The 72,089-nt window shown below is 44.7% G+C and overlaps 1 protein-coding gene across 2 annotated transcripts; it reads left to right on the plus strand.

Moving 5' to 3' along the window:
- The first annotated feature begins 8,336 nt into the window (after positions 1-8,336).
- Positions 8,337-52,488, plus strand: LOC147464084 (Nucleotide excision repair, TFIIH, subunit TTDA). 2 transcript variants are annotated; one of them, XM_086492695.1, is made up of 3 exons: positions 8,337-8,639; positions 8,710-8,896; positions 45,907-45,929. In XM_086492695.1, exons 1-2 carry the CDS (start codon positions 8,605-8,607, stop codon positions 8,888-8,890), a joined length of 216 nt encoding a protein of 71 aa, XP_086348821.1. In that variant the 5' UTR covers positions 8,337-8,604; the 3' UTR covers positions 8,891-8,896; positions 45,907-45,929. The 2 variants fall into 2 exon arrangements, with proteins under 2 accessions (XP_086348821.1, XP_086348813.1); XM_086492687.1 differs by lacking the exon at positions 45,907-45,929 and adding an exon at positions 52,017-52,488 and having other exon boundaries at positions 8,345-8,639.
- Positions 52,489-72,089: the final 19,601 nt, after the last annotated feature.

The raw sequence follows: 72,089 nt of genomic DNA on the forward strand, positions 1-72,089 counted from the left end.
TCTCAACAAACCCTTCTGGTTGCTGCATGTAAATTTCCACATCTAAATCACCATGCAAGAACGCTGTCTTGACATCCATTTGGTGCAACACCAAATCCAATATAGCAACCAATGCAAGAAAGCATCTCAATGTAGTCATCTTGACCACTGGAGAGAAGACTTCATCAAAGTCAATGCCTTGTTCTTGCTTAAAGCCCTTGGCAACAAGCCTTGCTTTGTACTTTGGCTGACTATCATGAGCGGTGATCTTATACCTGTAAACCCATTTACAAGGTAGAGCCTTTTTGCCCTGTGGTAATTTAACCAACTTCCATGTCTGGTTTTTATGCAGAGCTGTCATCTCTGAGTGCATGGCCAACTGCCATTTTTTCGAGTCAACCACTTGTAATGCTTCCTTGTAACAAGATGGTTCTCCGCAATCTGTGAGCATGACATAATTTAGAGATGGCACATAACGATCAGGTGGTTTGGAGACACGCTCAGAACGTCTCACCACAACTGATTCTGCCTCTCTAGCCACTATACGCTGTTCCTGAGCCTAACCATGTTGTCTTGATGTGCTAGCACTAGGTCCATCTTCCCTGAAGACAACTCTTTTGATCTCCTCTATCTTCTCTGGCTTAGCGTGAAACTTGGCTTCATTGAAATGCACATCATTGCTACGAATAAGCTTTCTGGACTCAGGATCCCAAAGCCGGTAACCCATCTCGCCCGATTCTCTGTAGCCAAGAAATATACACTTCTTGCTCTTTGGTTCTAACTTATTTCTGAACTCCTTAGGAATATGGCTATAAGCTTCACAACCAAAGACTCTGAGATGCTTATACGAAGGTGCCTTGCCTGTCCATAGCATCTCGGCCACTGCACTCTTATCCAGAACCCTACTAGGAGACCTGTTGATCAAATGGACTGCTGTAGCCACTGCTTCCGCCCAAAATCCATCAGGCAACTCAGCATTTGACAACATGCTTCTGACCTTCTCTTGTATGGTCCTATTCATACGTTCTGCAACCCCATTCTGTGAAGGATTATATGGTGCAGTAAGTTCCCACTTAATCCCTTTTGCTTCACAAAAGTCTTGAAAAACTTTGGAAACGTACTCTCCACCATTGTCAGTTCTCAAGCACTTCAGCTTCTGACCACTCTGATTCTCCACCAGCTGCAAGAATGTCTTAAAGACCTTGAGCACCTCATCCTTGTGCTTCAAGAAGTAAACCCATACTTTGCGAGAATAGTCATCTATGAATGTACAAAAGTACGCTGCTCCCCCTAGTGACAAACTAGGCATTGGTCCGCATAGGTCACTGTTTACAAGAGCTAACCGTTCGTCCCTACGATTCCTCTTTGATCTGTGAGGTTCATGTGTTTGCTTACCATAAACACAATGCTCACAAAACTCAAAATCTTGAAATGAAAAGCCAGGCAAATAACCATAATGAGAAAGTATTTCCATTCCTCTTTTTGACATATGTCCCAACCTACGATGCCACAGTGACACACTTGGCTGCTCAATCACATTAATTACATGGTTTTTAACCTCTGAAACATGTAAAGTGTACAGAGTTCCTGACTTGCTGCCATGTGCTACAGTCATCGAACCTTTGGAGATCTTCCAAGCACTGTTCCCAAAAACTGTCACATAACCCGCATCATCCAACTTCCCTGTACTAATCAAGCTCTTTCGGATTGCTGGAACATGTCTGACATTCTTGAGCCATAAAGAAGAGCCATTCTGAAACTTCAACTGCACATCTCCCACTCCAAGTATGTCACAAACCTGCTCATTGCCAAGTCTGACATAATCTTTAGTAGCCACATATGATGTAAACCACTCTTTGTGCGGAGAAACATGTAAAGATGCCCCTGAGTCGATAATCCAATCACTCATAGCATGTCCATCCTCTGCAGTCAAGAAAACAGAATCAAGATTGCTTGTAAGGAAGATGTCACCAACTGCTATACCAGAATCACTGTCTGAACCAGATCCTGTGACATTCACCTCTTCAATCTTCACTGAACTCTTCTTTTCATCTTGCTCAGAACTCTTTGTTTTTCCTTTTTCTTGTTTCCACTTCGTACAGTCTCGCTTCATGTGACCCTTCTTGCCACAATGGTAGCATTCTATGTCATCCTTTGACTTCGAATCACGAGACTTACTTCGGTTTTGTGCCTTCTTACCCTTCTTCTCTTTAAACTGTTGTCTCCCTCGAACGACCAAAGCACTATTGCCTTTGCCTTTGTCAATGTTCATCCTGTTCACTTCCTCTGTGAGCAAGCTGCCTTCTACATTGGCACTTGTAAGACCTTCTGGCGCGACAGAATTACTTAACGTTGTACGAAAAGTATCCCAACTGTCTGGCAAAGTGATTAAGAGAAACATAGCCTTCACTGAATCTGGAAAGACTATCTCCTGTGCTGTTAACTGGCTGAAAATTGTGTGAAATTCATTCAAATGATTTGACATGGCTGTCCCTTCCTTCATCTTCAAATCCACCAATTTTTTGAGCCAGTAAATCTGAGAAGCAGCACTTTGTTTCTCGTACATACCACATAGCTTTTGCCATACGCCATACGCTGTAGTCTCTTCTGCTACGTTGAAGTAAACATTTTCTGCCAGTGTCAGCATGATTGTGGAACAAGCTAACTCGTCAAGCTCTTCCCACTCATCTTCAGCCATACCTTCTGGTCTCTCCCCTTTGAGCTTCAGTGGCTTCACTTGTTTTTTCTGCACCAAAACCTGCCAAATCTGCTTCTTCCAGAATGGAAAGTTTGTGCCATCCAGCTTCTTTATGCTGTAAAGAGTCTCACTTTGAGAAGATGCCATATCTGCCAAACTGCTTACTCCTGAGAAAAATCCGACAGAGTTTCCCCTGTAAACTGGCCTCTGTACACAATAAACAAGCTGTAATCAACAAGCTGAACACCTCTCCTCAGGAACTGTCAGTATTTTGAAAATTTTTGACAGAGTCTCCCCTGTAAACTGAGCTCTGGGAACCAAAAGATAGCTCAAAAAACAATCATAAATAGCTGACCAGTGACAAATCTAAAAAATCTCTGTAATATGTTGTCCTGTAAGCATACACTGTCTCCTCTCTGAGCGATGACAGAACCTGTATCTGTCTCAAGACTGAACCCTGAACAATGCCTCAACGGCCTGACGCATAAGATGCAATCCAGTGTCTACACAAAGTCATACATCCTAAGGGATAAAAGTCGTCAAAGAGGATGCGTGTAGAGGGGAACTCCAGCAACCTAATCCACCTCACACTGGGTAACCCAGCCCTTAGTGCTTGGCTTTAAAAAACCTCACACACGACCCTCTCAGATGGCTCAGCAAACTGCCCAGAACTAGCATACATCCTATAATAGACCTATCACTGTCCTATGACCGCTGCGGCGGTCTGTCTGCTAGCGTGACTCACAACTAGCAGACCCACAATCAGAGTACATCAATCTGCAATACATGCCAGTGGTGTCAAGCCGTCGTATGGCCACACCTCCCCTGGAACCTGGCAAGCACAAGAAGTAGCAATGCAGACTGCAATATATATATCTGATGATATATATGTGTACCTGGTCTATAGATGATGCTCTGAAGACGAATAAGTGATGTATGTCGATGTCGATATTGATGTCGACCACCTCCTGCTTGCCAATCTACACAAGACGGATTTCTTTGCGGCTGAAATCTATCTTCTGCTGTAGTGCTCAGAACGAAATTCTGAGGGCATAAACGGCTTCGAAAGGGGGGTAAAACTGCAGGTCACCTGCTGAAAACGCTCCCGGAACGCCGAGTGTGAATTTTCGAACTCCGGATCCAGAATCTGCCGGAAAAGTGCGCGCGCGTGCGATTGCACAAATCCGCACTGAACCAAGGCTCTGATACCAATTGAAGTCGCGGAGCGGAGCGTGGGTCGACTCTCTCACACACACACACAGTGAGCTTACACAGTACAGTACGCAGAGAACTGTTAGAAGGGTTATCTCCCAATACCTTAGTATTCACAAAGTATAAGTTAGTATATACAAAGAGTTAGAGGGAAGTGAGTTAGGCGGGCGGCCAGCCATATCCGCATAAGAGGCCACTTGGGCTTTAATCCCAACAGAGGTTACTGTGGTAACCGCCATGGTAATTACTGGTTGGTCCACTATTCGGCTTCCAAGAGATGATTCCCACCTGTTGAGGTTGTCTCCACCGTCTACAATGCACTTAAGCATGGTGATGGTAGGAGAGAGAGAGAGAGAGAGAGAGAGAGAGAGAGAGAGAGAGAGAGAGAGAGAGAGAGAGAGAGATTTTATTATCGTCCTCGGAGGTCAAGTATGACCTATGGGATCAAAGTTACATGTGATGTAGTATGTGTATGGCTCATGAGTGACTCTCGATGCTCCAAAATTGTGGTGATGAGAGTCGCAATGGAGAGCCCACACTGTGGCTGGGAGACAAAAGTGTGTAGGTCTGAGTCATGGCTGAAAATGTGAGAGAAGCAAGTTCGAATGTGACCAAAAGCTGAGCACTCTAGTAGTCTGTGGTACTCAAACTCTCGAACTTGCAGTGATCATAATGTGCATAGGCGATTTGACTCTTCTCCATTGCCCCAAGGCCCTGTCTCGCATCGAAGGAAATGGGAGCTAAGCCAAATGGCTGCAATAGTGCGTATCGTTGACAAGGGGATAGGCTCAAGCAAGTAAGTGTGAGTATGATTTCCTCTTTCAGCGAAGAACATGGTTTTGTAGTTGGGAGCAATATGGGTGGTGTAATGTATGAAGCATGACCCACCGGATTTCTCCCAAGCCGTAATACATTGGCCTTGTAGAAAAGCTTCATTCACTTGGGAGTCAATTGAAGCATCATGTAGCAAGTGTAATGCATCCCATCTCCCAAACCACTTCTTTATGTCTTGCATCCATCCCGTGCTCAAGTTCTTGCTTTTATGCGTCTTTTGAACTTTTTTGCTTGCTTCCCATGCAATTGTAGGAAGTCGATATGAGGGGTTTTGACGCATCTTTATCATGTGCTCCGCAACCCTTTCCATGCCCGTAACCTCAATTGGAAGAGATCTCGACTCAAGAAGTAGGAGCATATATGGTGTTTGTGTCTTCACTTGGAGAAAGTTTGTAAGAAAACGCTTTTGGACATTCTCAAACTCTTTCCAAGTAGACTTTGAGATGCTCCTGCCCCACATTTCAACTCCATAAAGACGAATCGATGTCAGCAATGCATCAAAAAGATACTTCTTGAGAACACAACACTTGATTCTTCCCGCATTACACATGTTTTCAAATGCATAATGTGCTCTCTTTCCCGCTTCCAAACGATGCATAGCACATTCATGCCACTTGTGATTGGACGGAACCTCAAGGCCAAGGTACTTAAAGCTCTCAACAACTTCAAGTGTCTCATTGTTGTACACAATGCATGGCTTCTCCTTATGGTTGGTTTTCACAAGCATAAGCTTTGTTTTGGATTCATTCACAATCAGCCCACTATGCAAGCAAAAGTTCTCAAGGACAACCATAAGCTTTTGTGCATCTTCTAGAGTGTGTGCTAGAAGCACTACATCATTCGCATACAACAAAAGCATGATTATCGCATTGCAAATAGTGACCTCTTCAATGCCTTCTTCTTGCATAAAGTCAAGTACCATTTGTTCCAATTGATCGACGCATAGACCAAAGAGAGTTGGTACAACAGACATCCTTGTTCAATGAATGTACATTGTAATCCTCCAAGCCGTTAATCCTTTGTGTATTTGCTCCCAAGTTTCAACTAGAAGTACAACATCGGCTTTTCTTGTTAGTTCATCAATGCCAACCCCCGCATTCCATGGGTACCCACTACAATTCCAAAAGAATATTTTCAATTGTAACTCGGTCTCATAGGTCACGCATCCCTATTTGCTCGAGGGACTTGCCTCCTCCTTGGGCATATTTTTTGCGTCAGAGATCTCCTTGTTTTTCTTATTCTTTTTCTCATATGCCTTGCGACGCATATTTTGTTGCTTAATAGTGCGATCTTCACATTTTGTATCTCTCAAATAGATTCAACTAGTATCAACGATAATCTTTTGTTTGGTCTCATCCGCCATGGTGTATACAATTGGCCGTTCTCTTGAGCGAGGAGCTCCTTGCTTCCCCACAATATGTGCTCCATAGACCATAACTCTGGACATGCCAAAGTGGGTTTTGAAGAAATCTTCGATAACAATGGCAAGAGAAGGAGGTGTCTCTAACTTCTCTTCGGGAATTCCACAAATAATAATGTTCTTGGAACGTCGCTCCCATTCCTTCAACTCCTCCACATCCACATTCTCAACATTCTTTGTTTGAACCATAGCTTGCATAAGTGAGGTATTAGGAACCACATTGTTACCACATACATCAGCACCAGACTTGTTTGTGCATACATTTTTCATGTCGCATACATCCCGTTTCATGGTGTCAAATTTCTCCTCTTTCAATACATGGTCATGATCTACTTTGCTCATGCACTCCTTCAAAGCATTCAAGTCCACAAGACTGCGTTACATTCGTTGACTTCCTCTTCAAGTTGCATCAAACGTGTTGTTTGCATCTCAAGTGTCCTCTTGAGATTCTCATTCTCAACCACAAGTACCCTTAGTGTGCCATTCTCCATTGCAAGTGCTCGTAAGTCTTCGCCTTGTTTGTTTACAGTCTCTTGCAACGATACCAAGCATGCCATGATCATGGTTTTCGATGTCGTTGGTTGAGTGGTTGTGTTGCTATCTCCATACTCAGGAGATTTTAGATCATTTTCCACAATGGCTATGGACCTTGTTGAAGAAGAAGAACCCTTGCGAGTGTTGGGAGACATTGTATGTAAAATAAGAGATGAGAGTCAACTTTCTTGAACCTGTTTACTTCAAAAATGCTATTACAAAAACGACTTTCATAACTTTTAAATCTATCTTTACATCGATGCGTAGAGGACGTCGTGCTCTTTGATTGAGGTTATAGATCACCCAAATCGAAATTCGGATGAAGAAATTATGATCAAAAGAGTGAACTGCTGTCTACCAGATCAAAAAACGATTGCGTTTTTTGTTTTTTTTGTGTGTGTGTGTGTGTGTGTGTGAGAGAGAGAGAGAGAGAGAGAGAGAGAGAGAGAGAGAGAGAGAGAGAGAGAGGGAGGGATGCTTAGAGTGTGGGAGAGGTATATAAAACAGAGACATAGAGAGAATTTTTTTTGAGAGATATAGAGAGAGAAGGGGGGAGGGAAATCATAGAGAGAGAGAGAGAGAGAGAGAGAGAGAGAGAGAGAGAGAGAGAGAGAGAGAGAGAGAGAGGATTACACGAGGGAGGGAGGGAGGGGAAAAAGAGAGTGAATGGGTGAGAGAGAGGAAATAAATAGTTTAAAATGACATATGGAGGCCAAGAAAAGGAGAGAGAAAATAATTAAGTTAGAACAAGGGACAAAGTAGCAAACTTATGGGCAGAGGGTATGGTAGTGAGATAGAGGAAGTGAGTGAAATCAAGGTTGGGTATGGAGAGAGAGAGAGAGAGAGAGAGAGAGAGAGAGAGAGAGAGAGAGAGACAGGTTAGTGAGAAAGAGGTATGGAGGCAGAGTAAGAGAGTGGAGAATAGAGGATAAGGAGGATGAGAGGGGATAGGTGGAGGTGGTGGAGAAGGAGAGGGTGGAAGAGAAGAGTGGGTGGTTTTGGTAGCCAAGGAGGGCAGCAATAGTGGTGGCCAAGGAGGTGGTGGAGGAGAGAAATTAATGGCTTTGGTGGCCAATAAGAACGAGAATGGTGGTGCAACGGTGGTCCTTCCTTCCCCCCCCCAAAAAAAGGTCGCTTCGGCAAGCTCGCTCCTTTATGAAAAGCTCTTCCGAGAGAACTATCTCGACCATCTTGGGGAAAGCCTACCAAAAAGTTATGAGTCCCATGCAAGTGGGGGAGATGGCCCCCGCCCCCCTCCACACTATCTCGCACGGGCATGCTCAAATGGGATCGACGACTGAGGTGATCTGGGCCGTCGGATGCGCATTTGGTAAATTCGGGGCGTTTGGTAAATTTGGGAAGAAAAGTAAATTCGGGCAGGCTTGTAAATTCGGGTCGATCCGCACCCCATGTCTCGAACCCCCGACCTCCCCACTGCGAGCCATGTGCACTAACAACTACACCCTCATGCGTACGTTGAAATATAGGCGATTCGAGTATGTCATATTGTAAATGTGGACCGACTAGCAAATTCGGGACAAATTGATAAATTCGAGGCAACCTCAGATCTGATGGTCCATAATTGACACGCGTCGCCTTTTCCTCCTCCACCATTGATCCCATTTGACCATGCCCGTGATGAGGCTCGCCCCCCTCTCTCGCTTTCTCCGTTGCGGTAACAATCCATTCTGAAAAATGTGCTACGCATGTCCTCGCTTCTGTTCAAGCTCGATCTTTGAGGATCGTTCCTACGACTTCTCTTCTACGCGCTAACTCTAGTTTGCCGGCCCCTTCAAAGTTCACTTTGCAAGTTGAGCTACGAAGTGCAGGCTGCGGCTTCCTTCACGTCCGAATATATATACTCTCTCTCTCTCTCTCTCTCTCTCTCTCTCTCTCTCTTCCTCTTCCGAGGAGAGTTCTCCCAACGATGGTGAACGCTATCAAAGGCTGCTACATAGAATGGTGAGTATAACCGGCAAGCCTGCCTTCTGTGAGCAAGTGGCTTTTGTACTGATGAGCTGTCTTTTTGCAGCGACATTCCAATGGCGCAACTCATAGTGCACATGAATGAGTCCATGCCCAATGCCCACAAGTTCATCATCCATGTGCTGGATGAGACCCGCCTATTTGTGCAAGAGAATGCGGTCGACATGATTCGCAAGAAGATTCACGAATTCTGTGATAGCAACACGTTTGAGAAACCCAGTGCTTAACGTGAGGTATTTGTGTTTCTTCAGAAGTAAACCTAATTTGTTTGTATGCTTTTCGCTAGATTTTCTTGGGAGTTAGGCAGTACTTTGTAGCTGATGTTATATATTGTCTTGTGGGTGAATATCACGAGTCTATAACTTGCACTTATCCTGGATTCTTGGTATATCGGTATGTTACCTTGGTCCAAAAGCATGCATGCAATATGTAGGTTCCTCTTTTGTTAGGTGCTCAACAAAAGTTACATTGTTCTTTTGTACCATTTAGACCATGAATGGCTACAAATTAATAAATTCGATACACCCATAGTGCATAGTACAAGCAAAAACTAAGCAAAAGAAGAAAACGCTGAGGAAAAGCTACAGAGAAGAGAAATAGAATGTAGAAGGCATACACACATGGAATATATGCTATACGATCTCTTTATACAAGGAACAATGACTTTTGACTTTCCAATGTCATCCGGCTTTTCATCTTCTATATCTACACTATCACCCTTCACTCTTACTTTGCACTGGTCACAAGACGGACTACAACAGCATCCACAGTGACTTTTGACTTTCCAATGTCGTACGGCTTTTCGTCTTCTATATCTACACTATCACCCTTCACTCTTACTTTGCACTGGTCACAAGACGGGGTACATGCTTTGGAGAAGAAGAGACTGAGAGAGTCTCCTTCTCCTGAATCCATTCAATCTTCGCCTTCACATTAGCAATGAGAGAGGGAGAATGAACAACTTGCTCTCCACGAATGACAATGGGAGAGTCACTTTTTGCATTGAAAGTGAACGTGTTTTCCGCCCAATCAATGAGAGGGTTATGCTCACGAAACCATCGAATGCCCAAAATCATATCACATCCTGAGAGAGGAGAGACAAAAAATTTCTACGGAAAGCAGCTTGTTGAACTGTAAACAACACGTCAAGGCACTCTTTTGTGACGAGAGAGTCCATAGTGGGAGCGAAGCCAAAGACCTCGAGAGGAGATTTCTGACTAACCTCTAGGCGTGCTCTCTCAACAAGAGAGGGACTTATCACATCATGCATACTGCCTGGGTCAAACAATATGACAAAACGCTGCCCCGTCATATGACCATAACATTTATGAGAGACTCATCAATGGGAGGGTCAGGAGAAACTTGGGACACACTCGTGTTGTCCTTGATTGCATTGACAGAGGAAGTGGGTTCTGTGGATTCTTTAGATTCATTAGAGTCAAGCGTAGGACATGTTCTTTTTATGTGACCCTTAATGTGACAATGAAAACAACGACCTTCCTTAGAATAAGTGCTTTGCTCTTCCGACGTGATGTATCCTCCTAAGATTCCTTGTGCTACCTTTTCATCTGAAGTGATCTTAGGCTTAGCAATTGTGTTAGCCTTATCCTTAGATTCATTTTGAGAGTTCTTTTCTAAGAAATTTGGAAGATTGGTTAGAAGAGTTACCGTTCTTACCATTCTTACCGTTCTGAGGGTTCTGAGAAGTCTGCGAGGTACTTGTGGAAGTCTTGTTCTCCGTAGACTTTCCCTTGTTGTGCTTCATCTCCTGTGCGAGAGCGATCGCTACCGCTTTGTTGAGATTGATTGGATCGAGCATCTCGACATCGTACTTGATATACTCGTCCAATCCGTAAAGGAATGACTCTTTGCGCTCATCATCCGACTTGCGTAATTGGGTACCTAGCTGCAAAACACGATTAGAAAAAGACATAACCGGCATACCATTTTGCTTGAGAGCGCGCCAATCGTCCTTCAATCATGCTAGGTACTGAGGTGGCATAAACCGCGCCTTGAGCTTGTCTTGGAAATCCGCCCAATTGAAGGAAAGGGGCGTGAATTCGTCGGCTTCCTCTAGGTGCGCGGCTAACTGTGCCTCTTGCCATGCGTGGTACCAATTGATGGTATCACCGGCAAGGTACATAGCTGCCATCAAAACCTTGCTATTTCGTGTCTTCTTAGTTGTCGCAAAATAAGCATTAAGTTGATGCAACCAAGAATGAATAATCGTAGCATCCATCTTACCACCATACTTATTGAAAGTCAACTTCTCTGTGACTGGGTTGTTGGATTCCGCATCCTGGCTTGCGTCACTTGAGGAACTACCAACATCTTTGGCTGGTTCAGACTTCGAGGCAAGATCTTGTCGAACCAATTCTTGAGTGCGTAGGTCTCTTTGAACCTCACGATCGGCCTCCAAGGCCACTCATTTGGCTTCGGCTTCCTCCTTTCTTTGTGCTTTTCTTTCTTTTCGTTCATCGCGCTCGCATTCCAAGGTAATGCGAGTCGCTTCTTGTTGTATTGCTTTTCTTTCTTTCGTTCATCGTGCTCGCGTTCCCTATCCATGCGAGTCGCTTCTTGTCGTGCCATCATATCCAACATCGACTTGAACATCGCCTCCATAGGATTTGGTACACCTCGTGGCATAGATGGGGAAGGGGGAGGGTCGGAAAAACCTCATGGTGGGAAAAATTCTTCGTCGCCACTCTCATGCTCATCACCTGTATGCAAAGTATCCATTCCGCTTCGGGTGATGACCATGCACTATGATCTTTGGTTCTTTCCTCAAGGTCGGAGCCGTAAGGAGCATCTTCTTTAATTTCCTAATAGCTTGTGTGTGAACTTCTTCCCAAACAAACCTCTTACCTTTTCGTAGCAATTGATATAACACCTCTGCAACATGAGCAAAGTGTGGTAGCCAAATACGATAGAATACACATGCGCCTAAGAATTGACGAACCTCAGTAATTGAAGAACATGATTCCTTCATCTTTTGGATTGCTTCGACTTTTGCTGGACTTGGCGTTCTTCCTTTAGAACTGCACATATGTCCCACAAGTAAGACCTCCTTAGCACCAAAAGTTGATTTTTGACCTGAAAGTGTTAACTTCTTTAAGCCTCGATAATATAGCATCACAGTCAGCAATATGTTGAGCAACAAACTCTCGGCACTTCCTTTGGTCTTTTACTTCATCTTTTGAGCTTTCTTCACAACCCTTAATTGGTAGATCATCAATGAAAGGCATAGTAACATGTGGGATAAAGTCCCTTAATACCTTATTTATGCCGTTCATCATATGAGCTACTGAATTAGTAGCACCCTGTGGCAGAGTGCACATCCTTACCAAACCAAGAGGAGTACGCATTGTAGTAAGATCCCTGCTCTCCAAAGCTAATTGGAATTGATCATATCCTGAATACAGATCACCCATGGAGTAAATAGATCTACCTACAAAGGCATCAACAAATTCATCCACAATTGGGTCAGTACCCACATTGCGGATTATTACCTTGTTAACTGGTTGCATATCCTGAATGAACCTTAATGTACCATTTTTCTTCGGAACAGTAAACCATCGATTAGAATACGGAGCACATGAAGGCTCCAAAATTCCCATTTGAATCTTTTCATTAAGCAAATTGATAAGCTTTGGCAAGTGAGCTTTAGGAATTGGAATAGGACGCAAGCTCCATGGCATGTGTTGAACAGTGAAAATAACCATTGGTGAAACAACACTCGGATCCACACACCCAATCTCACTTGGCTCAAAAGCGAAAGCTTTACCATGTTTTTCGAGCATACCTTGAAAACATTTGATCTCCTCTTCATTGAGGAACCGTCTTCGCCAACCTTCAGCTGCTGCAGTGTCTCCTTAGTAAACTTATGTCCTATGTTCTTTGGATCTCTGAGTATAGGTTGTCGAGAAGCCTCTTTGATCATCCCATCACTTCCTTCTGGCAGCGGTGTAGCCACTGGCCTCACTTTCTTTGCAACATTCTTGTATTTTGTCTCTACCTGTGCTTCAACAATTTTACCTGAATCGTCTTCAATATGCATAAGTGCTTCATATAAACTCAACTCATCATACATGTCCATTAAATGGACCTTGACTACTTCAATTCCGCTTTGTAACCTGTTTTGCTTGATCTCTTCAAGCACTGAAATAGTATCTTCATAAGATACCTCTTCAAAGACTCCTGAAATCAGATCATCAGATTCAAGCACATCACAACCCTGCAATTCACTTTGAATACCTGAAACATACTGTTTTTCCCACTTCGGCAAATCATTAAATTTTCTGAAAGAGACTGAACCTTCAGATGTTAACCCCAAAAACCCCGAAGAGAAAGCTTCTCTTTGGGAGAACTTCTCCTCACTTGTACCACCATAGTCCCGCTTTATAATGGCACTTCAAGAAAATCCTATGTTCTCTAAACTCCTTGTGTATCTTCGGCATTGGATGATCACGTAGACTGTCCTTATTCTTGGCATGATCAACACATACAGTCAAGAATTGTACTGCTTTCTTACCATCACGGCTCCGAACCCTGGCATAGGCCGAGCTAGCATCCAACACTTTGGTTTCCATTTGCACAGCCGTAATGTATGGTTGCTCCAGAATTAAAGGATAAGAGGAATGCTCCTGTATAAAGAAATTTTGCTCATCACAGACATCCCCTACAGTTACCTTAACATTGGCACAACCACCATAGAGGTCACCCGGAAGCATATTGGCAGCTCGAATCCGCCAACCATGGTCCACATCAATAGGCCATTTCCCCCTTTTTGTGCAAGCTTTTAGCCATCAAATTGATCTCCGATCCATGATCTATGAGTGCTAAGACCGGTTCTTCGATGTCGCCAAGCTTCACAACAGTTTCGGCTGTTGTTCTTGCCCAATGAGTCCTTGAAAAGTGACCCTTGGTATACTTTCATTATCTTCATCTTCATTGAAATGAACATGCTTTACCTCAGGTATGGTTGGATTTGACACCACCACAAACCTCGACTCTTTTTCTTCTTCAAGATTCGCCAAATACTCTTCATAGTCGTCCAAAATTGCTTCAATGTGGCGTACCGCCTGGCTCTTCACTGACTCCGGCTCCTGTTTACTTGGTATCTGCCGCTTTCTTTTGATGATGTCAATGTTCTCCTCATGAAACTCACGTTTGGCAATGCCCAAAATATCACCCAATGTGAGCTCCACTTTGCTATTCAGAATGCGCTCTTCAAAAGCTTTCTTTAAATCTGTAGCTAATTCAATGTTAGACTTAAGCTTATATGAGGGTCCCCCTGGGTTTACCTTGCTTTTTGTCCTTGGGTGCCTCCTCCATCACCACTTCAGGAGCGGGCTTAGGAGCAAGACCTTCTTCTTGCTTGCTCTTGAACCTCGTTGTCCTTTTCGATGTCCCAGGAGCTTCTTCATCTCTTTTCCGCTTTTCCTCCACCATAGCCTCATTAGCTTGAGACTTCGCAATGAATGCATACACCGAGAGGGAATCCACTGTATCAGTCCACCCTGTGGTTTCTCGAATCGAATTCCCTACTTGCCGCAGCTTTCCATAAGTTACCTGTCCTGTTTCTGCTGTCTTCAAAGCATAAGGCCATAATTGACCCTTTGTACCTGCACCATCATCATCACCCTTCCCGCAGACTTGCAGCCCATATGTAGCTGCTTCCACAAGAGCAACATTATGCTAAATCTCTTCAACTATCTTCTTCATGCCACCCCTACCGAAGTTCAGGCGGAGCATCTCACCTGTTGCCCTAAGGTGTATCTTCTTGTCCTTCCAGAACACCACATTCCTTTTATAAGCTTCGTCAAAATCATCACATTCTTTAACGTACTTGTGGTCTTCACTATCGCACCACATGCATCGGTCCCAGCCTTTGCGTGGTGGTTGCTGTCTAGGCTCAGATGTAGACCCCTTTGCAGCTAGTCCATCAAATTTAAGAGCTTTAAAATTCAAATTTAATTCTTGAATACCTTTCACCAATTTGTCAAGAACTGGCTCCTCTACTCTGGGTATTGCCGAGGTTGTTTTCTCTTTAGGTTCCTCTTCCGCAACATCCATGATGTCAGCCACGATCAGCTTGTCGACTCTCATCTGTCGTTTCACGATCATGTTGACTGCTTCAGTGACTACCTTCCAATCGGATGTTAAGCCCAATTCTCCTGTTGAATCCTCCAGCAACCGCACTAGACTCTTCTGAAGTCGAGGGTCAGCAGCCTGAATGAATAGCTCAACCTTCTGATCCCTCATCGAACGTTGCTCCGTCGAGGACAGTTGCTCGAACTTCTTCTCAAATTCCCGTAATAATTCTCGTGTAGACATATTTTTGTTCTTCTTTTGCACCCACTTCATAAAGCTTTGCCTTGTTACTCTTTGCGAATCCTCAAGGAAGTATTCCTCCTGAAGCGCCTTCTTGAAATCCTGCCAATTTAGACCTTGAACCGCCTGAATTTCTTTAAGTCGACTCCTAAGTTTCAGCTCCGCATTCAAATGGAACCCTTCCACTGCATTCTGATCATCAATTCCATTCTCTTCCATTGCCTGCTCGTAGATATTGCAAAATTTGCTAATATCCCGGCCTTCAACTCGATGCAAATCTCGGTAACTGTGTGCCGAGCTTTACGGATCCTTTCTTGCAAATTGTATTGTTGTTGGGCAGCCTGTTGTTGTTGTTGCATGTAAGCAGCAAACTGCTGCATCATTTGCTGCATGGCAGCCTCTTATGGTGTCGACATCCTTCTTCACCACACTGCTCACCCCGGCTCGTTTCGCGCCGGGTTCACCAAGAATGTCGGGGGATTTGTGTTCGAAAGGTGAGCCGGGAAGGCGCGGGGCCTCTGGTTGTGAAAGGTGTGAGGAAGACAGTTGCAGCAGACACAATGAATGTAGACAAAGCTTGAAATTAACAGCTTGAACAAGATCCTGAAGCTTGATTATCATTAACAGTATCGCTACTTACATTATTTAAACTCCTTCCATGATTAGAGTGGCTTGGAAGCTTGGATTAGAGTGGCTTATGGTGTCTTTGATTAGATTGGCTATGGAAGATTGGATGAGAGTGGGCTATGGAAGCTTGGCTTATGATTAGAGTGGTCAAAGCTTTTGGCTTCCTCCCCGCTAATACAGCAGAGCACGAAAACTTGAATATCTCCTAATCGGTGCAGAATTAGCCTCTGTGCGTGAGATGCAAAAATGCTCAAAACGCACTTTTCCTTCTGCTATAGCGGCCCGTTTTGTCCAAAAATCTGTTTTATAATTTTTTTTCAGAATAGGACTTTTTCGGCCTCCCTCATGCAGAGATGTGAAGTCTCTCAGACACTTTCCTTTTTACCACTGACCACATGTCTTCCTCTACCCAAGTTGCCTTATATGTCCTAAGAGCCCTTTCACATGTAAAATGTCACAAGGCGGGCACCACGTGCCAATAGAAAAGAACCGACTGAACAGACTTTTAACACTTCAATAACAACTAAACTGAAAGAGAGACGACACGCGACACGGAGTGGCGGAATTCCACCCTAGAGAGTATTGGCCCCAAACCTTGGCGCCCCTTTCGGTATTTCTTTATATTGCATCATCAAAGTACAAACCGGTACTCCAGACTCTGCACCTTCTCCAGGAAGCATGCCAGAGAATGAGCCCTAGCCTCATATTTAAAGGCCCTTGGCCTAAAAAGCAGTTTGCATGAAAAGCTTTCAAAATCAAAAGCGTCTAGTCCAAAAAGCAGTTTACATGAAAAGTTTTCAAACTCAAAAGTTTCTCGCCGAAAAGCAATGCCAAAAGCTACCAGCGCAATTTACGGAAATTCGTACAGCCTGCCACGTCATCATGTCAGCGCAATTTTCGGAATTTGTCTGCTGCCTTAGGGTTAGGGTTAGGGTTTTTGGCAGAAATTAGGGTTTGCAAGTTTTTAGGGTTAGGGTTTTCAGAATTAGGGTTTGCAGGTTTTAGGGTTAGGGTTTCCAGCATTAGGGTTTCAGCAGTTAGGGTTTCAGCAATTAGGGTTTCTGGCAGAAATTAGGGTTAGGGTTTTCTGCACTCGGCCAACCACGTCATCACTTTGTGACACTTCTTCTGTTGCTTGTTCTTCTTAGGGTTTAGGCCCCTCGGCCGGCATCTGTAAGTTGGCTCCATTCTTTAGGCTTTGACACGTCAGCAGTTTGTTACATAAAACCTTTTCTTCAAGCATAAAATCTCTAGGCTTAAGCCTTCATAACCCATAAAGCATACACTTTCTGGATCTTCTTGCTTGTTTCGAGCCCTCGTCACTGCTCAATAAATGTGTGAGCTTCAAATAGACTTTTTCTGCTTCTCTTTACTCTTTTTTCCATCGTGGAAGCGGAGCGGCACGAGAATGCGGTTGCAGTTCTCGTCATCTTTCCACTTGCAGACTGACGGGCAATCCGAGATTGCCAATTCAGTGGTTTTAGATTTATTGAAGTCTTATATCTCGGATTAGAAGACTCAATGGGAAAAGTATCTACCTTTGGTGGAATTTGCCTACAATAACAGGATACACTCTTTGACAGGATAGGCGCCATTTGAGATTATTGAAGGTGCTGCAAAGGTTCCACCCTTCCTAAGCACGAAAGATAAGATTTTTGAAGCCGATGAGTACACGCGTGACTTGGACACGGCTTTTGCCAAGGTCCGCGAGGCTTTGCATAAATCTCAGGAAAGACAGAAAAAGGTAGCGGATCGCCATCGTCGCAATTTGAAATTGAAGGAGGATAATTGGGTGCTCTTATGTTTTGAGAAGGCACGCCTGAGAAAGAAGAAGGGAAAGGAGAGGCTGTTTCCAAAGCTTAGTACGTGATACTACGGACCTTTCTAGATCTTTGAAAAGATCAATGATGTCTCCTTCCGACGAAACTGCCTGACACTTGGAGGATTCACAATGCATTTCATGTGAGTCGAGGAGATCCATGCGCTTTGCAGCTCGAGGTGGAATTCGTATGCCTCTCCTTTACACGGGGCAACGTACATGGTGGATCCAGAGTTCCAAGGTGCAGGGCAAGAGACAGATAGAGAACAGAGATCTTAAACAAGATGGTTCTAGACAGAGATGGGCGACGCATTGTCAGAGATCAGTTGAGACAGTACAGAGAGATGCGGGGGTCATTTGGCAGTTTAGATGCTCAGATTGATCGCATGAAGATAGGTTCAGTGCTATGGTGGGAGGACTATGGCTATGATGGCCCTGAGCTTCAGAGATTGGCGATCCGTATTCTCAGCCAGTCAGTTAGTACCTCATGCTTGGAGCAATTGTGGAGTACCTTTAGCCACATTGCTTCCAAGAAGAGGAATCGGCTTGGAGTGGAGAAGGCTAATGATCTTGTCTTTGTCAGCGCAAATTTTAAAATGCTTTGCTAGAGTACAAACAAACAGACAGATTCTTTTACACAGTGGGAGATGGAGCAAGAGGCTCCTCAGGCAGGTGGAGATGCACATCCACCAACACCAGGTACTTCATCCGTGGCTGAGATCGAGCCGGGCCTAGAGCTCGATGATGAGGAATGGGAGGATGTGCATGCTTTACAGCCGGCTACTACGGATTGGGAGGCCTCTCAGGCTAGTGGCTCTTGAGTCTTGAGTCTTGAGGCTCGAGAGTTCCAAGTCGCGACTTTAGGACTTCCATTATGATTTATCCTTACCTTTTTGTATGGTTGCTTGAGCCTTGCCCTCTTTGCCATTTGTAGCTACTAGCATCTTTATGGTATTTGTCACCTTCAGTCTTTTGGTATTGTGGTCATCGGTTTGCCCCCCTTGTAGTCTCGACTCTCGACTCTCATTATGGTATGTCACCTTTGGTTTTTTTGTAGCACCTTGGCGGCCCTTGTTAGCCATAATTAATTCCAAAGTGTTATGTCTGACTACTACTCTTGTAATTATTTGAGAGCATTGTGTATGGGCATTGTGTTTGCTCAATGTTGTGTATGTGCTATGTACTCTGGGCGCCGCACATCCCAATCAAGTCATAATAAGGTTGAATGGTCTTCGAATCGTGTGTTTTGTGGTATTACAGTCAAAGGACTCTAGTACTACTTAAATTCAAACACATAACCCTAAAAAAAACAATATTTTGGTGTCTTTTTAGCCTCCCGTTCCGCGCCGTTCCCGTTCCGGGCCCATTCCCGTTCCCTTGTTCGAGGCCCGTCGCCGTTCCCGTTCCGCGTTCTAGGTAACTCTGTAGCATCCATCTCTGTCTGCATGGCACGCTTCCAGCAATCATGCTGGAGTGCTTCCTCCACCGAGGAAGGCTCAAATGGTGAAGCTTGAATCTGAGACATGAGTGCAAAGTTCACGAACTCTGCACCATCATAAACTTGTCTTTCCTTGAGGCATGCAGAACGTCGAGGCTGTCCAGGGTCTGGCTGGTCTGGTAACTTCGTGACTCCAGAGGAAGAAACCGTAGAGTAGAGCCAACGAGGAACTAACTTCTCCTTGCGAGGTGGGACCGCCTCCACCGAAGGAGAACCATCATCTATATCAGAATTGGAATCTGACATGGCATGATCGGGTGAAGTAACTGGCTGTGGTGTAGAGGGTACAGGAATAGGAATAGGGATAGGATCAGGTGTAGAAGGTACACGAGGAGGAGGTAGGGAAGGTATAGGCTTGGATGCTGCCCCCTCTGCAAGTGTGCTGAAGTGCTCCATGAAAGTCACATCACGACTAATTGTGGTGGTCTTGGCGTCAAGATCATAAAGCCGGTATCCGTCAGACTTGTGAATAGCCCATGAAGTCTAACTTCTGTCGCTTCTCCTTTGGCACGTGGACAAAGGCCGGACACCCAAAAACTCGAAAGTGTGAGACCGAGGGCTTGCGCCCGTAGTAAGCTTGATAAGGAGCCATGTCCTGCAAAGCATGGGTAGGAGAACAGTTCTGAATGTAAACCGCCGTGTTGCTCGCCTTTGCCCAGTAAACCTGGGGCAAAGAAGCATGCGCAAGCATCGCACGAGCCATCTCCATGATAGTCCAATTCTTCCGCTCAACAACTCCATTCTGGGAAGGAGTGTAAGGAGTAGTCAGCTGGCGCTGGATGCCCTCTGACTTGCACCACTGTGCAAAGTCCTTCGAGGTGAACTCACTCCCTCTGTCTGAGCGAATACATTTGACGTGCAAGTCCTCCTTTTCAACCATCGTCTTCTAATTTCGGACGACATTGAAAGCCTCCGACTTGAGCTTTAGGAACCAATTCCAAGTGTACCTGCTAAAATCATCCACAAGCACAAGCAAAAACTGTGAGCCAGAAAATGAAGGAGTGCTCATCGGGCCACATAGATCAATGTGAACCAGTGCACGTGGTGCCGAAGCTCTGTTGGATGCCTGTTTTGGAAAGGCAACCCTATGTTGCTTGTCCAAGTGGCAAGCCTCTCATACGCCTGATGAGGAGCGCATTGCTGGTAAACTCTCCACCATAGAGGTCCTAGCAGCCTGCTGAAGCTGCTCATAACATAGATGTCCAAATCATGCATGCCATAGAGAAGAAGACTCCGTGGTCCTAGACAGAAGAGCAGTGAGGTGGTATAGGGAACCATCGCGCTCACCGCGTGCAATGATAGTACGTGTCGTAGAATCAGAAATGGTGACTGTGCCACTCCCAAAGTGTATGTCAGCTCCCTGAGAGTCCAAACTCGACACAGAGAGGAGGTCGAAGGCCATGTCCGGAACGTAAAGCGCCTCCACTGAACTGAACTTCGGGTCTGAGGTAGAACGAAAGAGGGTAATCTGGCCTGTGCCAGATACTGGAATCTCATGGTTGTCACCCTTAGTGACGATGTGCCCATGAGTTTTCCTAAGAGAGCTAAACCATGACTGTTGGGGAGTCATGTGAGTGGTGGCTCCACTGTCAACAACCCAAGTACCAGACTGCGATGTAGCAAGAGCGTGGTCCATCATCGCGACAAGAGCAGTCCCCACCGTCTCGTGAGAGGCTACTACGGCAATCAAGTCTGTCTCTTTCTCCCTGTTGGCCTCGTCTCGCTTCTTCTTTCTGCATTTTGATTCTCTCTGCCCTTTCTTGTGGTAATGGTAACATTCGATGTCCTTGTTCTTCTTCTTCTTCTTACCTTTACCTTTCTTGTTACCTCCTTGAGCTATCAAAGCTCCTTCTTCATCAACAACACCTCCAGCTCGGAATGCCGAGTGCCCCTCATTTTGTCTAAGGGAAGGGAGAATCTTGTCCCAAGTGGGAAAAGAGGTACGTCCAGATGTGAGCAAACTCTGAAAATAAGGATCAAAGCGTGGGGGAAGCTTGAATAGTAAGAGGCCTGCCATGCGTGCCGAGGTGATGTCTCCTCCGGTAGAGACAAGGTCGTCCGAGAGTTCCCTCATGCGGCGGGTCAACCCATCGAGTGAGTTGAAATCCTTGAACTGGAGGTTGTACAACTCCCGTTCAAGTGTGATCTGTCTGGCAAACGAGGTCTCCTCAAATTGGTCAAGAATCCGTCTCCACAATGGATGTGCATGCTCCTCTTTGGAAACTTCCTTCCTGATGCGGTCCGAGAGGTCCATTATAAGAAAGGTGTAGACTCGTATGTCCCGATCCACCCACTCGTCGATCTGGGCTTGAGTGGCGGTGCGAAGGGAAGGCTGAGTAGCCAACTGGGTGAAATCATTCAACCATTCCCAGAGTCGATAATAGGCAATAATTGTGCGGACTCGTGTCCTCCACACAGAATAGTTGTGTAAATCTAACTTCTTCTCCTCAGCAAACTGTGTGAGGGCATAATTGTTGGATGTAGCGTTGGCAGATGCCTACATAGTCGCAAAAGTGGAAGTGGCCGTAGTCGTAGAAGACGTAGTGGCCCCCTTTAGGGACTGTTGTTGTTGTCCCTTCTGCTTCGGAGTCGACATGTCGCGTGCTCAGAGAGAAGTCCCAAAGGTAGATCGATAAGATCGCAAGTCGTCGATGAAGGTACCGTTCCCAAGGCTGTAGCAGTCCAAGATAACCGCACGGACAACCACCGGATGGTGTCCTGACGAGCAAGGGATGGTTCAACCGCACAAGAGGTAAAAATTCAGCGTGCTGTCCGCCCAAAAAACGCTTCCAAGGGTGCTGAAAACGCTGCTGTAATAGAGATTTCAGCATGCCTGTACGCCAACGGTTTGTGCGGGAGCGTCGCAGAGCGTCAGAGGAGAGGTTTATCGCACTTTTCAACCGTCGAGGGGCTGAGAACAGAGAAAAAACAGCAAGTAATAAGTACTGAAAAATGGTGCCGATTGGGTGTAGATACCTGTTCAAGGTGTAGATCTGCAAGTTCCAGGCAGTGTAGAAGACTCTTGGTGTTCCTTGGCAGCTCCTGTAGGTGCACAAGATCAGTGTTTTGTGAAAAACGCCGCAAATCACCAAAAACGCCAGCAAAACACGGAGAAACGCAGCAAGGTCTGCAAAACGCAGATCTATCCAAAAACGCTAGGGTTTGCAAAACGCCATCAGATGTTGGTGCCAGTTTTGGTGCGATCCTGCTGCGGGAGGGAAGCGCTAGGGAAAGCGATGCAGATCAAGCTACAGATGCAAAAACGCTGGCTGAATTTGCAAAAACGCTAGGTTGTCAAAAACACTAGGCTGAAATTTTGCAGTTTTCCGCGACGGAAGGAGCCAGAATTGCAAGCGCTAGCCTATGGAGGGGAGATCGATGCAGATGCTGCATTCTTGGCGACTGATACCATGCGAGAGTGAGCAACGGAAAGAGTGTGCCATGCGCGTTGAAAACGTTGGAGGGAGAGAGAGAGAGAAAACACAAGTGCTCTGCAAACGATGCTCTCAATACACAATCTGTGAATGACTACAAGACCCTAAGCATTCTATTTATAGAATCTTAGGTTGAGGTAGGGCAATAATGTGTAACTGGTGCAAAAAACATAAAAGCCGAAAAATGGCTAAAAATGTGTGCACCCAACTGGCCTCAGAAAATGACCGTCCGAACACGTGCTAAAAGTGTCCGCCCATGCAATCTACATGATGTGCGATGGGTGGCCAACCTAGGACAATCACTAGCCGTACAAAATGGCGAAGCAACGGTGGTGTAACTCTAATAGTATGGACGTAGAGGAAGCACGCCGATTAGAGAGCGTGAGGAGCGTCGACTGGTGGCTGAAGCCAAGGCTCGTAGGCTAAAATGGGAAACCATGCATGATCTCATCACCACCTTGGCGGTGCGATCGGATACCCCTCCTTCGGGGCCCAATTATGAGACAAGCTTGCTGTCACAAAGTGATGACGTGTCTGCCCGAGAGCATGCAGGAAACCCTAGGCCTGACTGCTACTGAAAACCCTAATTCTGCAAACCCTAACCCTAAAACTTGCAAACCCTAAAATCTGCTAGAAACCATAACCCTAACCCTAACCCTAAAACCTGTCCTAAACCCTAACCCTAATCCTAGGCAGCAGGAAAAGATTTCCGGAAAATGCGCTGGAATGCTGACGTGTCACCGTACAGAAAAAAAAGCTGAATTTTGCGCTGATTTTACAGCCCAGCGACGCAATTTGGTTGCTTTATTGGCTACGCAATTTTTAAGCTTGTGAGAGAGCTCTGATTGATTTATTTTACAAACTCAAGAGATAGTTTGTGGGAGATAGAGAGAGAACACTTTGCTTTTGGACTAAAAGCATTTTTGGGGCTCTGCTTTTGGGCATCCCTTGTAAACTTTAAATTAGCGGTGAGGGCTCACTCTGCAGAGCATCTGGACGCAGAGTGTGAGAGTGAAACCCTAACTGCTCTCTTGTACTTTGACATTCATTAATACATAAAGAAATACCAAAAGGGGCGCCAATCTTTGGGGCCAATATCTGTAGGCACGGAACTCCGCCGGGCTAGTGCAAGTCTATTGTGATCTGTGAATTGTTTTGAAGTGGTTATTTGGTGCTGTCGTGATTGATTCTTGACTTGGAGTGTCCAAGTCTGTTACAGTGGTATCAGAGTAGGGCCGATTTCTCTTCTACGGGAAATCCGATCCCCAATTTTTTTTCCACGGCACCTATGGCTTCACGCAAGGATCAGTCGACTCCCTCTACATCTGGAGATGCGGGCATGGATCACAACGAAGATTCCCCCAGAGAGTATGGCCTGCCTCGGCCTACTCAGGCGGAGCGACAAGAGAGGGAGCGTCGTCAATTGATCGGCGATGCAACAAAGATGATGCTCAATTTTGCGAAGGACCCAAAATTTGCAAAATATATGAGCGAGACTTCTTTTCAGGAAGTGCACAAGCAGTGGTAGAAAACCACTACAACACCCCCGAAACCAGCTCTCAAGAAACCTTCTGCTCACAAGAAATATTCAGAGAAGGAATTAGAAGAGGTGGTTGATGCACGGATTGCTCAGCTTTTTGATGCGCAAAAGAAAGCCAAAAAGCATGGCAAAAAGCAGAAGAAAGGCACTGACTTTCCAGGTTAATTGGGCCGTCAGTCGACATTTGACAAAGCGAAGAAACAGAAGAAGTGTGTTCACTTTGAAGGAGTACCCAGTTCTTCTTCTTCTTCTTCTTCTTCTTCTGACAGTTCTTCTAGCTCTTCAGATTCGAGCGAAGAAGACAGAAAAGGCAAAAAGCGAAGCAAGAAACAACGCTTCGGAAAAGGCAAGAAAAAGGCAAAGAAGCCTAAATCTCGCCCAATGACTGATAGTTCTACTGAGGAACTCGTCTACAGACAGCGTCTACAGACGGTTCAGACTCCGATGACGGAAACTTTTATGCGAACAAGAAGAATTTTTATAAAGCCAACGAGTATGACTTTTTGGAAGATAAAAGCAAGAAAGTTCGAGAGTTTAAGGAAGGTGGACAGTCGATCAAATTTGACACTTTTTCAGGATACTCAGATGCTTCGAAGGCTTTGTCTTTTATACAATAGTTTGACATCACTTTCGCGGGAGGACGCTACTCAGAGCACTCCAAGATTCGGAGAGCTGCCTCTTACTCTAAGGGGAATGCTCGAACTTGGTGGTCCACGCTTCTTTTAAACAAGACTGCGCCAGTTAAATGGCTGAAATCTAAGAAGCTTTTTATTTCTTCTTGGTTGACGCAAGAGTATGAACGCAATATACGAGCTGCTTGGAACCATCTTCGGATGACCAAGAAAGATACAATAAATGCTTGCTGTGAGAGATTCTGGAGCTCTTTTCTACCCGCCTCTTCATTCAAGAAGATCTCGGTCAGAGAACAGATTGAGCGGTTCACCTTGGGTCTACCTACAGAGATCCGAGACCACTGCTTGGAACAGAAGTGAGCTTCTATTCAGGAGTCGATGAGTCATGCGAAGCGGGGCTTTGCCATTCACTCTCGCAGTCTGACCTACCCCACAGATGAGGCTATGACACAACGAGCCGAACAGACTTCTGGGAATGAAAGTAGAAACAAAAAGAGCAACCCAGAGAAGAAGGATGCATGACCCAAGCTTACTCCTTAGGAGCGAGCTCGATTCATCAAGGAGGGAAGTGCTTTGGATGCGGGGAACATGGACATATCTCCGCGAAGTGCCCTAAAAAGGCACAGAAAGAACAGAATGATAAGGACGACGACAGGCCTGAGAGTTTGAGAGTAGCTAAGGAACGTGGCAGAAAAGGCAAGATGAAAATAGGACTGGTTCGAGATTGTGTGGGTACCGATCCCAACACCATGGACGAGAGTACAGAACTTTACTGAGCTTGGGGCAAAGTGAAAGATCAAGAGGCCTTGATCTTCTTTGATAGAGGAGCCAAGGCCAACTTCATTACTTCATTTCACCGGAATTGGTGGCGCGGCTCGAGATCACTCCCGATCGGATGTGACCGGTGCGGAGGCAGTTCTAGCGGCACCCGGCAGGCACATAGCCATTACACCTGTCATTGGCAAACTTCGGTTGCATTGTCAGGGGTATTTGGGGCATGAGGACTTCTTCATAATGCCGTTGGAGGGTTGTGATGTTCTCTTAGGGATTCCTTGGTACCACAAGAACAATGCCGTGGTCGATTATCGGGCGAGAAAAGCGACTTTGACTACAGAGAAGGGCAGAACCATTGTACTTGATATAAAAATGAAGGGCGAGTCTGTCCCTATTGTATCGGCTTCTGCCATTTCAAAATTAATGAAATCCAGTGTGTTTGTTTACTCGATCTTTATGAAAGAATTGAGCGATAAGGATAGGACAAATATGTCTAAACTTGATAAAGAACGCCAAGATTTTCTCCACCCTCACGCCAGTTGCTTCTCAAAAGGCCTACCAGGCGAGTTACCACCTGCTCGTCGTGAAGATCATACCCTTGATCTGATACCTGGAAGCACACCACCGAACCGGCCACCTTACCGTGTGAGCCGAGCACAGAATGAAGAGATTATGAACCAAGTGAAAGACCTCTTGGAAAAGGGTCTTGTCCAGCCTAGTACTTCTCCGTATTGCTCTCCAGTGTTGTTGGTTTTGAAGAAAGACGGATCTTGGAGAATGTGCATCAATTATAGAGCTCTCAACCAGAGTTACCGGGGAACGCCCCCTAGCCCCCGTTCCGGCGTTCCGGGGGGCAGTTCCCTTCCCGAACGTTCCGAAACGTCTCGGAACGTCTGACGTTCCAGGTGGCCAGTGCAAACCGGAATGGCTGTTCCGGAACGTTCCTGAACGCCCCCGGAATGTTCCGGAATGCCCCTGGAACGGCCAATGGCTACAAACAAATTTGGCAAAAATTGGAAAAATTGAAGTAAATGTTTGGGCTTCTTTTTGAAGTGTGCAAGGCCTCAAGGACTCATAAAATGCACCCCCCTCCCCCTTTCTCTCCACAAGCTAATCCTCAAGGGTCAAGGTCTCTCCCTCTCACACTCTCAAGATCTCTCCCTCTCAAGACTCACTCTCTCAAGGCTCAAGGCTTCAAGCCTTCAAGCTCTCTTCCTCTCCCTCCCACTCTCTCAAATCTCTCCCTCTCCCTCTCACTCTCTCGAGTCTCTCCCTCTCACTGTCTCAAGCTCTCTCTCTCTCTCTCTCATCTTCATCTAGTCATAGCAAGGTTGAATGGTCTTCAAAACGAGTTTTTGTGAGTATTAGAGTCAAAGCACTCTAATACTCCTTGTATTTAAACACAAGGAGCTAAAAAATGCACTATTTGGGTGTTTTTTAACCTCCTGTTCCGCGCCGTTCCCGTTCCGGACCCCTAGCCGTTCCCCCGTTCCGCGGGGATCCCGTCGCTGTTCCCGTTCCGCGTTTCGGGTAACTATGCTCTCAACAAAATCACCATCAAGAACAGATTTCCGATCCCCAGGATCGATGATATACTCGATAGGTTACAGGGATCCTTGTGCTTTACCAGGATTGACCTGAAGAGTGGATATCATCAGATCAGGATCACGCCGAGAGACGTCTACAAGACAGCTTTTCGGACGACTTTTGGGTTATTTGAGTTTTTGGTGATGCCTTTTGGCTTAACCAATGCTCCTGCGACATTTAACCGGATGATGAACAGGATTTTTCGAGAGACTGGCTATTTGTTGGCACTTTCTTTGACGGCATCATTGTTTTCTCCAAGAATGAGGCAGAACACAGAGATCATCTGCTTCAGGTCTTTCAGGCATTACGGGATCACAAGTTGGTGATTAATGCAAAGAAAAGTGAATTTTACCTACCAGAGATACACTTTTTGGGACACATTGTCTCAGCAGCAGCAGGAGTGCAAATGGATCCGGCCAAGATAGAGACTATCCGTGATTGGCCCGATTTGAAGAATGTCCATGAAGTTGGAAGCTTCTTGGGACTGTGTTCGTACTACAGACGGTTCATTCGAAAGTTTGCAGAGGTTGCTCCCCCTTTGCATATGTTGACACAGAAAGGAGTCCCTTTCTCGTGAGGATCCACAGAGGTGACTGCCTTGCAGACATTGAAAGAGAAATTGACTACAGGACCAGTTTTGACTTTGCCGGACTTGCAGAAGTCATTTGAAGTATATTGTGATGCTTGTGGTCGTAGTCTGGGTGCGGTCTTAATGCAAGAAGGCCATGTCATTGCTTACAAGAGCTGATTGTTCTCAAGGCCGGAGATGACAACACATATTTATGAGAAAGAGCTTTTGGCGGTTATCCATGCTCTTACTCAGTGGCGGCATTACCTACTCGGAGCGGATTTTATTGTCTTTACAGACCATCAGAGTTTGCGCTACTTCTTGTCACAGAAGCAGCTTTCCGAAATGCAGATGCGGAGGGCGAACATCTTGTCAAGTTTCACTTCCAGATTGTCCATGTGCAGGGACGGAAGAATGTGGTGGCAGATGCTTTGTCTTGGAAGCCGTTGGTTCTGGCTATTTCCGTGATACATCATAGGAGCTTTGAGGATATGGTCAACCAGTATGCCATAGATACAGATTTTGCAAATGTTTTCACACGGATACGGGATGGAGAGACAATAGCAGGATACTCCATTCGGGAAGGCTACTTGATGAGAAAAACCATGTTGTGCGTTACACAGCCGTTGAGGGAAAAGGTTATGACTGAATGCCACTGTCCACCTTTTACGGGTCACCGTGGCATTGCTACCACCATGAAAGAGGTAGAGAGATACTTTTTTTGGCCGAGACTCAAAAAGGATGTGGAAGAGTTTGTGCGCAATTGCTTAGTATGCCAAGTCAAGTTTGACAGGCATAAGGCACAGGGATTGTTACAACCTTTACCCATACCCACCCGCCCCTGGGAAAGTATTGCAATGGATTTCATTTTTGATCTCCCGAGAACACAGAGTGGTCACGATGGTATTTGGACTGTTATTGACAGATTTAGCGAACATGCTCATTTCATTCCAGTGAAGAAAACATTCAAGCCGGATCACTTAGCGAGACTGTTTGTGGCCGAGATTTTCAGATTACATGGCATGCATGAGACGATTGTCTTCGACAGAGACCCCAGATTTACGAGTTTGTTTTGGAAGGCAATTTGGGAGAACATTAGCATGCGGTTGTAGTTCTCGTCATCGTTCCACCCGCAGACTGATGGGCAATCTGAGATTGCAAATTCAGTGGTTCTAGATTTATTGAGGTCTTATATCTCGGATCAGAAAACTCAATGGGAAAAGTATCTACCCTTGGTGGAATTTGCCTACAATAACACGATACACCCTTCGACGGGGAAGGCGCCATTTGAGATTGTTGAAGGTGCTGCGAAGGTTCCACCCTTCCTAAGCACGAAAGATAAGATTTTTGAAGCGGATGAATACACGCGAGACTTGGATACGGCTTTTGCCAAGGTTCGCGGGACTTTGCAAAAGTCTCAAGAACGACTGAAAAAGGCAGCGGGTCGCCATTGTCGCGACTTGAAATTGAAGGAGGATGATTGGGTGCTCTTACGTTTTGAGAAGGCACGCCTAAGAAAGAAAAAGGGAAAGGAGAGGCTTTTTCCAAAGCTTAGTATGCGATACTACGGACCTTTCTAGATCAATGAAAAGATAAATGATGTCTCCTTCCGATTGAAACTGCCAGATACTTGCAGGATTCACAATGCGTTTCATGTGAGTCTCTTGAAACCTTTTAAGGGTGATGTGCCTGATGATGGGGAGCCTGATGAGCAACCCAAAGTGGAAGAAAACGAGGAGATCCTTGTTCCTGAACAGATTTTGGCACATAAGGATACGAAGAATAAAGGTAAAGTCTGAAGGCGGTTCTTAGTTAAGTTCAAGAACTATCCTGCATTGAATACGAAGTGGATGGAGAAGGAGGACCTAGCAGATACTCCTCAGATTGTGAAATTTTACCTCGATGCTTTTGGTTTAGCATAGTCTACTCCAAATAGAACCCAGAATTCAGCTTGGCCGGAGATCTGGTGCGGTGGGATGCACAAGAGGGGAGTCACTCTACTCCTTTGTCAACAGATGCCTTGATTTAGATACTAGAGTCACTGATGTCTCTTTGAGCTTCAGGGATACTGAAAGCTGAGAGTATTGTACTGTATGACTTTATGAAATGGAATTCCTGATTATGATAGTGATTTGTTCTTGACTTCTTTTAAGTGCAGGAATTGATAGATGAAATGACTGCAGCATTTTGGTTTGATTGATCTCGAATAGACATGGTTGCAATAGGGGTTAGTCAATCGATGAGGTCCCGATTGGATCTAGATGCGATATCTAGCTACATTGCCGATAAATCATGGTCTAAGATCCGAATGAATGTTGAATGTCATATGATGTCGAGTGATGTCCTATGATGTTGTGTGATGTGACTGTCGATTGGTACATGTGCTAGATGTGTGTTCCTAGTACGTAGGTACTCACAGTCAGTGACTGCTAAGACGGTTTATGGCTTCTGTCTGTTTTGCAGACGTAATCGAGGGCGATTACAATGCTTTCAAGAGGGGGGTATGTCACAAAGCGATGACGTGTCTATCCGAGAGCATGCGGGAAACCCTAAGCTTGACTGCTGCTGAAAACCCTAATTATGCAATCCCTAACCCTAAAACCTGCAAACCCTAAAATCTGCTAGAAACCCTAACCCTAACCCTAAAACCTGTCCTAAACCCTAACCCTAATCCTAGGCAGCAGGAAAAGATTTTTGGAAAATACGCTAGCATGCTGACGTGTCACCATACGGAAAAAAGCTTAATTTTACGCTGATTTTACAGCCCAGCGACGCAATTTGGCTGCTTTATTGGCTACGCAATTTTTAAGCTTGTGAGAGAGAACGGATTGCTTTATTTTACAAACTCAAGAGAGGGTCTGTGGGAGATAGAGAGAGAACACTTTGCTTTTGGACTGGAAGCTTTTTTAGGCTCTGCTTTTGGGCATCCCTTGTAAACTTTAAATAAGCGGTGAGGGCTCACTCTGCAGAGCATCTGGACGCAGAGTCTGAGAGTGAAACCCTAACCGCTCTCTTGTACTTTAACGTTGATTAATACATAAAGAAATACCGAAAGGGGCGTCAGTCTTTGGCGCCAATATCTGTAGGCACGGAACTCCGCCGGGCCAGTGCAAGTCTATTGTGATCTGTGAATTGAAGTGGTTATTTGGTGCTGTCGTGATTGATTCTTGACTTGGAGTGTCCAAGTCTGTTGTAGTTGCCAAGACCATCGCAGAGGCGACCAAGGCTACACGATCGGCTGATGAACCCATTCCTGAGAAGATCACGTTCAGTAAGTATGACGGCAAGATGGATGCTATTGTCATTTATTCTTGATTGCATCAATTTACATCCTATTTTGCGGTTGTGAAAAAGTCTGATAATAACAAGGTTCTCTTGGCTTCCATGCATCTCACGCGTGATGCTCTCACTTGGAAGGATGAGTGGATGGAGAAGAAGGAAGTGTGAGAGTGCGCGTGTGCAGAAGAGAGAGAGAGAGAGAGAGAGAGAGAGAGAGAGAGAGAGAGAGAGAGAGAGAGAGAGAGAGAGAGAGAGAGAAAGCTTTAACGTCTTCGAAAGGCTGAACTCGACCTATGAGACAATATCATATACATGTGTTGATGCTCTAGGCATCGGAAAATTTAAAAAAAAGGTACAAACTGAAATGAGCCTATACTATGCAAAAGGGTGTGGTAGGGTGGTGCATGTGGTGTACAATGTATAGTGTGGGTCCTCGTCGAGGTGTGCTCACGCATCATCAGGCTCAACTATGGGCTGCAAGGTGATACCACCATGAGATGAGAGGGAGGGTATCTAAAAACAAGCAACATATGTAGGGTAGAGAATGTGGTACATCGGTGGTGGCCTGCTCAGGTATCTCTGGAATGCTGGATCCCCTGGTGCTGGTACATGACTTCAAAAGAAAGAGAGAGAGAGAGAGAGAGAGAGAGAGAGAGAGAGAGAGAGAGAGAGAGAGAGAGAGAGAGAGAGAGAGAGAGAGAGAGATGATGAAATGAAATGTTATATTAACGTCTTCAAAAGGCCAAAGTGACCTATGAGACCAGAAATGTGGTGGATCTGATACAAAGTCAGAGTAACAAGATGACAAAATAAAATACTATGGAATCCTAAATTGCTAGGTGTGAACTAAGCAGCTAAACAGCTAGCTGGGATAGCTAGGTCACAGGAGATCCAGCATCGATCGCTGGTGGATCTCATCAATCTCCTCCATGGTCAGTGGTCTGACCGGGCGTCGTGCATGTCGAGCCAAAGTGATCCGAATCCTCTGATGCAGCCTCCGTCGATGCTGTGTAGTCCCCCGCATTTGTGGCGTCTGGATCTCCCCAGCTCAGTCGCTCGGTCGATCAGTGTGCCTCTGGTGTAGGATGACGAGATTTGCTATGGTAGTAACTCCTCCGGGTGTCCAGTGGCAACTCTAAAGAAGTCTGTGATCTGTCTCTGGGACTGGCTAGCCTCTCCTCTCATCAGGCTCTCTCTGTGTCTGCGCAACTCGAGCAACAACAAACCAAGGCATCTCTGATCCTCGTACCGCATGACTCTAGAGAATGGTCCAAAGCCCTCTCTGAACAAGCAATGGAAGCGGCCTCATATCTTGTAGTAGACGGGGCAGTGGCATGTGTAGTGCAACTCTGTCTCAGGCTCGATGTCACACAGGGGGCATGTCTTGGCTTCTGCTGGTACTCCGCTGTATCTCCCAGTCTCGATCCGCAGCTGGTGTGAAGATGTGCATATCTGGCCAATAGCACATCGTATCCCATGAGACAAGAGGGTGTCCATGTATCTGGGCCTCGTCACAAAACCATCCGGAGGAGATGCTCTCTGTAGAAAGCCATCTTCTTGCTTAGCTCCTGTGCGGGTTGTATCCATGTCCTCTTGGTGTCTGGTTGAGTCAAGTCCTGGCGAATGAGCCTGGTGATCTCAGACTGTGTAAGAGTCCGAGAGGGCGCATCTAGTGAGTACTGGAAGGGAGGCAATCTGTCTATGCTGAACCCATGCGCCTGAAACCATGATGTCAGCTCCCCATACCAGCATGCTGTATCTCCCTGCATGGCTAACTGTCGAGAGGACTCAAGTGCAAGGCATGCATATCTGTCTCTGGGAAGTTCCCACATGCTGTGTATGAAAGAGACAGATCTGCTGAGCGCCTCAACCACTAGTGGGGGGGCAGCCAGCTCTGCTCGTACAATAGCACGTGGTACTGAAGCCTTGGCTCTAATGAGCCGCGAGATCATAGAGACCAGAGGCTTCTCCATGTCCCCCCATCCATCACTGCGGCCAGTCCTCCCGTGATGATCCAGTGAAGGTCCCCAAATCTTAGCTCCATAAAGCAATGCAGAAGCCACCAGAGTGTCAAAGAGCCAGAGCTTCGTCCGAGGCTTCTGAAACTGAACCTGTGAACACATCCTTTCCAATCTACCCAATGCTACATGGGCTCTAGTCAATCTAGTCTCTGCTGCCCTCCTCAATGAAAATGCTGGTCCACTAAAATGCTGAGAGAGAGAGAGAGAGAGAGAGAGAGAGAGAGAGAGAGAGAGAGGGGACACAAAAACGCTAGTGTGTGGAAGAGGGGGCTGGAGCCCCCCATGACTACCAAAGCAGGAGACCTGCAATACAACCGTATGTCAAGACTATGTGGAAGTGAATACCTCCCTGGCCCCATATATAGGTCCCAAGGGAAGGTAGGGCAATGCCAGTGAAAAACCCCCACGACCCAACAAGAGGAAAAAGAAAAATAGAGGGCGCCCGGACAAGGTGGGCGGCGGGCCTAGAAGTGGACGGCCAGACAATGCAGTCTAAATGCGTATGCAAAGGGTGGCCAGCCCGGAGGCACACTAGCCATACATGCATGCCCTAGACCTGTGAAGCAGAGTGGTGTAAGTCTAACACCCCCTCTCAACACCTCATGCTGAACAAACCGCATGAAGTCGAAGATGTGAAGCAAATGACGAAGATCTCTTGCTGCAATGTCCACTGAAGGACAATACTCCGATAGTGTAGAAGTAGTCTAGGGTGTCATGACCGCCAAGAGATCTCCATGGTAAAGTGCCGTCACGAGCAGTGTAGCAAACTGTTGTACTCCGCCAATATAGGGTGAAGATACTGCGTGAAGATCCGGAACTGAGTGTGAAAACAACTCCTTGTCGTGAAAGAAGTGCCAATAGACCTGCAAGTGTCCTGCAATAGATCTGTGGTGTCTGTAGTCAAACCGTCTGGAGAAAATGGGGAAGCCCACGAACCATCATGAGAATGACCGAAAGCGTGTCAATGCATGAACTTGTAACCCAGTGTGGCCAGGTGGCCAAGCTGTGAAAAACTCCAGGAAGGCCAGATTTAGCAGTTTGCGCCATAAACTCCTCTGAAATAAGGAAAGCAAGACTAAGCAATGTGCACTGTAGAAGTTACTATAAGGTGCAGTAGTCACGGATAGACCGCACGGACCACTATTGGATGGTGTTGTCTTGTCAATAGGTAGGGTAATCCAAGATGAGGGGAAAGCCAAACTCAACAATCTGCGTTGTGAAGGGCCTCTGAGAAGAGGTGTGGTCAGGCCAAGCTGTCTGCACTGTAATCATCCTGTATGAAGAAGGGAATCCAGACTGAGCAGCTGCGCTGTGAATAATCTTTGAGAAGAGGAAAGGCCATACCAATCTATCTGCGCCGTCTTGCCTGTATCTCTTGCCTCCAATCCTTTGGTGTCAACCAAAACATAATCGATGCCAACAACGCCACCAAACTGCATCTCGGTGTGGCCTCAATGTAAATGAGCTGGGAGTGGCCTACTGCCCAAGTCGGGGGATAAGTCTGCTGTAAGGTTACCAAGGGTGAGTGTAAGCTACTCTGAAGGTAGCAATCCAAATGATCAAGAGTGTAGAAGAGCAACTGCATTACCATCCAAGCCAAGCTCCGGGTGACTCCGGATGTAGTCGCATAATGATGCCTGATTTCCCGCATTTTGTGGGTTGTCACGTGACACATCCAACCCTGTGTGTCCGTGGACAAGCTACAACATGACAAGGGTTCAGTCATTCGAGTCAGTCTAGATTAGAAGTGATTTGGCACTTTTGTGAGTCTGTTCGCAGACCGTGCATGACCAGTCACTTAGAGTAGATGCATATCCTCTGGTTGCACACAGCATGATCATAAGCATTCCCATCAGAATCCTTCAGGGGAATTTTCCAGTGCATTTAGCCTATTTTGCCTATTTTTGACATTTTTCACTTATTATTTTTAAGTGACTTTTGTTGGAAAGCAGGTAGTAAGTTTGTATAAAAGCAAACCTAGACTAGCACTAATTGGCAGAAGAGGCGGCAGGAGCACCTTGCTCAACAGGCAACTTCTCAGCAAGACCAACCCCCGCGACTACTCTGGCGTTTTCTCCACAGAAGACCTAGCGTTTTTGCATCAGATCAGCCTTGGCGATTTGTGCAGAGCAGATCAGCCCCGGCATCGTCAAGACACAGCAGATCAACCTAGCGTTTTGCTTCACCGTCAGCCTCCCTTTCCCCCTTGGCGTTTTCCCAGCAGATGCAGAACTGAAGACCCCCCTTGTGCCTAGCGTTTTGCAAGATCGCCAGCCTCCACTTCGCCTTGGCGTTTTTCAGCAGGTACCGGACCGCAGCCCCTTGGGCTTCTAGCGTTTTTCATCATCACTAGCAGGCTGTCCATCTCAGCGTTTTCAGCAACTACCCGCAGCAGACAAAGCAGCGATTTTCAGCACTAAACACAGCAGGAACATCAGCGTTTTTGGCAAGCAAAACCTGCGTTTTCAGCAGTACAAAACAGCCTCGAAATCAGCGTTTTCAATCGCAGCAGATTTCAGCCGTGAGCGTTTTTGGACAGCAATCAGAAGCTTCCAGTTTTCAGCCCCGTTGTCGGCCTCGCCATTCCCCTTTGGAGGAGGTTTTTACGTCTCTGGTGTCGTATCTCTCTTCTCTCTCTATCTCTCAGTCTCATACACTTGCACGCACAGTGTCCATTCACTTTGTTTGTGATCATAGCATTCTCTCATTAAGAACGGAAGGCTCTCCCTTCCATAAGAACAAAAGGAACCTTGAGCACAGTTCGGAGCACTCATCTTGAGCAAAGCGCAAACATTCATTCCGCTGCACCTTACATGGGTAAACTCTCCAGGAGAGTCCAAAGCACTGAAGTCCCACTCTAGTCTGTAGATCCAAGCAGTGAACCTGTCCAAGAAGAGAACCAAGATCCTCTCCCTAAGTCCATGTAGATGCTCTTGTGTAAGCAAGTGATTTGATGTGTCGAGGTCAAGTGGTAAGTGTCTGTCCACCCAAGATGGTGGTGTCTTCTCTGGGAATGTTGGCCATATGTCGTGTGAACTGCTCTGATGAGTGCATAGGTGTGTCCATAGCAAACCACGTCACCACCCCCTCTGGAGTGCGCAACCGCCGAATGATGGCTGGAATGAATGGATCTCCCAAGGATCTCACGCCCGTAGATGATCAAGCCGATGTCAAAGATATCGTATACTGCAGCGGTCACTGAGAGACAGCATGGACCACCACCGGATAGTGTCCTGGCAAGAGGTAACTTCATTTTGTGAAAAACAGAAGCCAAGAGGCTGCTGTCCACCCAAAAACGCAACTGCGAGGTGATGAAAACGCTGCTGTCCAGTGATTTTCAGCGTGCTCGTATGCTCCCGGCAAGGTCCGGAGCGTTGCAGAGGTGTGGGGAGGGTGGGGAATAAATGTCACAACCCCAGGTGGGCTGAAAACAGAGAAAAATAACAGCAGGTGTATATGGCTGAAAACCATGTGATATGATGGAGAGGATGTGCCCTGACAAGGCACCGAATGCCAAGCCGGTGGGCCAAAAGCAAGATCCAAGTTGGCCAAGGTAGTGCTGCCCCCCTCTTGCAAAAGAAATTGTTGTTCCTGCCCATTGATGCAGTTTTTTTTTCTTCCCCCGAGAAAAAGATCCTTCTATAAGTTAATGAACCTGCCCATTGGGCTACAACTACCTCTACTAGAGAGGGCTACAACAATCATAAGGGGAGACTCTCCCAATGACAAAAAAGCATATGTACAATGAGGGCGAGGGAAAAGCCACATAGGTGGATGGTAGTGCCATCTGAGTACACCCCGGACCATGGTGAAGAAAGGCCGAGTGCGCCAGATTCGAAGGAACGCCTCTCTACGCTCCGGCATGCGGTCAGAGCTGCCCTGAAGTCTCTCGAACTGTCCCTTGAGAGTATGGATCAGCTCCAGTCAAAAATCTCGAACACTCTCCGCTGGTGGCACAAGGCGAACCTCAAAGACGCGGAAGCAGCGGGCCTGCCAGATGAACCAGAGTGTCAGGCCACAGACGAGCTCCCAACACACCTCTCTCTCACTGCACCACTCCTATGGAGTAAGCTCTGTAGCAGGCTGGAGTGTAGGTCGACCCCCCTATATCACTATCATCCTGCGGATGGAGGATAGCTCAAACTATAATGTAGGGCCCGTGAGAGTGGACCAAGCAGCTGCTGCCCACGTGTATTGCGGTCATGTGGAAAGAGTTGGCATCAGCCGAAGAACCCGAAGCCAAACCTGTTGTGCCATAGGGCAGTCCCATAGAGAGTGACGTTGACTCTTTAAAGGATGGTCACAAGCTGCACATGCTGTTGAAAGGCCACTATGTACTAGCCAGCTCCCCACTGCTGTAGCTCTATGAGCAACCAGCCACTGGAACAACGTGACTCGCCGCGACTGTCTGGTGTCCCACAACCTCGCCCAAAAAGCTGACAAGAACTCAGTTGTGAGACCCTCCTCTTGCCAATGAGGTGTTGCAGCAGGACAAGCCTCTCTTCGTGTTGCCTGTATGTGACGTCCCAGTCGAACAGTGTACTGAAAGAAAGGGGCCCCTAGATGGTCGGTTAAGGAGAAAGGGTGCCTCCAAAACCACTCTCCAGGATCCCACTGCACTCGTGCTAGTGGACAGCTCTCCCAAGCCCACAACCTCCAATGGCCTGTCCCAAGAGTTGCTGGGTCAAGATCTATGACACAAGTCCTCCCACAGATGCCCACAACTTGGATCCTCTGAAAACAACACTCTGCAACCTGTGGGGCCTCTACTGAGACTCTATGTAATCGACCCTCGCCCTGTAGCTCGAAAAACATGGAGGGTACAGTCTCTGAGCAAGCCCGTACTGCGATGAGGACCTGCAGTCGCGTCAAGGCCCCTAGGGCCCATCCATCTAGACGCTATTGTCTCGAGAGGTGTAAGCCACTCAGCTGGTACTGCTTCTGTGATGTCCTGACACATGCTTTGCACCCCTCTCATTCCTTGTAGTTGGATGCCCTGAAGCTCCTCTGACAAACTTGAGAACTGTAGCCAGTCACCTACAGTGCATGCTGGACCCTCTGCCATGGGACCCCAAGAAACATGAGGCCTACTACCAACCAAGTGGCCTCTCTGAGTGCTGACCATGGGGTTTCAAACAAGGGTCTTTCTTAGGTGCTCCTCCGTGCAAGTGGGCTGTGCTACTCCAGGCCTCTCCGTAGCTGCTCCCAGGAGCAAAGCAAGCTCACAGCAAAACGATCCTTCAATCTTCTGCTCAAACCAACTGTGCACATCTTTGTGAAAATCCATCTGATGGAAGGTCTCCAAGGGTCTCGTGCTTGAGGCACTCTAGCTCTAAGCCGCTGAAGCAAAAACTCCTTCCAGGGCTCCTCCACAGGAAGCAGTCCTCTGACAACAAACTTCCCTTGAAGGGCTCGGCTCTGCTCTGCTCTGCTGGGTCTATGATCCCCAACCCCGCGTGAGAACAAGGTAGAGTGATGACCTGCTAGGCCACTCTGGCCCACCGGCCTATCTGAGTGTCGCGCCCTGACCAAAGGAAGTTCCTGATCAGCCTCTCTACTTGGCTGATGCAGGAGCTCGAAAAGATCCAACAAGATGTAATGTATCACATAGTAGCCAACAACACCTGGTTGGCCGCTACAACTCTGCTTGCCGAAGAAAGTCGTGCCGAGCTCTAATGTAACAGCTTCCTCTCGATGGACAAGAGGAGGGGAGCAATCTGTTGCTCAGGAGACAAGTCCAAGCCAACCTGACAGCCCAAGTATTGAACTGCAGCCAATCAGGCGTAGGAGCGCTGACAACCCCAGGGACTGCAGTTCCTAGCAGCCAATCAGGCGTAGGAGCACTGACAACCGAGAAAGCCATTGTCTTCCTCCAGTTGATCAGTGCGCCTGATGCACAAGAAAACGTCTCAAGAGCTTGCTCACACTTGTGTAGGGCCCCTGTCACTCTGTCACCCACTTGGGTCCACTGAGATGCTTGTCAATGGAAAGCAAACTCATGACGCCTCTCCTCTGTGCTGGCGAGCATGCTGCTACTACTCCTCCAACCAGGGATTGTCTGGATGCTGCTCCTGCATCCTCTGCAAGGAAGCAACGCCCCGTTGAAGACGTTGCTCCTCCTCTCTCGCTGCAGCCTGGCGTGCCGTAGACTCCTGAAGAAAGAACCGACTAAGCTGAGCAAGTCCAGAGGCCACTCTGTTAGTAGGAGAGTCCTACCTGTCCAAGCCCTCTGTCGAAAGAGCCACCACTCGCTCTCGGAGCTTAGAGTCCAGTAAGATCCTCTCAGGGATGCGGAGCATCGTGCTTCCCCTGGTCTGTCTATCTGTCACTGTGAGGATCACTGGTGCATGGTCCGAAAAAGATGTCCCAGCCAGAATACAAACTGTCCCACCCAAGTCACAGATGTGGTCACTAACGTAGAAGCGATCTATCCGAGATAGATTCACTTCTCCCACTCTGCGGTCCGAACGAGAGAAGGCAAGGCTGTCACAAAGCCTGAGTGCTGCCAAACATCTGAAACCGTCAAAATTATACATAGCCTCTCCCAAGATGCCAACTCAGTTCCATGCACAGTAGCATGGCTACCTCGAATCTTATCAGAGGGGTCCTCCAGCATGTTGAAGTCACCCCAATGCACCATTGCTCTGCCTGCCGCAGAGACTCTACAATGCGAGACCAAAACTCTGCACGTGCACTCGCCACATGGGGCGCATATATGCTCAGGAAGCCCAAGAGGCAACCCTGAACCTGCATAGTAATCTGCTGGCCAGGCACAATGATACCTCTGTCCACAATGGCTTGCTGCCATGAGTCCGCAATAGTCATACATACCCCTCCCTCGATACCACCAAGTCCAAATGCAGTTGACCAAAATGTCTTATATCGCCCACGCAAAAGCTAACTACATCGTCTATTGTGGCTCGCACACAGATGATGCTCCTGTAGCATAAGAAGATCAATCTCTCCTTCCACAAGTACCGCTGAAGCTCTTGACGTAATCGGCCCCTTTGACACTGAAACTGGGGCCCACCTAATCCTTGCACGTTCCATGAGACGATCCTCATGGAGAGCGAGAGAGAACTGATGTTGTAGCAACAGCTAACCGTGCTATCTTCGAGGTTGGCTTGGATGGGGAATAATTCACATCCGAGCGTCCTCGAGATAGGCGTGGCTGCAAAGAGTGTCTAGCCAGGCCCAAGAAGAACGAGCCGTGCTTAAGGCAACCTCCTTTGTCCAGAAGTCCTCATGTATGTGTACATAGCATGGCGGGCTCTGCGTGTTAGCAAAGCAGTTACCATAATGTGTCTACATCCTGTCGAGTTTGGAGGTGTCACTGAGAACTTGGCCAACGGCCACGGAGTCTTAACCAAGTCTGTAACCCCTAGGTCTCCCATGTGGTGAGAGAACTCGAGGGCCTGTGCGTGTAGCCACTCCAACACTGAGTCCAAAGTCCAGTTAGGCTGGTCCCTACCACATAGGGAAAAAGAGAAGACAACCGCTGAGTCCAGTGCCTCTATCCCTCCAGCTGCAAGGAACAATATATGAACTCTGAAGCAAGCTGCCTCAGGGTCGCGAGAAAATGTGTGAAGTCGTAGGCAAAGAAGTCCCACCGACGACGAATGTCGAAGCTCGTGAGTCCACTAGGAATTGCTGCAAAGGGAGACGTCTGCACCAGAAGGGGGGTTCGCAAGAAAGGCTATCCCTCTCTCGCCAAGCGACTCGTGGCAAAAGTGTTGCCAAGAGATCTCCTAGTAGCCAAGGATGGTCCTGCCCCCTGGGTCGGCTGGAGGGTAGGTGTGGGAGGAGATGTGGAAACACGGGGGCTAGCAGGAGGAGTGGGGGGGCGGGGAGCGACATAGGGAGAAGGGCGAGGTGGGGAGGAGGAGGAAGGAGGCGGGGGGGGGGGGGGGGGGCTGTCGGAGGTGAGGCTGAGGTGGAGGGTGGAGTTGAGATCTCGTCCTGCTCAAGAGGGTCAAAACGGTTCCCTGTGGGAACCCATTGTTGCTGGCTTGAAGCCTGGGGACCATCTGAGTGCCAGATTGACGTGGTGGCCCTTGTCGACGCCGACCACGAACCTGTTGCCAGCCCTCCTCCGCCTGAGCCCTAGACTCGGAGGGTGGCTCTGCCTACGTACCGTGTGACTCTGTCTGCTGCTGCTGGCCAGCCCTTGGAGGCTGGGGCTGAGCCTGAGGTGAAGGTAGGAGTCTTCTCCGTGGACAGGCCTTCGCGGAACTCAGTACGCTGAACTTTGTGTTGATGTGTGCTCATGTGTGCGTGCGTGTGGTGTGTGTTGTGCTGGGGAGCATATGTTAGTACCTAGTTCTACACCCACTAGTTCATGACAGAAACTCAGTAGTTGAACTTTGTGTTGATGTATGCTCATGTGTGCGTGCGTGTGGTGTGTGTTGTGTTGTGTTGGGGAGCATATGTTAGTACCTAGTTCTACACCCACTATTGGGCACTGACAACGTTAGTGAGGATGTCGTGGTATTTAGTCAATACTATGCATGATGGAGCTGATGGTTATATCGCTTTGTGGGTGACTACCATGGGTCTATACCTTGCACTTTCCTTCAAGGGTGAATCTAGGCTTATACTGGATTCATCTAGGTATATAAATCTTCTTCGTGGACAGGCCTTCGCAAGATGCCCATCTGACGACAAATAAAACACTAATTCGGGAGGGCCGAATACTCCACGCTCTAACGGAACCAACCGCCACTCACTCGAGGTAGTTACCCAGAACGCGGAACGGGAACGGCAACGGGATCCCCGCGGAACGGGGGAACGGCTAGGGGTCCGGAACGGGAACGTCGCGGAACGGGAGGTATAAAAAACACCCAAATAGTGCAATTTTTAGCTCCTTGTGTTTAAATACAAGGAGTATTAGAGTGCTTTGACTCTAATACTCACAAAAAACTCGTTTTGAAGACCATTCAACCTTGCTATGACTAGATGATGAGAGAGAGAGAGAGAGAGAGAGAGAGAGAGAGAGAGAGAGAGAGAGAGAGAGAGAGAGAGAGAGAGAGATGGAGAGGGAGAGATTTGAGAGAGTGGGAGGGAGAGGAAGAGAGCTTGAAGGCTTGAAGCCTTGAGCCTTGAGAGAGTGAGTCTTGAGAGGGAGAGATCTTGAGAGTGAGAGGGAGAGAGCTTGAGCCTTGAGGATTAGCTTGTGAAGAGAAAGGGGGAGGGGGGTGCATTTTATGAGTCCTTGAGGCCTTGCACACTTTCAAAAGAAGCCCAAACATTTACTTCAATTTTTTCAATTTTTGCCAAATTTGTTTGTAGCCGTTGGCCGTTCCAGGGGCATTCCGGAACGGTCCGGGGGCGTTTCGGAATGTTCCGGAATGGCTGTTCCGGTTTGCATTGGCCACCTGGAACGTCAGACATTCCGGGACGTTCCGGAACGTTCGGGAAGGGGACTGCCCCCTGGAACGCCGGAACGGGGGCTAGGGGGCGTTCCCCGGTAACTATGAGTAGGATGACCTTCGAAAGAGTGTGGGTGTCGCGAACTAGAACACGTACTGTGGGAATGTCGGCCGCCTTGGCAGCTACAGAGGCTGCCGTGCAAGGTGTCTCCAGGATAGTCTCAAATCTTTGAGGTTGGTTGGAACCCCATCGGGTGTCTCTCTCTTCTTCTCTCTTTCTCTCTCCCTTTGCACATCTCTGTTGCATTCCCTCAGCCCCTCTCTAGAGGGGAAAGCAAAAGGGACCATCATTGGTGCTAAAAAAAATCATTAACGCAAGGAAAGAAGTTGAAGGAATTGGGGAAGTGTAAAACTAGATCTTCACCATTTCAATTCCGTTGTGCTTGACAGAGGGTTTTTCTCGCTTGAGACATCCGAATATAGATATTTCTAGCGCGTCTTTGAGAGAAATGACGGGAGCGCTGTGAACGAGAATGTTTGGAGGGCCACCAAGAACGGGTACTTCTGATGCGTCACATCGGATGGGTGACATAGAGCATCGTGAATAAGCATTCGACCATCCGGAACGGACATCTTTGATGGGCCATGGGATGAGGGACATAGAGCATTGTGAAGGAGATTGTATCGTAAGTCCTGTGAGAAAGGACTAGGTGATGGGTGTTCCTCATGCGTCGCAGGGTGATCTAGAATGGATGCAGTAATATATTAGGTTAAAGTGCTTGTATAAAGACTTCTCCCTGTAATAAAGATAGTCTTACCGGGGGGTGTGGGGAGGGGGGCGGGGGGGGCAGCTCACCATCTTTTGGTTCCCAATACTGTGTCGATCCTCTCTCTCTCTCTCTCTCTCTATATATATATATATATATATATACACACACACACACACACACACACACACACACACACACACACACACACACACACATACATACATCATAGTAACAGGGAATGGCCATTTTCAGGTTCTCGTTCCCCGTTCCCATCCCAATTTCCCGTTCCGAATCCCCGTTCTGTGTTTCAAACGTGAGTATCCGAAACAGGGAATGGCATTTCATGTATGTTGCCGTTCCTTGTTCCCCGTTCCGATTTCCTGTTCCGGGTAACTATGACATACATACATATATATGTCAATTGGCTTGAGTATTAAGTGAGAAATTCTATTTATCTGAGTAAATTTAATATTGTTATGCGCTCCAGTTTGTGACACGGTGTCACCCATCCGATTGTGACGCATCAGAAGTACCTATTCTTGGTGGCCTTACAGATATCCCATTCACAGAAAAATCTTCTCAATCAGAAATCTAGTAATTCATTTAGAATTATAAAAGCTGATTTAGCAATCCCTCTCACTTATAAACAGTCCTCCTCAATTGTAGTGGTCCAATTGAACTGCTCAAAGAAAATCGGGAGAATCTCAAATGTTCCCAATGGTGAGTTGAGCTGGTCCTTTCTAGAGAGAGAACTTAAAGACTCAATTAAGCATAAATTCAATACTTACCTTACCAATTCGAAAGTCGATGAAGTACACAACTCCATTAGGAGAAATTTTCGTCTTCCCTCTAATTTCTTTAGGATATCTTTCATTGGACTATATTAAAGTCCCAAGAAACTCTCAAGTCTTAAGAGTCACTTGGGCAACTCGTCATTCAAGTCTTTTTGACAAATCAAAAGTTTCCTTATCCAAGAATTGGTTAACTCAATTCCACCTTCTCAACCTTGATAATCTTCCTAGAAATCAATCTAGGTATCTGTGTTGCGTGCAATCTTGTGCTGGTAGTCTTGAGGATATATATTGGGCGTTGTTAGTCCTGAGGATATTAAATCACTTGTGTTCTCGCGCATAGGGCAGTTCTCGGTAAAATTGGTTAAATGTCATCAAGAATTTTCACCCCGCAAGCATCAATGATGGCTTGCAAAATCTTAGGTATATAAAATTCTAGCCATAGCATTCTTTGAATTCTAGCCATAGCATTCTGTGAAGGTATGTTCGAATTCGGTTCACATAAGAGCGAACCCGCTTTGGATCTGAGGGATGCTCTCCCATATGCGGTTAAGGTAGTTCTTTCCGTCTTGTAACGGTTGGCTGATCAGACACACACGAATATAATAGTTCAACTCGACTTGCTTATGGAGAAGCGTATGCTGCAACCATAACTTTGCTACTTTTGTGGTCAAACCACATAGGATACTGGATGATCATAAAGCAACCATCGGAAATTGCGTCTCAGTAGAGAAGCTCAAAGCTACCGAACACATCTCAAATAGAGATTCTCGTGTAGGAGTATCATTATGCACAAAGTGGCACTCAAGAGAGGTATCTAAAATGCCAATCCACTTCCTGAAAGGGAAGTCATTCTATTCAGCAAAAACAATTCGACTGATAATTGACTCACCTAGGTAACAAGATCTGCATCTTCACGCGTGATCCATGTAGCCGAAAGTGTACATAATACTCATGGTGTGTTAGAGCTTCGGTTAATTTCCCTGTCTTCTTAAGATTATTATAGCAAAAATGCTCAATTTGATGGTCCCTTGACTCAAATCTTAGAGCAAACCCGCTCGTCAATAAACTGGGATCTCAATTCCTTGAATTTCTTGAGCACATGTTGTAGCTGGCTCTTGCTTCTTCCCTTATAAAGAGGGAGTTCATATACTTGTGGTGTACGCACTACCATAACTTAAAGCTCTTTTGTCGAAGTTTCTAAATGGTTCCTTCGTAATGTCCTACCCACAAAAGGAGGTAATCTGAGGGAGAACTTTGCATGCTAGAGAGGGGTTTTGGTCTTGTGTTCAGCCTGTGGTTATGAAAGTTATGTGTCACACTTGAATGGCCTCTTTCACTTTGCAAGAGATGCATGATGCAATGTTTGGCCTAGATGGTGCCTCTTGTCTGAGAGACGACGGGCTGACCCGACAATTTTTTATATAGTTTTGGGATGTACTTAGCCCTGTTATGCTTTTTGGCTTACATCACATTTTTGACACAGGAGAGATACTTGCCACTATGTATTCAAGCCTTATTTCTCTTATACCGAAAGGCGGAGATGCATCTTTCCTCTGACAATGGAGGCCGATCTCTTTGATGTCTTCTATGTATAAGATCTTCGCTCGCATGATTGGTATGCGTTTGAGATCTTTAATGCCCGACCTCATCCATGCTTCCTAGATAGGTGTTGTACATGATCGATGCATTTTGGACAACATCTTCACATTCTATGAGGCAGTTGAGTGGACTCGCTAGTTTGGACAATCGATAGCTATCATGCTTCTCGATTTTGAGAAGGCTTATGAGAAGAGTAGGTTGCGGTTTCCTAGAGAGCACTATCCAGAGAATGGGTTTCCCCTTATGGTGGATCAGGGGTGTAGTTGCATCATATTGTACTAAAAGTGCTCTCACTATTAGAGGCCACATTGGACCGAGTTTTCCTTTGTCTCATTCAGTCCGTCCTTGGCAACATACTTCTTTCTGTTTTTTGCTGAGGCCTTGCCACTCTTCTTGCGCTACAAAACACCATAGTTGAGAGGTTTATCTATGCCTTTGGAGGGCTTGCTAGACTTGTTGGGTTAGGAGTATGTGGATGACATATGCTCTTTGTACGCTATGACACACACACTTTAGACACTCTACGGGATGCTCTCACTACCTTTTGCTTGGCCAGTGGTGCACTCATCAACTGACACAAGTCTTTTGGTTTTCTTGTAGGTGTTGATGATGACTGTCAATGGGGTGTGCATGGTAATTTCACTTGGCTACCCAGAGGAAAAATGTGCAAATATTTGGGTTTTCATGTTGGCATTGATGTCTCAGTTGAGCAGCAGTTTGAGCCAGTTTTACAATCTATCAAGAGAAACTTTGCCATTGGTCTTCCTTGCATTTATCTTTGGCTGGCAGAGCCCTTGTGGTCAATTAGGTTTTTTTTGCTACTGCTTGGTTCACCACATCCTGCATGATTCTCCACTCTGGCATCATGGCACAATTGAAGCGCCTAGTTTGCAACTTCTTGGTGGGGTGTCTTAGATGGCTCTATTGACACACAGCCATGAGTTCATTGGGACACAATTATGTTGCCTAGAAGGGAGGCTTGTGGATTATTTGATCGAGGGATGTAGAGCAAAGATCTCTTGCCAAGCTCATTACATGGATTGTTTCTAGGGGTTGAGCCTTAGAAACAGTTTTTGCACCATGCCGTGTCACGTGCCTCTCCTCGTTTTGGATGTATGGATACTGCCGGTGCATGGCGTTCGACGAACATATTCATCTTCATTGATGCACCTTTGGATATGGCTCATTTTTTATGTGCTGTTTGCTGCGTATTTGGAAGAGAGATTGATGACGCTGTTCTTGCTAACTGGCATGGGAGACATTTTATTTACTGTCTCATCAGGGTTGGTGGTTGTTTTTATGCCCTCTCTTGGGAGACCTGATTGTTGTAGAGGCAAGGGACTTTGGTGTTCAGTATTGCAAAGACGGTCATCACATCAGGCTGGAGTTTTAGGGTGAGGTGCCACTTGATCAGCAATTGGATGTGGATTGGCAGCCTGTTAGAGTGGTAGGCTCTTTTGGGAGGCGCTGTTCTATTGACCCTGTTTTCACTACACCACTTCGGAGATTGTGGATTTGGTAAGGAAAGTCCCTCGTTGAGTTGGATTGGGATCTTGGTGAGTGGCAGTGGCCTTCTTTGCAGGCTGATGAGGCCCCTCTTTCCTTTTTCGAGTACACTGTCTCTCTTGGGAGGAGGCTTCTCTTGCGAACACGACACCCACCTCACCGTCGACAACAATCAGAGGTATGGCAGGACCAGCGTATCTATCCTACTTTCTAGCGATAGTTTTGGTCATGCATACGGACGCTCGAGATCAGCCATAGGATATGCTTTTTCATGTGGATGATTGTACACAAACTTTTCCCGCTATATACACACACACACACACACACACATATACAGATTCTCTATACACTTAGAGAAAGGGAGGGAATCTTCCTTGTTCTAGAGAGAAAAAATCTACCACTGTACAGAGAAAACAGAAAATTCTAGAGAGAATTTTGCTAGGAGAGAGAAAACAGTCCCTTGTTGCTAGAGAGAAAAGTGCAACTTTCTTAGAGAGAAAATCACCACCCATTAGTGAGTCTTTAGAGAGAGAAATTCATGGTTCAATTCGGAAGGTGTCACAAGTTTGTGACCTGATAGCATCCTACACATGAGGGGTTAAAAAATCTACCCCCTTCCCTGAAGACTTGAAGATTCCCAGAAATTTGTGTGAAGATGTAGATGTGCAGACTGGGCCAAAAAACGAAGAACCTAATGATGTGGCAGTTGGCTAGCGACATGGCAGTAGCACACGGCAAATCAGTTTGGGTGCCAGTTTTGGCCATTCTTTTAGAGCCAAGTGGTTAAGGCTTTTGGGGTCAGTGCTTTTGGGGCTCTGCTTTTGGGCATCCCTTGTACAATTTATAAGGACCCTTGGGCCATTCTCTGAGAGCATCTAGACGCAGAGTCTTGGAGAGTTGGACTCTTGGGAGTTGTATCTTTGTGATTGTCAATCAATAAAGAATTATCGAGTCTTTGGGGCCGGTGCATCTGGAATGCGACTCCACCATTTTGTGTCGACTCTCCTCTTCTCTCTCTCTCTCGATTCCAGTTCAATTGAGTTGTTTGCAGTTTCTGTTCGTGTGTTGCTATCGATTTCTCGCTTTGAGTGTCCAAGCCTATTATAGTGGTATGGGAGCTCATACGATTCTTCTTCTACGAAGGAACCGATCCTTTTCTGTAGCACACATGGGTTCTAGCAGTGGATCCGAGAGGGACGACACCCCTCCGACTACTCATCTGTGGAGAGATGAACATCCCAATCCAACGGGGGAGCAGAAGAATCCAACAGGAGAAAGCTTCCTTCCGGGGATTCGGGAGATAATGGCAAATTTATGGTGGGGGATCTCTACAAGACGGAAAACTGATGTTAGTTGCAAGCCGACACAGATAAAAAGATTGATCAAGTACTCCAAGGAGGAAAAATATGTGAAGTATCTGAAGACTCATCCACTTGACAAGGTTGACTCACGATGGCGAGAAGTCGTCCATTCACCTCTCAAGTCGGGATAGTTTATCAGAGAGTTTTGACGATTCAAATTGATGTGCTGGTGGATAGGGAGGGGATAGTGCAACAACCAATTGGTCCCAGGGCACAAGAAAAAAAACATAAGGGTAAGCTAGGTCCACTGATAATTTGGTCAAGAGCATGCTTTTCCGTCCCTCAATGCAAAGAGGATGAGGGAGGAGAACTTCGAAGATCTCTTCAATCTTGAGTTGTACCTTTAGGCTTTTGGATTTTTAGCAGTGCCTATTCCTTCTGGTGTAGTGCGTGTTGCACAAGCGGGGAGCCACTCCACTCCCTTGTCACAGGCTGCATAGATTGAATATGACTTTATGAAAAAATGTACATCGACTTGGAAATTTCCTAGATTGAACTTGATAACATGTGCTCTTTCATGTGTGTATTGTTAGAGATATGTTGAAAAGATGAAATGTCTGCAGCATTTTGTGCGATGATCTGATGAATTTAGTGCATCCAAACATCTAATGGAGGTCGGTGAGATCTATAAGTGATGGCTAAATGAATGTGATCTAGTGCATTGAGATTTCTATCTGGATGAGATGACTAGATACTGGTGTTAGTGCATCAAGAGTTCCGGAAGGAAGCATCCGACTCTCATAAGCTATCACATGGCCGTCTTGCATCCAAACCGCTTCCAAATTGCTACCAAAAGCGTCACTAGTAAACCTCAAAAGACTTATGCAAGTCTGGTAGAATCAATACAAATTCAACAATTAATCTGTGTAGACACACTTTTTTGAGTAAGGGTGTGCAATGGTAAAGGAATCTTGGCAAAATTTTGAATGAACCTCTGATAAGACGTATACAAGCCCAAGAATACATCATATGGATTCTACATTGGGGGCCAATTGCAAATGAGCTTAACTTAAGCCGATCCATACTTACAGTCATGGACAAAAGAGTAAACCCCAAAAACTGTATCTCTTCGATAGAGAACGCAGTTTTCTTTCCGTTGATCATCAATTTGTGTTCCCCCAGCAATCTGAACACTCATCAAAGATTCTGCCCACATACTACCTATGCTCTCGAAAATTTCGGTCCATCATCCTATTGAACATTGCAAGAGCATTAGGGAGCCCAAATGGCATCACCTTTTATACATCTCTAGGAGCGATCTTGATATGATGGTATCCACTCTCGAGAGTCGAGATTGATCCTACTAAAGCAAATAGAACCTTGTAGTCCCCTTGAGACTTGAGAAAAGTTAAGGCGCTCTTAACTTTGACAAATTTGAATTCTCAAATTCACTCGAAGGTTTGACAAGGATCGAGCGAAGTCTCTTCCTTGTTTTCCTGCGTTTCCTCCTTCAGACACTCGGCTGTGCGGTGGCTCATTTCACCACAATTGTAATACTCTCCTTGCTCGAACCATTCAACCTTTTCTCTCGGCGGTCAAATGAGGTGTGTCAGCCGGCTTTCTCTTTGCAAAACTTCTTGACCTTGTTCTTTCTCTTTTTGGTATCTTTCTCTGCTGACTTGGTTTCTGACTGATCTGTTTGATATGTCAATGATCCCGTGAGCAGTGAGTAGCTGTCCTGCTTTGAGATTTGTGGTTCAGGCAATTACTGTGTAACTCCTAGGCAATGCACAACAAAAGCACTCCTCAAGTGGAACCATCCGGAAAGAAGCCACCAGACGGATAAATTTTTCCGTACTTGTGTGCCATATTTTCATGCTCGTACATTGTTTGTGTATGTGTGATCAAACATATTTATCATGCTTAAGATAACCAAAACATTATCTGCATTTACCTTGGACAATAATGAGTGCAATTTATTAAGCAGTGGCAATCAAGTTTTTGAGCTGCAAACCCCATATAGTTATCACATGTATCAGGTTTTTTTGGGTTCGATATGCGATGGCACGTATGGAATTTATTGGGGATCTGAACCATACTTTTTCCATACTTCATGCCTGAAATTATATAAATGCATCCCAAGTTTTGGTTGTAGGCCACAAGTGTGTCGTCCTCTTATCATCCTCAAGTGGTTCCAAATTGTTGTGATCTTTGTTTCATACTTTGGAGTAAACCACAAAGAGGCAAACCACCTCTCGAACCACACCACCTGTCCATGCAAAAGTAGGGTCTACGACTAAGTCTCTGCATTTCCCTTCAAGTATGAAGCCGCTTTCCAATCCTTGGAAGCCTCCACAAAGTTGCCCGCGGAAAACGCGGCATCAAACTGCTGTGCAAGAGCAAATGCCTTGTTCGCATCTCGAGGCCATGAAAATGTTATTTGACCTTTGCCTTTAAAGGCCTTTGGTGCCTCCAAAAGTCATGCACAGTCAGCCTAGTGATGTGGTTGCACTTTGACCCGAATGATGTGCCAAAATCTCTAGGCCCTCTCGACCATCCTCTTGATTGAGTGTCCATAGTGTTCTCTGTACACTCCTGGCATAGCCCTAGGCAATACTCTTTGAGGCCGTGGCATCTCTTCTTCCAACATCTCCTAGTTGTTCAGGTCATTGGCACCAGTGTCAAATGTGTCAGCACATGCACCAAGAACTCCTCTGGCTACCATGCCGGAAAAAGCCGATTTATTGCCCAAAAAGTCCAGGAAAGGTGATGCCTCTCGGCGCTTGTTTACACACAGAACTTCCATATTGGGGTAACACTGCAGCACGTGAAAACTTGATGATTTTCTATAGCTGCTTTGTGCTTGTAGTCCTTGCTTTGCATGATTTGATTGTTCTGCATGTTCTAGTTAGACCTGCTATTTTAGTAGTCTGCAAGGGAGCATTTACTAGAGGTTATTGCTCTGTGAAAATGCTGAAGAGGTAAACTCTACAGATGAGGGCTGCCCGCTTGCAACAGAATGTATTTAACAATAATAAAAAGGTTAGCTGCATGAAACATTATTAACAGGTGCACAGTGTATGTGCGCTTCTTGGTCATGTTAGCTGTTCTGGCCTTTGTTAGTGATTTGGTTTGCATGGCATGTCTATTGAGTTAGAGAGACAACATTTCCTCACGTCTACTATTATGCGTAGGGTTGTTTCTGAAAGTGATGCGTGAGAAGGATGATGAGACAGAATATGTTTTCCTTACGTCTACTATTATGCATTGGGTTCGTTCTGAAAGTGATGCGTGAGAAGGATGATGAGACAGAATATGTTTTCCTTACGTCTACAATTATGCATTGAGTTCGTTCTGAAAGTGATGCCTGAGAAGGATGATGAGATAGAATTATACAAGTCTTATGGGAAGGGTTGTGTGTATGGTTCATGACAGACGATAACAATTTGCTTGATGGTTAGAGAAGCAAATTTGGATTGAGGACATGTAAAGGCTTCTACGGCAGAGAATTTCAGCCTCATGTTTTTGATCCCTCGTGTATATCCTGAAGCTTATTAGTTTTTAAATGGTCTGTGACTAGTATCTCATTTTTTATGGTAGTCTATGCCTTTCTGACATGTTTGCAGGTATATCATGTTAGTGGTCCTTGAATTGGATCATTTTTGGGCATCTTTTGTATGTTACTAGTACACAGCGTTCTCTGGACTCTTCTAAAATTAGTCTTGGCAGATTTTATATTGTTTCTTAGAACTTCTTTTTCTTTCAATGATAAAGATATTCCCAGTTGACCAATAGGATACATCTGTTCTTAAAGGTTATTAGCTGAAAGAAAGTACAAGGAGGGATCTGCCTCAAACAATACACCCTCAATCTGTCTCATTTTTATTTTCTTTTGTTGGGTAGGGGAAGCCAATCAAGAGCTCAACTGCTTCAAAGAGTTAAGCAGTAACTTCTTTGAAGCTAAGGTTCCAGGCGTGGTGCAACTTATGATATTCAGGCTTAATATGCAGGATATAATCATGCGAATGGAGATTGCTTTTGAGGTTCGCTTACAGCGTGCACACACACACACACACACACACACAATTCTCAAAATTTTAGTGTGAAGGTGTTATCAAATGACTCAACTGTAATCCAAATGTTGAGCAACCAAGCTTGTAACCCGGCTGAAGTCAATGGGTTGTCACCCATGAAGTAGAGTATGAGGAACTTTCAGATTGGAGACATGAGTTATCTTTTTCATGTAGGGTTTATCAAACAGGTTCTATTGCCTTCAGAACTATCGACATAAACAAAGTTCTGTGCAAAGTATGTGAGTTGAAAGAGTCTGATACAATATGGCAATGTATCTATAAAAGCATTTACTTGCGCACTATGATTTGTGTTTGTCAAAGCTCTGTTTGAATCTGATGTCACCTACTTCATAAGCATCTTTGGGTGTACTCAAAAGAGGTTCTTGCAGATTTTTAACACTAAAAAGGGTCTTGTGGATTTATATCACTAATATGTATATATAGTTCATTGTCTTAGGTAGCAACAGCCTGAAGGTTAAATAATTTCCCTTCAGTGTGCAATGAAGTGACTCCACAATTATTTAAAAGCCGTGCTCTTTCTTGGGTGTGAAAGTAGTGTACATTTCCCGTCAACAGCCATGATGTTTCATGCACAAACATTGCCTTCCTTTATTCTCTTTCCATGCATTGAATATAAGTAACAAGTGCAAGTGTGCATTCGGTCTACATAGAAGAGGGCCCCTCATCCGGGTGCTCTCTTTGTAGGGTCTAGCAAAAATTCCAATTTGCATTGATGATTGACTATATCTGTTTTCGTGTACAAGGTAACGCATATTCATATGCTATTGCAGCACTGGCCAATGGTTTCCAATAAGTAGTGCTCCATCAAGAGCTTTAGATGAGCAAAGCTACTGGTCCTGTTGAGGAGCCCATCGTTGCTTTGCAATGTATTAACAAAACCCTTTTGTTTTTCGGGGGCAAAAACTTTTTGTTGTGTTATAGGGGGTTAAATGTTGTTAAGTATAGGTTCATCTAGATGTTGGTAATGGCCATTTTTAATACTATTGGTTGGTGAGTGCAATGTTGTTTGCATGTCAAAATATTCTATCCATTTTGGATACCTATTTTTCGGTCCCAATTTCTATTTGGAGCTTGCTGTGCCGTTTCAAGCAGTAGGTTTGCGTATGTCTTCTCTTACCTGTGTAAACCAGAGTGCTAAATTATGAACTTTCTAGAGTCAAATGAGCTACTTTTGTATGACAAAGAGTTTCGCTTTAAACTCTTTGTTTAGAAAATTTCATGATATAGTGGCCTGGTTGTGGTGCGAATTTGTGGTCTTGAATGGCAAGCTTATCATCTCAACTTCACTTCAAGTAGGCTATACCATGTGTTGGCATGTGCGCGAAAATTTTCTCGACAAATTTAGCTTAAAACTTGTGATATAGTGGCCTGGTGGTGGTACGAATTTGTGGTCTTGAATGGCAAGCTTATTATCTCAACTTGACTTCAAGTAGGCTATACCATGTGTTGGCATGTGTGTGAATTGTGCAAGTTTCTAGGAGTAGCAACAGAGCCAAGTCAATTGCAGCCTTATCAAGCTTGAAAGTTAATCATTGGTCTTGTGGAGATGAGAAACCTGTCTCTACTCAATCGTTAGAGGAGACACATGAGAATCCTAAAGTTGGGTCTACAAGAGGTGACACACATAGGCCTAAGTGGTTGATTGCGGGTCTACCCGAGGTCTACAAGTGGAAGTCAGTGACCTACAGAGGTGCTACAAATTGGTGACACCATCTCCACCCTAGGCACACCGGCCCCCATGTGTGCAAGAGCTTTCTTGACGCGGCAGCCACACCCCGAAGGATCCTCTCACCCGTCAAGAAGCTAGAATCTCAGCCCTTGAGGCGCATATCCACGATCTCATTAGGAAAAATGTAGCTCTCAAGCAACACTTAATACAGCTTGAGAATGCGCAGAAAGTGGAGAGTCAAGCTCTCCTTGCAAAAGCACAAGAGGTTGAAGCCTTAGTCATGAGTCTGTCAGAAGGGTCCAAAAGGAAGTACACGAAGTAACACATGGCAGCATGAAGAAGATCGACAGAGTGGTACAGACCACCTTGCAGGAATGTCAACTACGAGAATCCCCTCGGTCTTAAAGTTAGGACCAATGGACTCCCATCGCCATGGTGTACCGTCGAGGACACTCTTGAAGAAGTGATCATCAAGCTCAACCATCGAACCGAGCATAGTCTCTTGGATCAATGACACAAATAGGCGCTTGCTACTCGAGCAATGCACCCTTATCCTCAATGACAAAGAGGAGCGTTTGAGTCTGCTACTCCAATCACGTTTCCTCCAGTGAAGGAAGCTTTGGGTTGTTGAGGAATTGACAAAAACGAACCAAGTCAAACTCAAAGCAAGCGAGTTCAAGAAGATGCACACCGGCTAAAGATACCCCTTAGCTTTCTCTTCTCAATTTACCCCTCCTTATTCCCGCCTATGTTAGTTGGCTAGTGCATCCCTCAATATGATTCCCCCCAAAGCTAGAATTTAACCCACCCAATTGAGTTGTATCAATCATATGATGGAGCCACTTTGTAATGTTTCAGTTTGGTCCTATAAGTCATATTTCACCTCCAAGGACACGATGCTCTCTCTCTCTCTCTCTCTCTCTCTCTCTCTCTCTCTCTCTCTCTATTGTATAATGACAGACAAATATTGAAAAGTCATTTATCCTTGGCCATCATATTTCTATTGACTCGACCTCAAAAATGAAGTAAACAATTGATAGCATTCGCAGCTACCCGAACATCCATTGCAAGGAGGTAAAATGTTAGGTTGCCTCATTCTTCCAAAGTGCTCATCTTTCTTGTTGAGTGTCAAGAACACTATTGCTATAGAGAAAGCGTGCGTGTAAGATGACAATATGATATTGAGCCCTCTCACCTTCTAAACGTATAGTGTACATGATATTGAGATGCTTATCTTGGATGGGGGCGACTCGCGAGTGCACGGTAGAAGATGCCCAAATAGGGGCGAAGCAGAAAGCTACTGGGTTGTTTTCAATGGATGTAAGTCTAACCCACATACTCCTTACACATACTGGAACGATTAAATTGAAATCATATTAACCAACACGATTCCCCCCATATATTCTTCCTCCCTCTCCTCGCTCGTCCTTTGCTCACCTCCCTAGCCTTGCTCCTTTGCGGAGGCCTTGTTTCCGTGTTTCCACACAACAACAACAACAACCATCCCAGACCCCCACCCCGCCCCCAACAGTGTAAGAGAGAGAAAGAGAGCACACCATCCTCCAGGCTCACTCCTTGGACAGCTGGAGAGAGGCAGAACCATAATCGTGCCCCTGACTTATAAATCCAACTCCGCTGCCGCCCATCGCCTCTGAAAGAGATTTCTAGAGACACAGTGTGTGTGTGTGTGTGAGAGAGAGAGAGAAAGAGAGCACACCATCCTCCAGGCTTACTCCTTGGACTGCGAGAGAGAGGCAGACCCACAATCCTGCCCCTCACTTATAAACCCAACTCCGCCGCCGTCCACCACCTCTGGGAGAGGTTTCTAGAGACACACCCGTCAGTGGGTGGTTCCTAAAAGTAGCACGACAGTGTTATTGAAGGAGGGAGAAAAGAGAAAACGCTTTGGATACGTCACTTTTCCAATTTTCAGAAACGTGCAGACTGCACTACAACAAACAAACAAGGTCGTCTACAGTAGACGAGGGCATTGCCTTAAAGTAAAATTAAAATTGTTGGGTCAAAGTGTTATTAAATTAAGCATGGCGATTCATAGTACTAAATAGTAGTAAATGATATAAATTGTGATATGGTTTATGCAAAATATGTAGTTTACAATAGTAACTTACCGAAAAGTGTGATGTAGATATGAAGTATTCAAAGATTTGAACCAATATGATTCACTCCCATTAGGAGATTTCGGAGGGTCTTTTAGAAGAGAGAGGAAAAACGCTCTTCCAATGAAAAAAGAGCTTACGTTACGTAGAAAAATAGATTGATATTAAAAAATATATAAAAAAGTATCAACGGTCTTTGAAAACGGTCGCCTTTTTAATTAATGCGAATGTCTTTTTCATGAGATAGGCGACACTCATTTAATATAGCTTTCATCATCATTGAAATTTTTTTAAAAATCACAAAATTGTCAATTGGTGTTGGAATTTGAAGCTTTTGACACCGCCAGTGCGTCCAGAACGTCCAAAAACTTAAAAAACGCGTATCTACTTACCTCAATTTGACACTCTGAGAGAGAGAAATCGTCAAAAAATCCCTAAAAAAAAGATTTTGGATCATGACGCGTGAGAGACCATCTGGTGAATTCTAGATGACCCTTTGCGCGCCGTGATCCAACTTTTTTATTTTGTACCTCACGCGGAGGGCCATTTGGAATTTTCGAGATGCCCCCCGGCGCGCCGTGAGGCAAAATCTCCTCTTTAGGGGTATTTAGCAATTTTTTCCCTCTCTGGGTGTCAGATTGAGGCAAGTCGATAGACGTTTTTTAAGTTTTTGGTCGTTTTGGTCGTGTCAAAAACTTTAAATTCTAGCACCAGCTGATAATTTTGTGATTTTTTAAATTTTAATGATGACGCAAGCTATATTGAATGAGCATCGTGTACTTCATGAAAAGAACACAAGCATTGAATGAAAAAGTGACCGTTTTCAAGGATTGTTGAAAAGTTAGGTTCACGTTTGAGAGTGTCCAGTTATCCTTTTGGACGTACACAACAAGTGCAAGTATATTTTAAGAACATTTTCTAGAGAGAGAAATAGAATTTCTTAGAAGGCCCTGCAAATGACCTCCAAAGTCTCCTAATACTAGGTGTTGTATCTTACTCTTGCTGAGAGAATTTCTTGAGAACAGCGTTGCAAAATGACTATTTATTGCATTGTGTCCTAACGTTTGCAACCTTCCCAGCAAGAAGAAAAATACACATTACGAGGGTTATAGTCGAAAATCTTTTTCTATCATTTTATGTGTTCACTAAGGTCACCTTTGCGTTGGCTACTGTAACTCAAGCATGATTCGAATTATGAGCAGAAATTCGCACTGTCACACTGAGTTGACCTTCTTTGAGTAGTTTAAGGCAAGTCTCGTAAGGCGTGAGGTATTGAACTCTTTGAGGGGCCAATTTTTCTAGGAAGGTTTGTTAGAAAGCACAATCAATATAGAGAAAATAAGCTAAACTTCTCTACTCTACATCAACAACCCAAACTTCTTTGATAGATCCATAAACAGTTGCCATCATTCTAAAATCAAGAAAAAAGATAACAATCAAGTTCATGGCAAGGAACTCGATACACACGTGATGACACTCGCCTTCCTCACATAATTTTTGTTGATTTCCTTACCATTTTTTCTCTTTTAGACACAATCAAAACTTGTAAGGTGCCACTAGGAATCGAACTTGACACACATCCACCTTAAACACTAGGTTAAGATCCCATTGGCTCTTTCAAGATTATCGCTCAAGCATGTCATAGAATTTAGCAGAGGTATTATTAAATGATACTTGGAAGTAGAAAGGACAAAGCAGAAGCCATGCCTCCTTTTGAGCCACTATTCCCTCTTCGACGGGTGTCTTGCTTCCCTTTCCAAGAACTATGTACTCATAACCACGTAGTAATGTACAAATCAAGAGGCAGTTCAAAGCTACACAACCAAGGAGACACCTTCGAAGAGATGAAGTTGAAAATATACCCATCATCATCATTACAAGTTCCTTGGCAGGGCACAAGAGGGGTCATGGGAAAACTTAATGGCGACCCATAATGCTAGTCTTAAGTTTCAGGTGACTCATTACAAGTTTGAACAAACCCACAATGCTAGTCTTCAGATGAGCTCAATGAACACTTGGTTTACAAATCAGAGATACCTGCAAAGAAGAAGAGCTTAGTCAGAATTGGCTATGCATGACTTCAGTATTCTTGAATAAAAGAAGAGAGATTTGAATGCAGATTGTTCAAAAGACCATATTAGGTATTTTGGTAAAAATCTCACATTATGGGAATCTCCAAATCGACCGAATTCATGTAATTTGGGAATTTTCCACTTAAAGTGGGAAAAATTGAGGTGTGTGGCTAGTAAATAAAGTGAAAATCTCGTAGGATTGTGGTGTTGATAAACACCAAAAGTCAAGAGGATGTACAACACATGGATTTGAATAATAACTATAAATTACATAAAACAAAGGAAGATACAAAAAAGATTTTGTTTACAAATTGACTAGTATAGTCACAATAGAAGCTCCACATAATTCTACTCCACATTTGATACCATATCTGAACTTTGATCCAAGTGTGGCTGATGTGCACGAGTGAGGCCTTCTTTGGCTTTTAGAGCATGTCTTTCTGGAATCTTTATTCTAGAAAATGGTCCTTCTTTGTTGGGTCTCCAGGACCAAACAATTGCATCTATAGTTTCCCACACTTGTGGGTCCTTATAGTTGATAGCCCAATAACCCTTCCAACAATTACTGTAAGCTTGAGTATCTGTCATCCCACTTTTTCTCGCGCAAGGTGCCCAATATTGAATCAAGAGTTTTCTGTAGTTTGGTGATGTAGGCTCATTATCAATGTCAGATAAAGCCATTGCAAGCCACACTGGATAGATTTCTGTGTCACTCGGAACAAGCATAAGAAAGTCACCTTGGTGCACATCAGACATAGGGTCAAACTCTTCCCTTGGCCTATCTCGTTGAGGCCCACAAAAATGATCGTTCAACTCTTCAAGGCCTAGGAATCTTTCTGCTCCTTGTTGCAAATTCATTGTAGTGCTTTGTAGATGAGAATATTCTTGAGTTTTTGGCCAAAACATTTCATACAAGACTCCCTCTGATATGATTGCTTTTCCAATCTCTTCAATTACCTTACTCCAATAATCTATCACGGGTCTATAATATCGCGGAATACTTGAACCATTCCCTAAATTTTTCCAAAATTTTATATAGTTCTTTAGCCCCAAAATGACTTCTTCGTGGGCCTTGACATACTCCGCCATTTGTACTAGAGGTGGATCTCCATGTGGTAACATTGGCTTGCCTTTTGTGTCTGTTTTCCAAAGGCGAATACTTCCACTCCAACTTGATACACCTACATGTGCCTTATATTGCATCATTGGTGTCTCATCCTGCATAAAGAACCTGAACTGAAGCGGTTTGGAATGTCCAACAAGTATGTCTTGTCCATCACAAAGATAGCCATCACAATATTGCTTGAAATCAGGGATCTTTGTGAGAAAAAATGGAGCTGGAGATGAAGATGAGCTGTTTCGTAATGTATCCATCAAATGTGGCAAAGTATAGGTTTGTGTAACTCTCAACTTCTCTGAAAACCTACTAAACATGGCGTCTATGTCCTCATGTGTATGCCCAACCATTAAAAATCCCAGCTGGATGGTTTTGAAAACACCCCTTGCAACAAGCATTGACAAATAGGCAAATAAGTATCGATTTTTGTTTTCCCCTGCACAATTATCCAATTGTAGCAACAAGTTCTCTGGCAATCTGCGAAATGTTGACCCCAATTCCTCTTCTGCAATTTCTGACGACTGCACAATGGGCTCTTTTCCATCACTCAAGTTATGGTAGTCCAAAGCATCCCTTGAGTTCAAAGCATGTAGTAGTGAAATATTGCTCCTTGGAAGTCCATTTGTTACTAGATCACCAAGAGGATGCTTATCTATCCTCTCGAGGTTATGTAAACAATTAGCAATTGAGCCAATTGTAAGATTTGGATCAGCTGGCCACAAACCATTCAAGACAAAGTGTCCGTAATGACCTTCTCCATGTCCATGAGTGATCATGCCAATCAATGCCACCTGCAGATTATATCCTGAATCCACACCCTTGGGAACAATGCGTAATCTAGGAATGGCAGTCTTCTTTTGATCCATCTTATCATGGATTATGCATACATATTTTTGTGGTTGAGTTTCTGAATACGTGCGCCATGCATAATATAGGCTTCTGCAACTCTTTTGTTGTGCCATGTGAACTTCTCTCTCCCTCAAGAGAAGAGCTCTCTCTTCAAGAGAAGGTTTAGCTTCTAACCTTGCCTTGATTGAGCTACAAATATTGCACTTAGAGAACTCACTCGTCTTTGTTAAAGTGACATGTGGGTACTCTTTGTTCCAAATTCTACCAAAAGAAGATTGGGATAGCTTCTTCTCATAGCCCATTTGGTCAAGTGTCGTGTTGATTTCACATAAAATATCCACTTGTTTGTATGTTGATGGAATCACCAATTGAGTCTCTCTTGAGCCATCTAGCAGTGTTCTACTTCTATGTGGCATTTTCTCAGAGTTATTTTCCACAAACTCGTTTAGTAGTGCTCTTGCTAAACTAGTATGTTGAAGTCCCCTTCTCAATGTACATGTGTTCCCATGTACATATTGGCGCACACCATTTTCAAAGTTCTCCTTGTATCGATAAAATGATGTCTTTGGTATTCCATGTAGCTCATACCATGCTCTACAACAAACAATAGAGCCATTTAGCCTGAATTGGTATCGTGACTTCTCATCTTTCTGATAACATATAGAAAGAACATCATAAACATAATTAGTGCGTGATTTTTGAGACTCTCCCCAAAATTGTTGTCGTAACCTTGTCACCATATCACGATCTGCAAATTGGCAGCATTTTTGTGCACAACAATCAATGCATGATACCCTTTGAATTGATTTGTTTGAAAGGTAAAAAGTCGAAGCTGGTGCTGCTTTTGATTTTTGAGTCCTGTTCATGAAAGTGTATCGTCTCTTCCTTGACAACTGGACAACATTACTCCCATCAAGTTTTTTTCCAACATTGCCATCGTTGGATACATCCTCATATGTAGCATGCATGCCATCAACAGGAACAAAGCGTTGTAATGGGCTCCCATTCAACATTGTTGTCTGCTTGATGGGCCACTTTAGCAAAGTGATGCTACCCACTTCAACCACATCATGAATGCTTGCATTTTCTCTTTCAATACCCACACCCACACAATCAGGACCAAGTTCCTGAAAGTTGACATAATCATGTGGAAATACATATAAGATGGTCCCTTCATTCATGGTTTGCATCATTGTGTCATCTTTTAAAAGGACCCTCTGATTTCTCCAAGACTCTCGAATCATTGCTTCAAATTCTGGGCTTGTCATAGGTATTGCATCTGTAACTAGAGGATCAGAATGATCATGTTCTTCATCACCATTGTAGCTTTCGTGTGGATCAATTAAGTTCCCATTTAATACAAAAGATTGCAAAAGAAGCTTTGACCATCGAACAGCACTCCATAATGAGCCTTGGAGAGATGAAGTATCCATTGTAGGAAAAGGTAGGACCACATCCTTCAAGCATTCCTCCACTAGTATGGAGACATTTCCCAGCCCTATCTTTGTACCACCACAAGTGGAATCTGGATCTGTTCTACACACACAACCAATACCAACGATTTCATTGTCAAGTATCATATGTACTTTCTCCCCAGATTCGAAGTCCATCCTGTAAGTAAAAAGATTACATTGTTAAATCCATAGTTATAGAAAAATACTCTTCAAACCAAAAATCATGCTACAACATGAAAAAGGTTTGCATAGGTTGGACAAGTGGTGAACCTTGAGACCAAATCCTCCTTGCTATATTAATGGAAGCAAGGTTGGACAAGTGGTGGACCTTGAAACCAAAGCCTCTTTGCTATATGAGAGCATAGGTTGGACAAGTGGTGGACCTAGTTGTAATACCCACTGCCACCTATCAACTACTATAGGACTATGCTTTCCAATGTCCAAGTATCCCTTGAGTCTTTCAAGGTTGAACACGTGGTGGACCTTGAAACAAAAATCCCCTTTCTATATCAGAGCATAGCTTGGACAAGTGGTGGACCTAGTTATAATGCCCAATATCCAAGGTGAAATACCTTAGGACTTTGCTACCTTGCTTGCCAATGTTTACGTAGCCCCTCATTTCTTTAATGGAAGTAAGGTTGGACAGGTGGTGGACCTTGAAACCAAAGCCTCTTTGCTATATAAGAGCATAGGTTGGACCTAGTTTTAATACCCACTGCCACCTATCAACGACTATAAGACTATGCTTTCCAATGTCCAAGTATCCCTTGAGTCTTTCAAGGTTGAACACGTGGTGGACCTTGAAACAAAAATCCCCTTTCTATATTAGAAAGGTTGAACACATGGTGGACCTTGAAACGAAAATCCCCTTTCTTTATCAGAGCATAGCTTGGACAAGTGGTGGACCTAGTTATAATGCCCAATATCCAAGGTGAAATACCTTAGGACTTTGCTACCTTGCTTGCCAATGTTTACGTAGCCCCTCATTTCTTTAATGGAAGTAAGGTTGGACAAGTGGTGGACCTTGAAACCAAAGCCTCTTTGCTATATAAGAGCATAGGTTGGACCTAGTTTTAATACCCACTGCCACCTATCAACTACTATAAGACTATGCTTTCCAATGTCCAAGTATCCCTTGAGTCTTTCAAGGTTGAACACGTGGTGGACCTTGAAACAAAAATCCCCTTTCTATATTAGAAAGGTTGAACACATGGTGGACCTTTAAACGAAAATCCCCTTTCTTTATCAGAGCATAGCTTGGACAAGTGGTGGACCTAGTTATAATGCCCAATATCCAAGGTGAAACACCTTAGAACCTTGCTACCTTGCTTGCCAATGTTTACGTAGCCCCTCATTTCTTTAATGGAAGCAAGGTTGGACAAGTGGTGGACCTTGAAAGCAAAGCCTCTTTGCGATATGAGAGCATAGGTTGGACCTAGTTGTAATACCCACTGCCACCTATCAACTACTATAGGACTATGCTTTCCAATGTCCAAGTATCCCTTGAGTCTTGCAAGGTTGAACACGTGGTGGACCTTGAAACCAAAATCCCCTTTCCATATCAGAGCATAGCTTGGACAAGTGGTGGACCTAGTTATAAAGCCCCTCCTTTCTTTAATGGAAGAAAGGTTGGAAAAGTGGTGAATCTTGAAACCCAAACCCTTTGGCTATATATAGAGGATATCTTGGACAAGTGGTGGGCTTAGTTGTAGTATCCAATGTCCAAGGTCCAAGGTGAACTATGTAAAGACCTTACTTCCAAAAACAGAGTCGTACAAGTGGTTCTCCTTGAAACCAAAACCTCCTTAGTGTATTAGAACATAGCTTGGAGAAGTGGTGGACTTAGTTGTAATGGTGAATGTCCAAAGCAAACTATTATAGGACCTTGCTTCCCAAATCAAGTTTGGACAAGTGGTGGATCTTGAAACCAAAACCCCCTTACTCTATTAGAGCATAGCTTAGATAAGTGGTGGACCTAGCTGCCATGGAAAATGTTCAATCTGAACTGCTGCAAGACCTTGCTATTAAATGTCTAAGTAGAGCTAGCTTCTTTAATGGAATCAAGGTTGGGAAAGTGGTGCATCTTGAAACCAAAAGCCCTTTATTGTATTAGAGCATAGCTTGGACAAGTGAGGGACCTAGTTTTAATGTGTGATGTCCAAAGAAAAGTATTACAAGACCTTGCTTTCCAATATTTGAATTGGTCAAGTGGTTAAAACTAAGTATAAAACTTTGACCATTTTCTTCTCGAATTGCCAAAAAGCTAGTTTTAGACACCCCTAAATGAAAATGGTTTAGGGTGGCCTTAAACAATGTTTTTTCAAAGACTTGAACAAAAGGGTTGTCGAAGAGTAATGACAATTTATTGTGGCTTGAAGTGCCTGAGTATGTGAAAACAAGCCTAGGTTTTCCACGAGGCAAAAGGTGACATAATAAGAACATTGGAAAGTTAGGATTGACCATGTGGCCTAAACTTTGGCAAGTGAAGTGGTGGCCAAGTTTTGTGGCACAGTGTGCACTTGGTCCTATATGTGTTGACCACTTGGCTAAATCTAGGACCATAAGGCCAAACCTTTGGCACCTTAAATATAGTATGGGACATAATCTAGAACTGCTATAGTAAATTAGTAGTATAGCTAATATGTTAATATTTGTATTATATTTAAGTATATGCTAATATAATTTATGTTCAAAATTTCACTAATGAAGAATGTTCCCATTTAGCACTCCAGATGCGGGGTCTTAGGGCAATGCCACAATGGGGTGACAAGGCAGCGCTTCCACGTGAGGTTTGGGGGTAGCGCTCTTGATGGGGATGTGGAATATAGCGCTCTCGATGGCGGGGCTTGGGAGGTTGATTTTGGGATATTGTTCTGGGCGGGGTCCTGGGGCAGCGCCCAAAGATTTTTTTTTTTTTAAGTGAATTCCTAGTATAGAGTTATGCATGTTTTTCATATTTTCAACCATGATTTCTTTAATTTTGGCCGTGTGAATTGGTTAATTTTTTATATTGCTTTTGTTTTTTTTAATCCTATGATAAAACATGGACTTGTAGCATACGTGGCATTCTAATAAACCCTATCAAGATTAGGCACACAGAGAGCGCACGAGAAACGCACACAGAGAAAGCAGGCGAGCAGCAAAAACACAGAAAGCGCACACGGATCGCACACAGTTGGAGTATACGCGCGCGTAGAGGAGCAAGCTCGGCATCGTACACAACACACAGGTGGAGTGCACAGGATTGAAAGTTCGCGCACAAGACAAAGAAACAGCAGCGTACACAACGCTTTCCAGAAGGGCAGGATCGGGCAGTCTTCTCAGGAGACATTGCACACCTCACGAATAGAGAAAAAACAGGTATTTCTCTCTCTCTCACTCTCTGTCTTTCTCCATATAGAGAAGATGGTTCTCTGTAACTCTTCTTGCACACACACTCTCTCGTCAAAAGACAGAGATACATAGTTTAAACGTATCCCCGCACACATACACATATTCCCACACATCGTCTTCCTCTCTTCCACATACATAACCACAGTGAAATCTGTTATCTTGCTGTCTCTCTCTTGAAAATACATGCACATATTCCCACACATCGTCTTCCTCACTTCCACATACATAACCACAATGAAATCTGTTATCTTGTTGTCTCTCTCTTGAAAATACGTGCACATATTCCCATACATCGTCTTCCTCTCTTCCACATACATAAACACAGTGAAATCTGTTATCTTTCTCTCTCCTCTCTCTAAAAAACAGTTATTTATCTCTCTCTCTCTCTATCTATCTATCTCTGTATTTGCTATCTCTCTCTTGAAAATACATGCTCATGTATGTGTGCGTCTGTGTTATCTATGTGTATGTATGTATATTTGTGTTATTTCATTGTAATACTCATACATAATGCAGATACACAATTACACTTAATTACGATATGCACACATAGTATATATACATACATAAATATCACAAATAACTAACACATTGTAATACTAGTAAAATTGAATGGAAGACTTACTTGCGTGATCTGTTAAAGTCGATTCTTGTAGCGAGTTCTGGATGTATGCTGAGCTGATTTTCCTCTAATCCATTTGTAGATATGATTGTAACTTCTGTTTCTCAAAAATAGTAGTGTTGTTTAGTGATACACCTAATGGACATAAATGGTTTAAACTAGGACATGTAGACCAAAAATACGTGTATTTCTTTGGATGAATATATACACTTTTTGGTGACCCTTACCACAAGTGGTGGACCTTAAGACCAATGGACTATAAGGACCTCCAAACAATACCTTGTACACTCAATCCTTCTTGGTATCTAGGTTGGACAAGTGGTGGACCTTGTTCAAATTCTCTAACCACTCTCTCTAACATGGTGACATAATTTAGGTGTGATAAATTCATATCTATGCAAACTAATATCAGTTTAGGCTTGTTAATTTGAATTTGTTTGAATTTATGTACAATATAATGATTTGAGGTTTGCATATTTGAATTTAGGTGGTATAATGATATCTTTTTGTGGTAAACTTGAATTTAAAATCAATTTTACGTGGAATATTTTAAATTTAAGTAGTAAAATTTAAATTTTTATAAAAAAGTTTGAATTTTAAAATTTGGGCGGGATAGTTTAAAATTTAGGCGGGATATTTAAGATTTGGGAGGGATATTTTAAATTTAGGCGGGAAGGTTTTGAATTTATAGCGAGATCTCCCTTACATAAGAGAGTATAGGTTGGACAAGTGGTGGACCTTCAAGCTAGAGCATCCATGCTACTGGACATGATAGGTAGGGAATCTAGTTGAATATTGTATGTATAATATATATGTAATAGATCTAGCTTGGACAAGTGGTGGACCTTGGAATAAAACCCCATGTAAAACATATCATGCACATTCCAAGTGGTCAAAAAAAATATCATTTAGAATATAGCCTTATAGGTTGGACAAGTGGTGGACCTTAACACCCAGATATTCTTCATATAATGACATAGCGTGGAAAACTGGTGAATCTTGAGACCAAACCATGCTACTAGCGATAATAGCTTGGACAAGTGGTGGACCTTGAAAGTAAACCCCCCATCTACGAAATATCGTGGGTTTAAGGTATTTCGATGGAGCCTAGCATCTTGGAGACATTGTGCATCTTGCTTCTCTTCATGTTTCAATGGAGCCTATCTTGGACAAATGGTGGAGCATCCTTCTCTCCATGTTTCAATGGACCCTAGCTTGGACAAGTGGTGGACCTTCACTTCTCTCTATTATTCAATAGAGTTAGCTTGGACAAGTGGTGGACCTTGGAACCAAACCCCCATTTAAAACCTATCATGGTCACTCCAAGTGGTGAGAAACAATAACCTTTAAGATATAGCCTTATAGGTTGGACAAGTGGTGGACCTTAACACCCTAATATTCTTAATATAATGACATAGAGTGAAAAAGTGGTGAATCTTGAGACAAAACCACTCGTGCTACTAGCACTAATAGCTTGGACAAGTGGTGGACCTTGAATGTAAACCCCCCATGTTTCAATAGAGTTAGCTTCGACAAATGGTGGTGCATCCTTCTCTCCATGTTTCAATGGACCCTAGCTTGGACAAGTGGTGGACCTTTGTTTCTCTCTATGTTTCAATAGAGTTAGCTTGGACAAGTGGTGGACCTTGGAACCAAACCCCCATGTAAAACCTATCATGGTCACTCTAAGTGGTAATAAAGAATAACCTTTAAGATGTAGCCTTATAGGTTGGACAAGTGGTGGACCTTAACACGCGCATATTCTTAATTTAATGACATAGAGTGGAAAAGTGGTGAATCTTGAGACCAAACCACTCAGGCTACTAGCAATAATAGCTTGGACAAGTGGTGGACCTTGACTGTAAACCCCTCATCTACGACATATCGTGGGTTTAATGTTTTTCGATGGAGCCTAGCATCTTGGAGACATGGTGCACCTTGATTCTCCTCATGTTTCAATGGAGCCTACCTTGCACAAATGGTGGAGCATCCTTCTCTCCATGTTTCAATGGACCCTAGCTTAGACAAGGGGTGGACCTTTGCTTCTCTCTATGTTTCAATAGAGTTAGCTTGGACAAGTGGTGGACCTTGGAACCAAACCCCCATGTAAAACCTATCATGGTCACTCCAAGTAGTAAGAAAGAATAACCTTTAAGATGTAGCCTTATAGGTTGGACAAGTGGTGGACCTTAACACCCACATATTCTTAATAAAAGTGGTGAATCTTGAGACCAAACCACTCAGGCTACTAGCAATAATAGCTTGGACAAGTGGTGGACCTTGAATGTAAACCCCTCATCTACAAAATATCGTGGGTTTAATGTATTTCGATGGAGCCTAGCATCTTGGAGACATGGTGCAGCTTGCTTCTCGTCATGTTTCAATGGAGCCTATCTTGGACAAATGGTGGAGCATCCTTCTCTCCATGTTTCAATGGACCCTAGCTTGGACAAGTGGTGGACCTTTGTTTCTCTCTATGTTTCAATAGAGTTAGCTTGGACAAGTGGTGGACCTTGGAACCAAACCCCCATGTAAAACCTATCATGGTCACTCCAAGTGGTAATAAAGAATAACCTTAAAGATGTAGCCTTATAGGTTGGACAAGTGGTGGACCTTAACACGCGCATATTCTTAATATAATGACATAGAGTGGAAAAGTGGTGACTCTTGAGACCAAACCACTCAGGCTACTAGCAATAATAGCTTGGACAAGTGGTGGACCTTGAATGTAAACCCCTCATCTACAAAATATCGTGGGTTTAATGTATTTCGATGGAGCCTAGCATCTTGGAGACATGGTGCAGCTTGCTTCTCGTCATGTTTCAATGGAGCCTATCTTGGACAAATGGTGGAGCATCCTTCTCTCCATGTTTCAATGGACCCTAGCTTGGACAAGTGGTGGACCTTTGTTTCTCTCTATGTTTCAATAGAGTTAGCTTGGACAAGTGGTGGACCTTGGAACCAAACCCCCATGTAAAACCTATCATGGTCACTCCAAGTGGTAATAAAGAATAACCTTAAAGATGTAGCCTTATAGGTTGGACAAGTGGTGGACCTTAACACGCGCATATTCTTAATATAATGACATAGAGTGGAAAAGTGGTGAATCTTGAGACCAAACCACTCAGGCTACTAGCAATAATAGCTTGGAGAAGTGGTGGACCTTGAATGTAAACCCCTCATCTACGACATATCGTGGGTTTAATGTTTTTCGATGGAGCTTAGCATCTTGGAGACATGGTGCACCTTGCTTCTCCTCATGTTCAATGGAGCCTACCTTGGACAAATGGTGGAGCATCCTTCTCTCCATGTTTCAATGGACCCTAGCTTAGACAAGGGGTGGACCTTTGCTTCTCTCTATGTTTCAATAGAGTTAGCTTGGACAAGTGGTGGACCTTGGAACCAAACCCCCATGTAAAACCTATCATGGTCACTCCAAGTAGTAAGAAAGAATAACCTTTAAGATGTAGCCTTATAGGTTGGACAAGTGGTGGACCTTAACACCCACATATTCTTAATAAAAGTGGTGAATCTTGAGACCAAACCACTCAGGCTACTAGCAATAATAGCTTGGACAAGTGGTGGACCTTGAATGTAAACCCCTCATCTACGAAATATCGTGGGTTTAATGTATTTCGATGGAGCCTAGCATCTTGGAGACATGGTGCAGCTTGCTTCTCGTCATGTTTCAATGGAGCCTATCTTGGACAAATGGTGGAGCATCCTTCTCTCCATGTTTCAATGGACCCTAGCTTGGACAAGTGGTGGACCTTTGTTCTCTCTATGTTTCAATAGAGTTAGCTTGGACAAGTGGTGGACCTTGGAACCAAACCCCCATGTAAAACCTATCATGGTCACTCCAAGTGGTAAGAAAGAATAACCTTAAGATGTAGCCTTATAGGTTGGACAAGTGGTGGACCTTAACACCGCATATTCTTAATATAATGACATAGAGTGGAAAAGTGGTGAATCTTGAGACCAAACCACTCAGGCTACTAGCAATAATAGCTTGGACAAGTGGTGGACCTTGAATGTAAACCCCTCATCTACAAATATCGTGGGTTTAATGTATTTCGATGGAGCCTAGCATCTTGGAGACATGGTGCAGCTTGCTTCTCGTCATGTTTCAATGGAGCCTATCTTGGACAAATGGTGGAGCATCCTTCTCTCCATGTTTCAATGGACCCTAGCTTGGACAAGTGGTGGACCTTTGTTTCTCTCTATGTTTCAATAGAGTTAGCTTGGACAAGTGGTGGACCTTGGAACCAAACCCCCATGTAAAACCTATCATGGTCACTCCAAGTGGTAATAAAGAATAACCTTTAAGATGTAGCCTTATAGGTTGGACAAGTGGTGGACCTTAACACGCGCATATTCTTAATATAATGACATAGAGTGGAAAAGTGGTGAATCTTGAGACCAAACCACTCAGGCTACTAGCAATAATAGCTTGGACAAGTGGTGGACCTTGAATGTAAACCCCTCATCTACGACATATCGTGGGTTTAATGTTTTTCATGGAGCTAGCATCTTGGAGACATGGTGCACCTTGCTTCTCCTCATGTTTCAATGGAGCCTACCTTGGACAAATGGTGGAGCATCCTTCTCTCCATGTTTCAATGGACCCTAGCTTAGACAAGGGGTGGACCTTTGCTTCTCTCTATGTTTCAATAGAGTTAGCTTGGACAAGTGGTGGACCTTGGAACCAAACCCCCATGTAAAACCTATCATGGTCACTCCAAGTAGTAAGAAAGAATAACCTTTAAGATGTAGCCTTATAGGTTGGACAAGTGGTGGACCTTAACACCCACATATTCTTAATAAAAGTGGTGAATCTTGAGACCAAACCACTCAGGCTACTAGCAATAATAGCTTGGACAAGTGGTGGACCTTGAATGTAAACCCCTCATCTACGAAATATCGTGGGTTTAATGTATTTCGATGGAGCCTAGCATCTTGGAGACATGGTGCAGCTTGCTTCTCGTCATGTTTCAATGGATCCTATCTTGGACAAATGGTGGAGCATCCTTCTCTCCATGTTTCAATGGACCCTAGCTTGGACAAGTGGTGGACCTTTGTTTCTCTCTATGTTTCAATAGAGTTAGCTTGGACAAGTGGTGGACCTTGGAACCAAACCCCCATGTAAAACCTATCATGGTCACTCCAAGTGGTAATAAAGAATAACCTTTAAGATGTAGCCTTATAGGTTGGACAAGTGGTGGACCTTAACACGCGCATATTCTTAATATAATGACATAGAGTGGAAAAGTGGTGAATCTTGAGACCAAACCACTCAGGCTACTAGCAATAATAGCTTGGACAAGTGTGGACCTTGAATGTAAACCCCTCATCTACGACATATCGTGGGTTTAATGTTTTTCTATGGAGCCTAGCATCTTGGAGACATGGTGCACCTTGGTTCTCCTCATGTTTCAATGGAGCCTACCTTGGACAAATGGTGGAGCATCCTTCTCTCCATGTTTCAATGGACCCTAGCTTAGACAAGGGGTGGACCTTTGCTTCTCTCTATGTTTCAATAGAGTTAGCTTGGATAAGTGGTGGACCTTGGAACCAAACCCCCATGTAAAACCTATCATGGTCACTCCAAGTAGTAAGAAAGAATAACCTTTAAGATATAGCCTTATAGGTTGGACAGGTGGTGGACCTTAACACCCACATATTCTTAATAAAAGTGGTGAATCTTGAGACCAAACCACTCAGGCTACTAGCAATAATAGCTTGGACAAGTGGTGGACCTTGAATGTAAACTCATCTAGGAAATATCATGGGTTTAATGTATTTCGATGGAGCCTAGCATCTTGGAGACATGGTGCAGCTTGCTTCTCATCATGTTTCAATGGAGCCTATCTTGGACAAATGGTGGAGCATCCTTCTCTCCATGTTTCAATGGACCCTAGCTTGGACAAGTGGTGGACCTTTGTTTCTCTCTATGTTTCAATAGAGTTAGCTTGGACAAGTGGTGGACCTTGGAACCAAACCCCCATGTAAAACCTATCATGGTCACTCCAAGTGGTAATAAAGAATAACCTTTAAGATGTAGCCTTATAGGTTGGACAAGTGGTGGACCTTAACACGCGCATATTCTTAATATAATGACATAGAGTGGAAAAGTGGTGAATCTTGAGACCAAACCACTCAGGCTACTACCAATAATAGCTTGGACAAGTGTTGGACCTTGAATGTAAACCCCTCATCTACGACATATCATGGGTTTAATGTTTTTCGATGGAGCCTAGCATCTTGGAGACATGGTGCACCTTGATTCTCCTCATGTTTCAATGGAGCCTACCTTGGACAAATGGTGGAGCATCCTTCTCTCCATGTTTCAATGGACCCTAGCTTAGACAAGGGGTGGACCTTTGCTTCTCTCTATGTTTCAATAGAGTTAGCTTGGACAAGTGGTGGACCTTGGAACCAAACCCCCATGTAAAACCTATCATGGTCACTCCAAGTAGTAAGAAAGAATAACCTTTAAGATGTAGCCTTATAGGTTGGACAAGTGGTGGACCTTAACACCCACATATTCTTAATAAAAGTGGTGAATCTTGAGACCAAACCACTCACGCTA

This window comes from Adiantum capillus-veneris, chromosome 2, assembly GCF_014529385.1.
Source record: "Adiantum capillus-veneris isolate H3 chromosome 2, ASM1452938v2, whole genome shotgun sequence".
Lineage (NCBI taxonomy): Eukaryota > Viridiplantae > Streptophyta > Polypodiopsida > Polypodiales > Pteridaceae > Adiantum > Adiantum capillus-veneris.

What these genes read in the sequence shown, in the direction of transcription:
- LOC147464084 (XM_086492695.1), top strand. Translation starts at nt 8,605, where the DNA reads ATGGTGAACGCTATCAAAGGCTGCTACATAGAATG. An exon ending in AAAGGCTGCTACATAGAATG is followed by an intron (nt 8,640 to 8,709) that starts GTGAGTATAACC and finishes GTCTTTTTGCAG; the next exon opens with CGACATTCCAATGGCGCAAC.